Source organism: Gorilla gorilla, chromosome 5, assembly GCF_029281585.2.
Source record: "Gorilla gorilla gorilla isolate KB3781 chromosome 5, NHGRI_mGorGor1-v2.1_pri, whole genome shotgun sequence".
Lineage (NCBI taxonomy): Eukaryota > Metazoa > Chordata > Mammalia > Primates > Hominidae > Gorilla > Gorilla gorilla.
The window spans coordinates 191515931-191585983 of NC_073229.2; the positions used below are offsets into that span (position 1 = coordinate 191515931).

The 70053-nt window shown below is 47.5% G+C and overlaps 3 protein-coding genes and 2 long non-coding RNA genes across 8 annotated transcripts in view; 3 read left to right on the top strand and 2 right to left on the bottom strand.

Annotated features, from left to right (window-relative positions):
• Positions 1–1075: 1075 nt before the first annotated feature.
• On the bottom strand, positions 1076–6655 carry LOC134758689 (uncharacterized). The gene is made up of 3 exons (XR_010134135.1): positions 6606–6655; positions 2757–2946; positions 1076–2145 (listed from the first exon to the last, which is right to left on the bottom strand). It is a non-coding gene; the product is annotated as an uncharacterized lncRNA (long non-coding RNA).
• A 587-nt stretch (positions 6656–7242) lies between these two features.
• LOC115934925 (T-complex protein 10A homolog 2-like) lies at positions 7243–31022 on the top strand. 2 transcript variants are annotated; one of them, XM_031011814.3, is made up of 9 exons: positions 7243–7396; positions 8718–8862; positions 10278–10493; positions 13527–13664; positions 14916–15074; positions 15515–15626; positions 17141–17245; positions 29335–29452; positions 30462–31022. In XM_031011814.3, the coding sequence occupies exons 2-9, from the start codon at positions 8719–8721 to the stop codon at positions 30721–30723; spliced, it is 1254 nt and encodes a 417-aa protein (XP_030867674.2). In that variant the 5' UTR covers positions 7243–7396; position 8718; the 3' UTR covers positions 30724–31022. The 2 variants fall into 2 exon arrangements, with proteins under 2 accessions (XP_030867674.2, XP_055246550.1); XM_055390575.2 differs by lacking the exons at positions 17141–17245; positions 29335–29452; positions 30462–31022 and having other exon boundaries at positions 7279–7396; positions 14916–15141; positions 15515–15618.
• On the top strand, positions 16000–16941 carry LOC129534220 (uncharacterized). Its single transcript, XM_055390574.1, has one exon. It carries the CDS (start codon positions 16000–16002, stop codon positions 16939–16941), a length of 942 nt encoding a protein of 313 aa, XP_055246549.1.
• A 10971-nt stretch (positions 31023–41993) lies between the features above and the next one.
• Positions 41994–43199, bottom strand: LOC129534483 (protein unc-93 homolog A-like). The gene is made up of 2 exons (XM_055391624.1): positions 43079–43199; positions 41994–42868 (listed from the first exon to the last, which is right to left on the bottom strand). The coding sequence occupies exons 1-2, from the start codon at positions 43197–43199 to the stop codon at positions 42531–42533; spliced, it is 459 nt and encodes a 152-aa protein (XP_055247599.1). The 3' UTR covers positions 41994–42530.
• Positions 43200–61066: 17867 nt separating this feature from the next.
• LOC129534321 (uncharacterized) overlaps positions 61067–70053 on the top strand; it is a 9526-nt gene continuing 539 nt past the window's right edge. Inside the window, exons 1-4 of one of the 3 annotated variants that reach the window (XR_010134417.1) lie at positions 61067–61478; positions 64922–65019; positions 65542–65623; positions 66611–67177. This is a non-coding gene — a long non-coding RNA (uncharacterized lncRNA). Of the gene's footprint in view, positions 61479–64888; positions 65020–65541; positions 65624–66610; positions 67178–70053 lie in introns of those variants that run through there. The other 2 variants (XR_008680872.2, XR_008680873.2) reach the window with 2 other exon arrangements.

Here is a 70053-nt window from a genome sequence, read left to right on the forward strand (position 1 = left end):
GCCTTTAGCTTTCACGCTGCCTTAATTATTCCTGAGCTCAGGCTGGGCTAGCTTTGGGAGATAAATAGTTTGTAATTGAAATGATAATAGCCCTTCCCCAAAGCTCAACGACCTTTGTAAAGCTAATGAGAGACCACCAGGCTAGGGGAGGGGAGGAGCCTGAATTCTGCCAAGGTGTAGATATGAGTGATTGTGGAGGTCACAAGGTGTGCAACTTCGCCAGTTACTCCTCAGGTAACATCACTGTGGAGAACCTAAGATTGTCCTTTTGAGATATTGTTTTAAGTTTTTCTGCATGTGTGACACAGATGCCTCCACCTGGCTCCATTTGGATCGGAGCCTCAACCCGGCAACAGCTCCTGTGACCCCACCCAGAAGTGACTGACTACACAAGAGGACCCTTTCCCACATGCCTATGACTGCACCCCCCAGGCAGCAGCAAGCCCCCGTGGCCTAGCTACCCCACCCCTTCCCAGCAAACTACCTTTGAAAAACCCGTCACCTCTGAGCTTTCCGTGAGACTGATTTGAGGAATAACTCTGTCTCTCGCATGGCGTCGGGGGCCTTGTGTCAATTAAACTCTTTTTACTGCAATGCCATGGTCTTCGCGCAGTGAGCAGGAGGAACCCACAAGCCAGTTACATGGATAGTTGGGAATAAAATGATTTTAGCAGCCTCATAATATTTCTACCATGTGAAGACAGTCAAAGAAATGAGTTACTAATGAAATCAGCATTTCATGTATAAGAAGTCATTTTGAACATAATTATATTGTTACAGAAAAAATTTTAGTCCTACAAAATAAAATTTTAATGAAAGTTGAATAATTGTATTGGGACTCCAACACTGTTGAAACATGAAATGTGCAAATGTGCTTGTTAGTTTTTTACTAACTTTTTTTTTTTCAGTTTTTTTTTTCAGTTTTATTTCAACAGGGTTAACATAAACATAGTGTTTTAAACTTAAAATGATGGAAAACCCCTACGTAGATCTTCCAACGTGGACATTCCAACAGGAAGCTATAAAGAGAAGTAAAAGTGACAGCACATTATCAGTGAAAAATAAGACTAGGTTTAAAAAGGTGAGTTCTTGTTATGTTTATTGCCACTGGAGAATTTGATTTAAGACATCAGAAAATTGCATTATATTTTTGGTGTAACATGGATACTTTAAACAATATTTTGTTCATTCATTTGCTTGTTCATTCAACTAAACGTATTGAATAGCTCCTCCATGCAAGCACCTCTCCGGCCCTGGGGGTGCAGCGGGGTGTGAAGCAGAGACCCTCTGTCCATGGAGCCACATTCCGCCGGGACCCACAGTCCGTGAGCGTGGAGGCAGGAGCACTGGGAACAGCTAGCTGGCTGGGGCCTTCTCAATAGGGAATGTCTTAGGCAGTATTTTAAGGACACCTATGGGTATAGAGAACATACTGGGAAAAGGAAAGACACAGTATTTTTCTTAGAACTTGAAGAAATTTCCGTAATTGTTTTTTGGAAGAAGAAGTAAAAGTATGGAACACCATCATTTAAAATGAGATACTAAAGTGTACTCTTCAGTTATAAAAATTAAAACACTCTCATCATGATGCAGAAATAGGAAGATCCATGGAAGAGAAGAAAAAAGCAAATAAAGTTGAGGATGTGGAATATGATAAAGGTGCCTCCAAGTACTTCGTACTTCTGTTTTAAAGAATGTTTTCTGCACATTGTTTTCTGTTCCACAATACAGAATTACAGACGCTCTTCCAGGTGGCAGACCCGAGTCAGCCAGGAACTGTCAACCTGGAGATGAAGTGCCTCGCTGGGTGGCTTGCGCGTCATGTGTGATGAGGGAAGTGCCCCTGCTGTCACTCAGTCATGAATTCCTGTGCGTGGTGGGTTCCAGCAGTCAGCCAGAGGCTATCATCAAACTTGTTTTGCTTTGTATTAAATTAAACTCACTAGAAACAGTGCAAGGTCAGGAAAGGCAGTTATCAAGGCCTTCGACCTCTAAGACTTTACATTTGCTGTGAGTAGACTTTAGCATGCCAGGAGAAGTTTCTCATCAAAACCCAGCTTCCATCAGCAAAGACAGGAGGAAGCCAAGTCAGGACCAGAGCCCCCTCTCTCCCGTAGACGGAGGATACATTCAGGAACTCAGTACCTGGAGGAGAGGTGAGCAGGGGGTTAGCAATGATATGGTTTGGGTTTGTGTTCCCGCCCAAATCTCATGTCGAACTGTAATCCCCAATGTTGGAGGAGGGGCCTGGTAGGAGATGATTGGATCATGGGGGCAGATTTCCCCTTTGGTGCTGTTCTCATGATAATTGTCATAGTACAGTCTCTTCCTCTCTCTCACTATGCACTGACTTCTCAGGCACCTGGGACCACGTCTCATACTCGTCTTTAAGCCTTGCAATGGCTGCACAGTGCTAGGCACTGGAGGTTGTTGATTAGTTTACAGTTAATGAATTAGAAAATAATAAGGAACAGAATAGAAACATGTTGCATTAAGCTTTTACTTTCACTGATGACTCAAAAGTCCCATGATTTTGTAGTATTTCAAGACTAATATTATGAGCATTAGTTTTCATTTTTATTGCAACTATTTAGTTCTGTCTAACAGAGCTCTGACTGGATAAGTATCAGGTCACAGAATATTTACCACAGGTTCATATGATGCAGTAAACCTGTGTCTTTCATGGGGGCTTTTAGCTAAAGCAGCAATTAGAGGTATCTGTCAGATGAACCCCTTAGCTAATTGTTAAGCTGTACCTGACGTCTCCCATGAAGACAAGCAGTCAGATCCTGATGTCTCCCAAGATGACAAGCAGTCAGATCCTGAAATCCATGACTGGTGACTTGTGAAATTCTAGTGGATATTCTGCAATGACGTGCCATGAGCCTCTGTCGTTTCACCTCACCATCATGCCGCAAATTAGTATTCACAGCTGAGAGTTTAGACCTAGAAGGGGCAATAAAATTAAGTTCAAATACTGTATTAAGGGACTTGCCCCAGATTACATAATTCTTTTGTGTAAAGGCCAAATTATACAAATCCTCAGATTCTGAGGTCGGAGTTTCTTTTCCTATAACATGTTTCTTCAAACATAGCTGTATCCACATTTCATATCAAGCAGATCCAGGAAAAATGATGAATAATCAGATAGCATGATATGAACACAAGGTCATGAGCAATAAAGGGTTCCAATAGAGCTATTAGGAAGAGCATGATGCTCACGAGCAGTAGGAACATTGTTCTATGTATTTATTGGCCTTGTAACTGTGGTTAGAAGTGGTAGGAATCCACAGAGATATACCTACAGAAAGATTTGAAAGAAATAAAACTCCCAGCCTCAGTGTGGTATCATCCCACCCTCAGTATCACTATCTCAATCTTGACCTTCATACACATATCAAGAAACTTTCCACTTCTTGAAATACAAGAACTTTCAGATATTAAAAATGTTTTCAAGATTCTCTCTCCTCTGTGGCCTCTTCAGCATTGGTATTGGAAGTCATGGGTTGATGTTATCTGGCTGAGGGGCTTATCTAGAAATGTCTGCTGACCCCAGGTCCCTTTAGGTCTAAGTTAGCTTCTTCCCCTGTCCGTACTCAGTCTCAGCTGGTCACTGACTATGTGATATCCTTTCTAATCACTTGGTCCTACTGCAAAAACAAAATAACACAACATAGAGTAAATACATTATCGGGATGGCTAGCAATCATTGGACATTTTTCTCTGTTCATTATCTTGAAGAGCATAATGTACTCCCCCAATTCATTTTAAACAAAAAAACTTTAGAATGTAATTAATGGAAGCACTCACTGTTGTGGATTGAGTAGTTTTTATATGTTGCCTTACCACCTTGCTTAAAGGGGCAATGTCTTTCCTTATTCTCAATTTTTACAAAATATTGTACAGAGAAAATGCTTGAAAAGTGTGTAATCCCAGCACTTAAGAGGCTGAGGCAGGTGGATCACTTGAGTCCAGAAGTTTGAGACCAGCTAGTGCAACATAGCGAGACCTGTCTCTACAAAAAATTCAAAAATTAGCTGGGTGTGGTGGTGTGAACCTGTAGTTCTAGCTATTAGGGAGGCTGAGATGGGAGGATTGCTTGAGCCTAAGAGGTCAAGGTTGCAGTGAGCCGAGATAGCACCACTGCACTCCAGCCTGGGCAACAGAGCAAAACCCTGTCTCGCAAGAAAAAAAAAAACGAGTGTGTCACTTATGACATTCAGACTCAGTTCATAAAATCCAAAAGAAACGTGGAGTTTGGGGAGTGCTAAAATGCACCACTGAGGGAACAACTAGAAAATGAGTAGAAAATCCTTCTCTTTTTGTTCTATCATTGTACGCTACAGCTACTGGTGATAGTATTAAGGCATATTTTACAATTCATATTTGGATTCGATCACAGGGCTCATCCTCTCTTATCTCCACCTCTCACAAGTTTTACCGTAAGAGTTTTGTGGTAGTTTGAGGAACTCAACACAGCTGCAAGTGTCCCGCTGGAATCTCCTATGATCTGTGTCACTTGAGGCACAGGGTGAGCGCGCGTCATTCCTTGGGTGACACGCACCCCGTCCTCACTTAGTATTCCGACATTTAGTCATCCACGAATTCGCTCAGCTGCCTCCAGTGGGGTGGGTTCCAGTCTCAATGGCATCTCACTAGTTCCCCCTCACATTGCTCATTTGCAGCGATGACATTTACAAAAGGTGATTTCTTTTGTCAGGGGTCTGTACCACTATCGAAGTAGTCCTTTGAACCAGAAATTTAAACAGCTAAGCTACTTTAAAAAGTATCTGCTGCTACTCCAAGCAGCCAACTCTGGAACTGGCTTCTGATTTTAAAAGATGAGTGAAAGATGTGTTGTGCTTTCCTCTGCAGAATGTTCAAACCAGAAGGCCCCTGGAAGACTGTGCCTGAAACGCGGCTAAGGCACCACCAGGCTGAACAGCAAACGGGGGCCTTACCAGAGAGCAGGGAAGGGCCCCATAGTCCAAACGCCCAGGAGGCTCCGACCTGACCCGCGGCCATGAGTGTTTGCTGCAGGACGAGAATCTGGGGAAGACGCAGCGAAGAAAATGGCCTGGCCAGGCCGGGAAGAGCAGCCCACAGAGACCCGCAGCACAGAGAGGGATGCGGGGAGCCTGCCCTGGGAGCCACCCCGGCTGAGGCTCAGGAGGGGAGCTGCGAAGCCTGAAACCCATCGATGATGGCTGGTGATGAAAACATGTGGGTGGACCTGCTTTGATGGCGAGATGGACAGGTCTGAGCTCACACATCCTCGGGGTAACAAATAAAACTCTGTGGAAAGGGACATGAGACACTGGGCCCTCATTCCCCAACTTGTAGAGATGACTGAGAAAAGCTTCCAGAAACTCGAGGACATCACAACTTCCAGCTGGGTCAAACTCAGGGTGCTGTGAGGCCTGGGCAGAGAGACCCCCAGGGTTTCCCAGGGATGGCGGAGTCTCTGGAGGAAGGAGACACCATGAAGATGGGGATGGAAGCTGCCTGCCCCATGGAGAGGGGAGGGGGCCGGCCACTCTCACCCCTCGAACAAAAACCGGGCGGAACCTGAGAGGAGCACAGAAACGAACACAACCCTCACACACCTCAGGACGCACACACAACCCTCACACACCTCAGGACACACACACAACACCTCACACACCTCAGGACACACACACAACCCTCACACACCTCAGGACACACACACAACACCACACACCTCAGGACACACACACAACTCTCACACACCTCAGGACACACACATAACACCTCACACACCTCAGGACACACAACTCTCACACACCTCAGGACACACACAACTTTCACACACCTCAGGACACACACAACCTCTCACACACCTCAGGACACACACAAACCTCACACACCTCAGGACACACACACAACCCTCACACACCTCAAGACACACACATAACCCTCACACACCTCAGGACACACACATAACACCTCACACACCTCAGGACACACAACCCTCACACACCTCAGGACACACATAACTTTCACACACCTCAGGACACACAACCCTCACATACCTCAGGACATACACAACCTCTCACACACCTCAGGACACACACACAACCCTCACACACCTCAGGAAACACACAACTCTCACATACCTCAAGAAACACACAACCCTCACACACCTCAGGACACACACACAACCCTCACACACCTCAGGACACACACATAACCCCTCACACACCTCAGGAAACACACACAACCCTCACACACCTCAGGACACACACACAACCCTCACACACCTCAGGACACACACACAACACCTCACACACCTCAGGACACACACACAACCCTCACACACCTCAGGAAACACACACAACCCTCACACACCTCAGGACACACACACAACTGTCACACACCTCAGGACACACACACAACCGTCACACACCTCAGGACACACACACAACACCTCACACACCTCAGGACACACACACAACTCTCACACACCTCAGGACACACACATAACCCCTCACACACCTCAGGACACACACACAACCCTCACACACCTCAGGACACATATACAGCCTCTCACACATCTCAGGACACACACACAGCCCCTCACACACCTCAGGACCCACATTCCCACGGTTAGAATGACGTGCAGGGACAAAAGTGCCTCGTATCCTCTTTGTGGTAGTTTCTTCATTCATTCCAGACATCGGTGTTTACTGCCTATTGCATGCGAATTGCTTGTGGAACTATCCGTGACACACAGCACAAGCAGCCTCAGGGGAGCCCCAGGTGTGCTCTCCACAGGCAGCACCGTGGATGAGAAGGACGGCCAGGGCTTAACAGGAACATGGACTCTCGCTTGCTCCTCAATCTCTTCTCTATCACAAAAATCACACGACAATTCAGATGGAGATGCATTTTGTGAAATGATGAAAATTTGAATCCTGTCTCCTATTTAAACTCACATATATTATTTTCCCTTCATAAAAATGTTTTTTCTAGTAAATAATTTGACATCCAAAGAGATTTTATATTTCTTCAAGAATGTATGCTCAGAGAAATGAGCTCTTACTACACGTTGGGTATTGAAGACTTGATATTAAACACATAGTTTTTGTCAATGGGGAGGAGCAGTTTGGCTGTCTCCAGTGTCCTTTGTGGATGGATGGACTCCACTGACAATGAGCTCCTATGTTAGAATTGCAGGTTTGGGATGTTTAATTATTATCTGAGCTGGTCCAGTGGTGACGCTGAGTGGGACGCTCATGCCCCTTTAAGACAGAAAGTCCGTTGGAACCGTCGGCTGCTCTCTGGTCTCTGGAGATGAGGCGGGAGGACTTGGGGACAGCTGTGGGGACACGGCCCAGATGCTCTGGTCCCAGCAGAAGTGACTGGCGCGGACCAGGTGAGGTGATGAGGTCTGGTAGTGGGACTGAGGGAAGGGGTCTTCCCCAGACTGAGGGTGTCACAAGTTTGGGGCCGAGGACACTGGGGTATCCCCTCGGAGGAACAGGAAAGAAGGAGCTTTCTCAGGGCCGTGAAGACCGCGGAACCCCGCCCACTTCCACAGAAACTGTCCCAATCCCCGCGGGGAAGGAACAGCCAGGGATTCGGTTACTGGTAAGTCTTGCTCTTGACCTTGGATTTGCCTTCATCAGGAGACTCTCTTTTAAACAGCATTTCTCCAATCACTGTGGTTAAACTGTTCATTCTCAGGTTTGTATACAGTGAGAAGTTTATGAATAAACAGTTGGGGGTTCGTTGGGGGCCATTCGCTTCCTAAAACCGAGAGGGTGAGGCAGGGTTGGGAGCGGCTTTCACAGAGGACCCTGCAGGCTTGCAGGAAGCTTTGCGTTTTCTCTTTTGTTTTAGTTTTCTGATTGCTGTGAGCTTCCTAGAACTGGCATAAATGCTGTACCTATAAAAAGGTGTTTCCTTTCCACGTCTTCACCATGAATTCACAAATGTCATCCCGATGGTTCAAGACTCAGACTCAACACAGTGTGGTGTCTGCCTGTGCCCCTCCAAGTGGGTGTTGATCCAGTGGTGCTGATTAAAGGGCTAAGAGTTCCCTCAGGGCCGCACGCGACCATCCACACACATTCCACTCACGCCCCGAGACCATCCTGCTCACTTCTGCTCACACCCATTCACATTCCCCTCACACCTGCTCACACCCCACTCACATCCCACTCACACTGGCTCACACCCCGCTCACACCCTTCTCTGGATGACCAGAGTGCATTCGGTGTCAGGCTGATCTTCTAGGATCTAAAGCATTTTCCACGGAGGATGATGGACAGCCAGGTGTGGACCGCTCAGTCCCTCCGTCTGTGGATGGTGACAGTGTGTTAGGTGTCAGGCTGATCTTCTTCTAGAAACTGAAGTGTTTTCCATGGAGGATGGTGAGAGCCTGGTGTGGACCGCTCAGTCCCTCCGTCTGTGGATGGTGACAGTGTGTTAGGTGTCAGGCTGATCTTCTTCTAGAAACTGAAGTGTTTTCCATGGAGGATGGTGGAGAGCCAGGTGTGGACCTCTCAGTCCCTCCCTCTGTGGTGTCCTTTCACCTGGTCAGCTTCGGGCTTGGGAATGTGTACAGGACCCCGGGGGAGAAGAGAGGCTGTGGTTCCTGCTGGCCCTTAGGTTGAGGCTGGGGCCTTCAGCCCACACTGACGGGGTAGGGGGCTGCATTCAGGCATTGCCATAGCTCTTCCCTTCCCAACCAGGATGCTGGAGGGTCAGCTCGAGGCCAGGGAGCCCAAGGAGGGCACCCACCCAGAGGACCCGTGCCCGGGAGCTGGGGCTGCCATGGAGAAGACACCTGCAGCAGCCGAGGTCTCCAGGGAGGATGGCAATGCCGGGGAAATGCCGGTGAGCTGACCTCTGTGGGGACAGAGTTAGTCCCACCAGGCGGGACCCTGATTCCTGTACCTGTGGTCTGTCATTGGACTTCCCTCGCCAGACCCCTGTAGGAATGTGCCACCCTGGGACGCTGATGCTAAACTTCCTCTCAGAGGGGCACGTGGTTCTTTTCCCCTCTGCAACCTTCTCTCTTTGTTGCTGGGAGGCAGGACACGGAGTTAAAGAAAATATTAACATTCCAGCTTTTCTCTTCTAATCCAGGAGAAGGCACCAGACTTTAAAAACTTCATTAAAGAAAATCAGGTTGACATGCCTCACATCATCCCAGCAACTACCTTCCTCACTGGACCCTGTTGGACAGTGCTTGCTCTCATGAAAGTGCCATGGATCTCTGTAGCCAGGGCCACACAGTGCAGGGCTGTACCTTTATCACGATCCCGCTTATTCTCAGAGCAAGGCTGGAGGCTCTACGGTCCAATGAAGGATGCCACGGGAAGGCTAACATGTCAGGTTGAAAATGCAGTGGCTTCCATAATTTTTAAACTGTTGACCATACATACATGCCAGCACAGTGTTTGAGACCAGCCTGGCCAACATGGCAAAACCCCGTCTCTACTAAAAATACAAAAATTAGCCAGGTGTGGTGGCTAATTACAGGTGCACCTGTAATCCCAGCTACTCGGGATGCTGAGGCACCAGAATTGCTTGAACCTGGGAAGTGGAGGTTGCAGTGAGCCGAGATTGTGCCACTGCACTCCAATCTGAGCAACAGAGCAGGACCCTGCCTCCAAAAAACAAAAACAAAAACAAAAACAAAAAAAAGAAAAAGAAAAAAAGGAAGCGAAAAAGAATGCCAGCCTCTTATTGCTGTAGTGTTTTAACAAAGAATCATAATTCACTAACCATCTTTATCTGGTTATATTATATGGACTAACTCATAATAAACACTACTTAATAAGAATAAAGCTGTGGCCAGGCATGGTAGCTTATGCCTGTAATCACAGCACTTTGGGAGGCCGAGGCAGGTGAATCACTTGAGCCCAGGAGTTTGGGACAAGTCTGGGCAACATGGTGAAACCCCATCTCTACTAAAAATGCAAAAATTAGCCAAGCGTGGTGGTGCACGCCTGTAGTCCCAGCTACATCAGAAGGTGAGGCAGAAGGATCACTTAAGCTCATCAAGTTGAAGCTTCAGTGAGCTGAGATCATGCCACTGTACTCCAGCCTGGGTGACAGAGTGAGACCCTGCCTCAAAAAAAGAAAAAGAAAGAAAGAAAGGCTGCGGTAGTCCTGTTTTTCTCATCGGGTGTCCTTTTGTCCGGAAAGAGTGTTGGTCTCACATCAGAGGGGGCTTGAGTATTTTGCAGATGAATGTGCCGGTTGGGCGTCTGAGAGGTTTTCTGGTGTTCTCTTCCCAATGACAGTCATTACAGCAGCAGATCACGAGACTCCACCAAGAGCTCGGGAGACAGCAGTCACTGTGGGCTGATGTTCACAGAAAACTCCAGAGTCATATGGATGCCTTGAGGAAGCAGAACCGGGAGCTCCGAGAAGAGCTGAGAGGTCTGCAGCAGCAGCAGTGGGAAGCCGGGAAGAAACCTGCAGCGTCCCCACACGCGGGGCGAGAATCACACACTCCGGTACCAAAGGCGCATTTGTGTTTTTGTACCATTTGCATTGTGTAAAAATAGCGTCCCCGTAAAGATGTGGGCTTTGTTGCTGGGTGACGTGGTATCTCTCACGTTCCAGGTGGTGGGAGGGCTTGCTATCTTTCCATCAACTCCATTTCCCACAAGTAAAGATTAAAGAACTGGATACATCAGGCCTCTCACCTGGTGCTCCAGCAGACAGAAGCACAGCCGCCTCCAGGCTGCATGTCTCACGTCTAGAATTCTAAGACATCCCATGATGTCTCAGGACAATGGCAGCAAACCCTTACTGTGGACTTTACATGGGCTAGGTAGGGAGCTTTACCGTCTTACTCTCTATGATGACCCTATGAAAATGGATCCTATTACTAACTCCATCATGGCCATGGGTTGGAGAATGCGGAGCTGGGATTTGAACCCAGGGTGACTCCAGAGTCAGCTCAGTGGCCTGGTGTCCTGTTCATCTTCTAGGACAGCTGTGTAGAAAGCGATAGAGACCTGTTGAAATGGGAAAAGTTCCCTTGTCGCCCTCGCAGGGTATGTGATGGGGGTGCAGCTCGCTTCCTCAGTGTCCCACAGCTCAAACCTCTAGGGGAGCGTAGAGACGGGCAGGCTGTGCAGCTCCAACCCCACGGCAGTGTCTAGGGGTGAATGTTTACAGCTGAAGCCCCAGTGAGCGTGTGTTACAGGGCGTTCTTTCACTTTAGCTCTCTGTAGGCAGCCTGTGGTTATCAGCTCAGTTAGACCCTCTGCACATCACTAGGACAGAGGGCTTTCTGTATCCTGGGTTCCTGCCTCGGTGTACCTGAAAAATCAGATCACACGTGGGCTTGGAGGATGGGTGCAAGGTTTTTTCATGGGTGATGGTAGCTCTCAGCAGACGGGGGAGCCAGAACCGAGATGGAGTGGGAAGGTGGTTTTCACCTGGAGGTGGGCAGCCCAGCGGCCGGGCTCTCCTCTGACCACCCTGATCAATCTCCCTGTCATTCCACCAGTCAGTGGCTTGCTGGTGTCTGCCAGTGTGTTCCTCTCGATGCCAGCCGCTTGTGTCTCTGCCCACTAGGGTCTCGGGGTCTTCACAGGCACAAGATGGGAGTGTGGTGGGCCAGGGTGGTCTTGGAAATGCTACATTTGGGCACGAAAGCAGAAATGCCTAGGTCCCTGGGCACAGGTCCGGGAGTGGAGCCCTAGCCAGGGACCTGCCCTTCTCTACCCAGGACTTTCCTGCGCCCGTCCCATATCACCGCCCTGCTCTATCCCAAAGGAAGAACCAGCATTCTCATGCTGAAGTAGTCGGTGCCTCGCAGCACCCACCTGCCTTTACAGAACACTGAGCTTTCGAGTTTGATCACATGGCTCAAAGACTGAGCCTAAGAGTGTTAGTGTGGCCAGTGTTATCACTGCCTTGTCTGGGTTCTGTTTCCCGCACATGGATCTAAACAACTTGAATCATTAAAATTATATGAACAGCTCAGGACACACGGAACCACGTGAACACCCTCCAAATGTAAGTGGGGATATTTCTCAGTGGGTTAAGAAAAGTACCAACATTTCCTGTCTTTACTTATTGTGTGAACTTTTAAATCGGTAGTTCCAGGACTTAGAATGTTTCCGATATGACACAGTGATTACAACACACACGTGTGCACACACATGCACACACACATGCGCACACACACAGAGGCACCCACAGAATACATTCCAGAGGAGGCTGCTCTGTGGTCGGTTCTCCCAGCATGGCAAGAACAGCCACAAATTCCTCTACAAGAAATTATGGGCAATCTTGGAAGTTATTCCCACTCTTCGGGAACTCTGCGAGAGCTTTGTTTCCGTGGAGATGGCTTCTGCTGCCTCAGAAAGAAAGCGGGTTTAGCCTCTCAGCACAGCAAAGCGCCCAGTCCTTCTGCCGAACGACAAGCGGAAGCCGGGCAGGCTGTTCCTCCATCAGAGGTAGAGAGGGAGAAATTGCCACAAATACTGGCCGGGATTGTCCACCTTCTGTGAGGAGAACCCATGAGACCCACAGGGATTTTTCCCTGCATATACCGTATGCCAGTTCCTAAAAAATAGTATCTACTGCCCCATTTGGGTCATTGTATGTTGGTCGAAATGTTACCATAACAGTAACCCCAAGAGCCAATGAAGTCTCGTCCAGTCTTCACACTCCCTACAGCTTCCATCGTTCTCTTATTTCGAGGTTAGAGCTTGGGGAAATTCCAAATTTTTTTTTGATTCTGTGCATTGTACTGGTCACCATGGGGCTATTTATAGGAAGAGGATCTATGCTCACAAGAGCATACCTGATTTGAAGAAAGGACGGGATATGTGAATTCCACACTTGAAATTCACGTAGGTGTATCTGTGTGTAGTCACAGTTTTAGGGACTGAGTATCTAAAAGGCTGAGGCATGAGCACCCTCGGAACGCGGGCACGGCTGTGTGGGTGAGCCACTCTGGATCTGGTATTAAGGGTTCGTTCATAGCAACCCTCTCCCCTTCTCACTCCCTCCTCCTCCTCAGAGGGGAGAGCGGGGAATAATTAAACATTCCAGACCTGACACACCTCCTCCCACCTGAAGGATCACGCTGTTCCAGGTCAGTCTGCTGATAACAGGGGAAGTTGGGAATTTGCATTTCGAATCTTAGACAAGTTGTAGAGACAACACTAGAAGGAGCATCACATTTTCCTCCACTGTTCCACATTCCCCGTTGAAGACACATGAGCCTGAAGGAAGATATGTTGGGTATTGATCACTCTGTAGCCTTTGGGATCCTGTGATCATTTTGAAACAAGGAACCACAATAAGAAACACAAAGCAAACATGGGCTCCACAAAGCTTCCTTCACAAAAGTTGGGTGAGGGTTTCTGTTCTTATCAACATGTTAGGGGAAAAACCCAGGCCAAGTCCCTCCACCTCGTACCCTATTTTTTTCTAGGACATTCCAATTATTTTGGATTGTATTAAAATTTGAATTTATCTTACCTTTGAAAATGTGAACATTTTCCCCGCGTTTTGTCTTTTAGGCATTGGAACCTGCTTTTGGAAGAATTTCACCTCTGTCAGCTGATGAAGAGACAACGCCCAAATACGTTGGCCGCAAGAGTCAGAGTGCCACTCTCCTGGGACAAAGATCGTCATCTAACCACTTTGCTCCTCCAAAGGTGACCCTTCATGCTTATCGTCTATAAAGAGCAGCAGAGCTTCTGTACCCAAACACACACATCCCATCAGCTCCTCACCACACAGTTTCACCTCCCTGGGGGAGCGTGGTGCTCCCTGGAGTCCTGCGTTTTTCCAAGGACATGGGTGCATGCCTTTCAAACAAGATCCTAAACCACAGCACTTCCTGCTGTAGGGCAGATTCCAAGTCCTCCCAGCTGCTTCCCTCTGAGCGCACTCACGGCAGCAAGAGTCTGGCTGGGGCCGAGTGGACTCGGGGGCTTTTTTTCCGTGGGTGCCACCCACGGAGGTGATATGCGTGGCGCTCTTGCCACGCGCCATGGCCCCTGCGTCTGGGGGCTCGCAGCCTCCTACGCTCTCTGCTTCTGCACTGCGGTCTTGCACCTGCTGCTTGTCAGCGTGGACTCGTCTGAACGGGGGCTGTGCCGCTTGCTTGGGGGCCACGGTGCAGGATGCTATTTTGTCTCCAACACATTTTTCCTTGTTAAAATTAGTTCCTCTTTAGAACATTCTGCTGGCCAGTGTGTCTCTTCCCATCCCAGCTTTGTGTCACCCTCACACTCGGGAGGCAAATCTCGTGAGTCCTCAGCCAGCAACTGATACTGGGTCGATGTGGATGGAGAAGACTGCCCCCCAACTCCTGAAGATGATTTATCCCCTCGCTTCCTTCCCAAAGCAACTGCTGAGCAGATAACACTTTATTCCCTGAAGGAAGATCAGAAATCTACTCTGAGCATTTGTCACAAGTAGGAAAATAGTCCTTTCAGATCCTATAAGTACAAAACATCGAAAGTCCCAGGACGGGCTGCATAGGTCCAGCCTCCTGTGAGACGCGGACTTCTCTCACGCTTCTTCATTGACCTGAGTTAATCACACGTGAGCCGGGCCATGTACGAGTAAATAGATAACTGAATGGGTGGCTTATCCACGCCTCCAAACCCTGAATTTTTAAACAGCAGAAAAGGTAGAACATTATTTTCATTATGCATTTTTGAATTGAGTTTCAAGTACTTTATTTCACTGTTGACTTTATTCTACAGTGTCGGCCATACCGTCCCTGAATTCCTCAAGAGTGTGGCTGTAAAATGGGGAATGAGAGCGTGGATGCCTCGTGTGTCCTTCTGTAGGAAGCGGGGGTAGAATCCTCTAGATTCTGTGGTAGCTGGTGTGATGTGTTGCTCAACATTTTAAAATAATATGATGGTTACTAATGCAACCACATTTATTTTCAGCCAATGAGTTTAAAGACAGAAAGAATTAACTCGGGGAAAACACGACCACAGGAAGATAGAGAGAAGAGTCCTCCCGGGAGACGTCAAGACAGAAGTCCAGCACCCACTGGAAGGCCGACTCCCGGTGCAGAAAGACGGGGGGTGTCTGAAGACGGCAAGGTGACCTCGGAAACCTGGGTCACTCTACACTGGCCGCATGGAAAATTCAGATTCAGATGAAGTTCCAGTTAGGTCTAATAAGAGTACTCAATTTGTTATTCGAAATAGACCTAGTAATTTATTAACCTAATTACGTTTCTATAGATAAAACTTTGAATTTCTGCAGACATGTCTTTAATGCTATAAAAGCAAACCACTTGAATTGGGTTTTAAAAATCAATTACTTTCCCGAGCTCCGTAATTGGTATATTTCTGCAGAGTCTTTAAAAGAATTGATCTACCTTGTAGTGCTGAGCTCAGGGCTGTTGGGTGAGCCCTGGGGTCTTGCTGGAAACTGTGAATGGCTGAAGATGGCTTCGTGCTCCCAGCCTTTGGTCTCGAGGCATTGCCGGCTGCAGGGACCTTGTGACAAGGGGGGCCTCTGGCTGTCGTTGCCCCAGGTTATGCATCCATCTTCCCGAAGTCCTCAAAACTCCAATGGCAGAAAATCACCAGCGCAGGCTTCCCAGGCCGCCACGCTGCAGGAGCAGACGGCAGCAGCGGGAGGAGCTGGTGAGCAGGGTCGGGGGCTCCTAACTGTTTCCATGCTTCCTGTAAAGTGCGGGGCTTTCTTGTGGATACGCGTGAGCAGAACATCTTACTACGGCAAGGACATGTCCTTCATGGAGCTGCCTAATTTCTGACCACTTTCGTCCGATTCCCTGGTTGGGTCCTCACCTGGGAGTCTTGCCGACACCCCTGGCCCTCCACCCCACACACAGCCCACGTGCCGGTCTTCAGGGGCCGTGGCTAGAGATTCTGAATCCTACCGTCCGCTTCCCCCTGAGCACACTCCCAGCTGAAGGCGTCTGGCTGGGCCTGGGCGGACTCGGGGGCTTTGTTCCCTTTTCTCCGTTTGCCGGCCCATGGCGTTGCTGCCTCGCTGATGGAGCGCCCTCTCATCGGGCACCTGCCCGGCCTCTTTCCTGAGCCCCGGCTCTGTCCATGCAGCTGTGGGTGCTTTCTGCACTGGGGGTCCCACCGGGAGGAGCCAACAGTACCCCTGGTAGAGCTGGGAAATAACTCCTTCCTCACGTTACTGCCAGAAAATGACCATAGCAGCTTCACAAACCCCGCAGGAACCTGTCTTCCTAAAGAAATGGAGCCCATGAGGTGGCTGAGCCTCAGGTGTGGTCCTTATGCACAGCACAGCCCAAGCCTGTGGGCACAACTCGCCCTGGGCTGCCTGGCACCTGGACTCTTTCCCATCCTCGGCCCAGGCCTGTGTGGCCCTGTAGGGCCAAAACCGACACTGTCTTCCTCCTGGGTCCGCTCCCCAGGCCTCCTGCACCCCAGACTGCTTCATGGCCTCTGCAGGGAGCTTCACAGAGGTGAGACTGGTGCCATCTGTCTGCTTCAGACCACCCCAGGCTCTGCGTGTCCTCACAGTCCCCTCTGCTCTCCTCTGCGGGGTGGGGAAGCCCTTCGCATCAGGTCTGCACTAGCCTGGCCACCTTGTTTCTGCTGCCCCCTCCTCTTCAGGCCCCCAGACCAGACTTTAGTTTACTTGCTGCTGCCGGGCAGAACTGGAGGCCTTGTCTTCCACAACCTCCACAACCTCCAGGCATCATCTCAGCTGACAGTGACGCCATCCTGGGGAAGCCCCCCCGATCCCGGGCTCTCCTGGAAGCCTGTGATGCTCCTTCACCACAGCCCCTGTCCCTTCGTAGGTCCCATAAGCCAGTGGTGCAGGGATCCGGCCTTTCTCTCCTGTGTCTGCCTCCTGCAGAACCATGAGCAGCTTCAGGGCCCAGGCAGTGCCTTTCCATCCGTGAATCTCCTGATCCATCAGAATACTCGAGAGAGAGTGACGCCCAAGAAATACTGACTGAGTGTATTCATGAAAGAATTAATGTTCCTTACAGGATCACTTGTTGAACTGACCTGACATGTGTATAGTGATCTCATGAACAAGAGAGAACCTGTGCATCCATTCACTTCAATTGGATTTAGCAATCGCAGTAGGATAATGATATTTCCACAATGTATATGCTCTGTCCCTTTAAATTTAACTTTTTGCTTTTTAGACAGAAGCTCATCAGTCTTAGGGAGTTCTGAAGGCGAGTTTCTCAGCCGCGTTCAAGCTGACGAGTTAGCCAGTTCTTCCCCAAACAGTGCAGAGCTGCAGGTAGGTGGGTTGAGTGGCTTCTGTGAGGGCGGCCCACCCGGTTCCCCTCAGGGAGACCTGAGAAGGTGACCTTTTCGTCCTGGGGAAGTGAGATTCGGAGCGGGTGTCACGAGATGGTTACATCTTCCCATCTTCTCAACAAGAACAGAAAATTAAGATGATTCCAAATGTCTCTTTATTTCCTGAAGTTCAGCCTTTGAAACAGAGACTTTTTTTTTATAGATTTAAGTTGGTTGCATTTAGCACAAACAAGATTAATATTTTTCATGACTTATGAGTTCCCCAAGTCAGAGTTTCATTTTTTATCATTTTGATTTACAGTTCTCAGTTGACATTAACAGACTCGAAGGCAAGAATAGCAAACATACTTCTAAGCCCTAGCTAGGGGCCCACTTGTAACATGCTATATTTTACAAAAAATGTCCATAAAATGAAATTATTTTCTCTACAGCAGGAAATTCGGGCTGTGAACTTACGTATGATGTAAAAGTAGGCACCTGGCGGGGAAGTCTCAGAACACGGGTCCCGCTTATTTTCTGTTCTCCCGCGAAAAGCCCACATTCTGTTCTGCCCTCTCTGACATCTTCAGTGGGGGGACGAGTGGGAATATTTTTCTTGGGATTTTATTTTGTTTGGGGATCCAGCTAATGAGTTCACCTGGAAGCCTCCGGGCTAATGATCTACATTGAGAAGCAGTGCAGCAGCCATGGCAGGTGGTGTCTCTGTGTGGTGTTTGTATCAGGTGTTAAATGTGGCAGTTGTCATTGTGGCCACCCTGACTCCAGACCAAACATACAAGTGGGAGATAAGCACTTTAATAAAACACAAAACATGGTCCAAAGTCCTGGTGCTGACTGTCCGGGGCACAGCCGCACCCACCGACTTAGAGGCAGAGGCTGCAAAATGCCAGGGCAAGGTGCATTTCTCCCACCTCATACTGCAGTGTTCATGGAGACCACGGGAGATTAGGATCATGCTCTTTCTGCAGAATCTTCCTGTAAACCCACCATCTTCCCTGGAAATAGCACAGGCCATGGACACTAAGATGAAAAAGGAGGAAGTACAGGAAGAAAAACGACATCCAAATGGCAAGGCAGATGACTGCCAGCGGTCCGGTTTCCCCAGTGAATTTCCAGGAGCTCTGCACGCCGCTCCCTCCAGACAGGTCATGGGGCCCTGACCTGGAGGCCAGGCATTTCTAGCATTGTTGACTGCCAGTTTATTCCCAGTAAATAAAGCAGTAGGCTTTTCAGGAGGAAGATTTGTTTTAAATACTTAAAAAAAACCCCAAAACTATAGCCTCAAGTATCTTCCAGCCACCACATTTTAGCCCTTGAGGAGAGCTCAGTTCCGGAAGGACGCATCAAGGTGGCGGTGGTCGGCATTGACTCAGGAAGGGGTCGGAAGAGGCACCGGCTGCGGCTGCAGCTACAGTGTTTTGTGAGCTCCGAGGAGACCCAGTCCTGCCTGGGGCAGCACATCATCGCTTCTTCTTCAGCTCAACAGTTCGTTCATCTCGCGCCTCTTGCTGGCCTGTTAGAAACTGGGAGTCGGCCTCAGGCTTGCTTTGCTGAGGGAACTGTGCCTCAGTAAAGGCGAATTTATGTCTTGCAAGTGGATAAAGCATTTGGATAAATGAACAACAGGGAATGCTACTTGCAGTAACAGTTTGAATTCACTGAAATGCTTTTGTCTTTAGCGCAGTGGTTGTAGTGGTTTGTCAGGGGAGAAGGAAACCCACACCATTTGAGCACCTGACCTTGCCATCCCCATAGGTAGGTCCATGAGACATAAGTGATGCTCCTCCTTGGCTAAGTGCATGGAGGAACCAATCGCTCAAGCTCATGAAACCACAAAGATGAGGACACAAGAACTAGGTAACGGGCTGTGCCCTCTGCTAGCGCGATCCTTCCTTTCTCCCCACAACCAGCGGTCACCCACCTCTGCCTGCCCCCACGTCTCTGGCTCCCCCACCCTCCCTCCCAGGTCTTCAGCACTTTCCTCTTCTCGTGACTCATCTTGCGTCTACTTCTTGTGTATCTTGCATTGGATATGCCAAAGTTCTTTCCTTTCTTGTGTTTTCTTTCTCTTAATAATATAAACTCCAAAATAGATTGTATGATTCTTTTCATGTGGAACATTTAAAATATTATTTGTGCTTTATTACTTCTGAGATTAATTGACTCTTTAAATGTTGCCGCAGTTGTTAGTGTTGGTTAAAAGTTCATCTTCAGATACAGAACTGAACACAGCCCTGCTTCATTCACCGAGTTGGCTTGGGAGTCGGTGGAGTCATCTTGGTTCAAACCCCATCAAACAGGAGACTGTTGTCCCGGCCAGCAGGTGGCGCACACCGTCAAGGTTTGTTTGGTGGATGGTTGAAGACAGTTCTAAGAAGCCCAGCATTCGCTTTTATTCCCTTTGTATTTTCTCAGCTGAATTAACACCTATATTTCTGAGCTATGGTTAAGAGGGACGGTGTGACATAAATAACAAAAACACATTTTGCCATTTGGAATTTTCACATGCACTTCTCTTAACTCCCCAGATCTTGAGATTATTTCTCTCAGATATTTTCTTTTGCTGATCTTTACATGAGTAATATTTTCAGTGTGAAGACAAAGATATTCTTTCTACATTCCTTGTGCAGCATTATGCACATGAGGTTATATAATATTTGCTGATAGTTAATTAAAATCAACACATCTTTGGGATGGGCCGTAGGAGTGTAGAGGTCAGGAGAATGGGACGAAAAGGAAAGAAAAAGGTTCCAGGAGTAATTTTTACGTAGTAATTACCACAATTCCCATGACCCAGGACTCTAAACTCACCAAGTCAGTGGCCGTGGAAGATCTAGACAGATGGCCACTGTGGGACACGAGCTTATGAAAGACGGATGTTGGTGGGACAGATCATAGCACTTATTCATTACTGATAACCACATTCGGGGATGGGAATTTGGACCTGATCTACTCAGTCAGTATAGTTTTGGGGGAAATATCACAGCCAGTGTCGAGAATGCCATGTAGGTGATAATCATGTAACAATTCTGAATTGAAGAAAAAATAATGAAACCACAATAATCAGGCTTTACATCATTTTTCATCTTGGAGCTTTTGTGTTTCCATAAAGGTAGAACAGGCACTGAGCGAAGGTTGTGCCATCACCACCTTCCCTGATGCCAGCCAGAAGGAGCCGAGCACAGATAAGAAGGCGACCATCATCCGGTTTTCTTTTATTTATTTATTGATTTATTATTATACTTTAAGTTCTAGGGTACATGTGCACAACGTGCAGGTTTGTTGCATATGTATACATGTGCCATGTTGGTGTGCTGCTCCCATTAACTCGTCATTTACATTAGGTATATCTCCTAATGCTATCCCTCCCCCCTCCCCCCACCCCACGACAGGCCCGGGTGTCTGATGTTCCCCTTCCTGTGTCCAAGTGTTCTCATTGTTCGATTCCCACCTCTGAGTGAGAACACATCATTCGGTTTTCTAACGGCGACATGAAGAAGATCAAACCCGATCGGAGAGTGGTGTGTACAATGGATCTTTTTTGAAAAAAAATCTGTCTTTTTTTTAAAAGAAATCAAAACTAACTCTGTTATTAGGAAGGATTTTGCACATCTGTACCCCCTTTCCTCTGGGTGTTCAGGATGGGTGGGCGGGGGACGGGCAGAGCACAGGCTGTGGAGGTGGGCGAGGCTCTCTATGAGCCAGGCTGTTCTGCTTCCTCGGTGCGCTCAGGCAAGTGAGACCCTGTTGTCAAGACCCTCCCATCTGTGCGGTGACACAAGAGTGCACCAGCACCCCTCCTGGCTCTGAGTTCAGTCATTGTTTTCAGCTTTTCTAAGCCTCTACAAAATGTGGCTGATAATTAGGACCTAAGTCAAAAGATGGTTATGAAAGTTAAGTAACATAGTCCATTAAATAATGTCTCTTCTGCAGAACTCTCTAGAAACACAATGGTAAACACTTAGTACATGTGCATTGATTGTAGAACTAGCATTAGTATTGCAACAAAGTTAGGCAGAGTCAGGAGCTAATCCCTGGTACAAGCTGGAGGTGAGATCCAGGAAGACGGTTTTTACAGCCGGGAGGAGGCACTGTGCCCGGCAGCCACCTCGCAGGTGGAGCAGAAAGCACGGGCTTGGGGTTCACGGGCTCGGCCGACTGGCAGCTCTGCCAGACCAGCTGTGCCAACACCAGCCAATTAATTGATCTCATCAAGCCTCAATTTCTGCATCAAAAAAATCAGGAAATATTCCCAGATCTGGTTCTCAACTGGGGGCAATTATTCTCCCTGCCTTGAGGACATTCGCAATGCCTGGAGACATATTTGGTTGTCACAACTGGGGGTGGTGGGAGTGCTGCTGGCATCTAGATAGTGGGGCCCGGGGATGCTGCTAAACAAACATCCCAATGCCCAGGACAGCCCCCCAAACCCCACAGAATTATCCTGCCCAAATTGTCAATAGTTCTGTGGCTGGGAAAGCCCCATTAGGTTATTATAAGGACCAAAGTTATGCCATGCATATATTGCTTGGCACCCATCAAGTACTCAGCAGCTGACAGCTGCTGTTACCATGACGATCATCACTGGTAAAAGCCGACGATGTGTTTGTGGAAGAAAGCCACAGATCACAGTAGCTGGGGGCCCACTTGATGCTGAGGAGCTGTGAGGATGCTGTCACCCCCTGGTTCAAACTACATGTCTCTGTGTGTCTAGGGATCACGTATGGAAAACACAGATGCTGAGCAACCTGGAGGTCGTCTAGGGAAGGTCTCCAGGGCGGCAATATTTTTGTCCGGATAATTCAGGGTATAACTTGATTCTAACTTAAGAAAATTTGGGTAACTTCCAAAACCGATTGTAAATAAGGTGAGATAAGGGAGGGCAGGGCAGGGTTTGTAGTGCATTGAGAATAGTCTCTTAGAACCCACACATTACCAAATTGTATTCTAAACATTTCCTTCTTTAGAATGATCAGTTTCCCTGTTGTTGGCCAAGCTTTGGGTACAGATGTAGAGGCACAGGGTCCAGGAGTTCTGAAAGACTGCAGAGCGCGCCTCTGTTTTTTGTGTTACTTGCTTTAATGAGAGGCGCCTACTTGTGGCTCTGTGATTTTATCCCAGCTAAGCCTCTTGACCCTTCCTGAGGGTGGATGTTAGAAGCCCCGAGTGTGGACACAGGCATGGTGTGCCCGCCACGTGCTCTTCCACCGACCTGAACTAACTTGCACGCTCCCTTTTTTGCAGGGAAATGCAAACAAAGAGCTTGGATGACCCCCTTTAGACGGTGGCCTGTGTTACGCCACTGCCCAGTGGAGGAATCTGTGACACTGATTTCATAGCCTGCCCCAGCCTTTCATTGTGAGGTCTAGGTTTCCGTCACTTTGGAGTAGGAAATAGCTGTTTCTTAGCCAGATGTGGGGGTGTAGGGAGGCAGAGTGTGGCAATATAAGAATTGATGCAGTGAGGATGAATCAGTGGGAGAGAACAGGGCCTGGCACAGGCCTTGGAAGGACGTCCTCCTGTTCTGACCTTCTGCGTGGTCAGAGGGAATGGCCACTGCAGGCCAGCGAGTGTGCACCTCCCCAGGTCTCCTGACAGCACCTCTGTTCCCCTCAGACCTCTCTGGTCTCCAAAGGGAGCCCTGACCCCGGCGAGGAGTCTGAGCTTGGACTTGATGATTATTGGGATGATGCAGAATTGAGCATTTGTGGCTTTCTTCTGACATTTGGACAAATTTCCCCCATGTGAGAAAAATGCCTTTAAAATAATGGCACAGAAATAGTCCCTTCAACTTCAGTGTCATGGTTTTTCTAAATAAGTCACCTCTCCTATGCTCTCCTGCCTTCTCTCAGCCTTTCTTTGACGGGCAGTGATGCTCTTGCCATGATAGATGGCAGACATGCAGTGACACGCTGGGGTCCCAGAGCTCAGGAGAGAGTGGATGCCTGTCCGTGGTCCCACTTCAAAACAAACATGTACATCCCACAGTTTTCTAGTTTATTGGAAACCAGAGGGGGTAACAATGATGGGAAACTTCACAGTAACGTGACAATTCAAGAGGCACAACCCGGGGAGTGTTTCTGTTGTTTGGAGCTGCTGGGAGACCCTTGGTCTCTGAGCTGTGGGGTTTGGGTTTTGGGGCTCCTCACTCATATTCACTATGCTGGACCTGGACCTCCTGCAGGCCCCCAAGGCTGCCAGGCCCAGCAAACTTTCACGCCTTTGTGTTGGCTTCTGCCAGGATTTTTACTCTAACTTGATTTTCACCCTCAGTATTAGTTATGATTATTACCATGGTGTTTATGTAACCAGTGTTTACTTTGAACTTTTTAAATGTATGCAGAATTTGGGGCTCTTCTTTCTTATATTTTGGGCCTTTCTTCTTGGCACAATTTCCTTCTACTTGACGAGCATGAAGAGACAGGGGCAATCAGCCCTTTTGGCTCATCTGAAAATGTCCTTTGTTTTGCCTTGTTCATGAGCGGTCGTTTGTCCTGATGCACCTTCTGACCCCTCATCCCATAGCTATTACATGGCCACCCTGTGGCAGGCATTGTTTTAGGGCTAGGGATCCAGCAGTGAGCAAATTTGTGAAAAGTTCTTATTTCATGACATTTTATTGGAGGGAAGCATAAAATAATCAGGTAAAAATAAATATCAATATAAAAATCAGTCTCTATGAAAAGCTACAGAGAAAAACAAGAGGGTAGGAAGCAGAGACGGAGAGTGCTGGGCTGCTGCCCTAGGGGGCCATCTGTAGGCCGTTGAGGAGGGCCTCACTGAGGGGGGATATTTTAGGGAGCCATGAGTGATGTGAGAGAGGGAGCTGTGTGCGTGTCAGGAAGAACATTCTAGAGTGAGAAAGAGCCATGAAAAGTGTGTGGTGTGTCTGAGGAAGAGCAAGGAGGCCGATGTGGCAGGGGTACAGGAGATGAGGTCGAAGTGCCAGGACCAGGCCGTGTAGACCATTGTGGAGAAGCCATTGGAGAGTCTTGAGCAATGGAATGACAGTGATTTTTCTGAGCGTGTTGAGGACTTTATTCCACTCCCACACGGTGCCTGCTGGAGGATCTGATGGTGGACTAATTTCTTCCTTCGAACGTGATTTTTTTTTTTTACTTGCTGCATTTAAGAACTCTTCTGTCTCCAGTTACATTATGAGATGTCTAGTTATGGATTTAATTTTGTTCATTGTATTGGGGATTTGTTTTGCTTTTTTTTTTTTTTTTTGAGATGGAGTCTCGCTCTGTTGCCCAGGCTGGAGTGCAGTGGCGTGATCTCAGCTCACTGCAACTTCTGCCTCCCCAGTTCAAGTGATTCTCCTGCCTCAGCCTCCCAAGTAGCTGGGATTACAGGTGTGTGCCACCATGCCTGGCTAATTTTTTGTATTTTCAGTAGAGACGGAGTTTCACCATATTAGCCAGGATGGCTCAGGTGATCCGTCTACCTTGGCCTCCCAAAGTGCTGGGATTACAGGTGTGAGCCACCGCGGCCAGCCTGTTGTGCATCTTAAATATAATCACTGTGTCTTTCAGAAGCTTAGGTTGCCAGATTTAGCAAATAAAAATGCAGGATGCCCAGTTGAATTTGAATTTCAGGTGAATAATAAATGATGTTTTTTTGTTATGAGTATGTACCATGCAGTATGTGGGACATACTTACACTAAAAAGTCATTCGTAGTTTATGTGAAAATTCAGATTTAACTGGGTGTCCTATATTTTGTCTGGGAACACTATCAAGTTCAGGGAAATTCAGAACTATTATCTTTACCAATCTTACCTTTCCTCCATTCTTTCTCTTCCTGTACCTCCAATTATAGCTGCATGACACCACCTCATTCTAGCGTCTTTCCCTCTTCACATATTATATTTTCTTGTTATCATCTGGGTAAATTATTTTTCTAGTTTCTCAGTTTTCTCTTGAGCTGAATATTATGTGCTATTTAATATATCATTTAGCTTTAATTTTGAAGACTATATTGATTTTGTTCTTTTTCAAATCAACCAAGAATTTTTTTCTCTTTCATTTTTAATTTCCCACTTTAATTTTTTAAATATTCTACAAACATTTGCCTTGTCATCAGTTTCTGGTAGCACCACGCTTGCCGTCTCGGAGCTCTGCATGACACTGGCTGCTGCTAGCTTGTCTCTGCTTCCAATACTTCTGGCACTTCCTTATGGTGTTGCACTTCCTCACCTATTTCATATTTGTGCTGGCAGCCTGTGTTGGTGGCGATCCTATGGGGCCCAGTCTGGGAGATAGTATCCAGAAAGCTTTGTGTTTGCTTCTGCCAGGTGTCCCGGGGCACGACCAGCCTGGGATCACTTCACGTTAGCTTCTTAGTTTAAGGTGTCCCAGGTACAGGTAGCAGAACTGCAATTGCTAAGGGTAAATGAGGGTCACCCTGTAGTAACACATTCTTTGGAAAGAGCTCAGAGAGAGACAGCAACACTCCTTGGTGCTCTCCATCTGCCGGCAGGGAGGTATTTTCTAGTTCCCTCTTTCTTTGGGGCTCTAACCCTCAGAGAGTGTCCTCTTTAAGTTCCCAGACAAAGCCCTTCATCCTATCCCAGCAGAGCGACTAAGGGCCAAACCTCCTGGAGACTGCAGAGGTCACCAAGGCAGCCGCAGGTCAGGTTCGAGTCTGCGTTCCAGCACCCTCTGGGATTTGTAGCCCCTTCCATGAACTTGGGTGTTCATTTCCCATGGATTTTGTGATTTGCTTGAGCATTCCTCGGTATTTGTAGTGGATGTGTGGCTGGGATGTCTGATCTGCCCCATTGCCAGGGCAGAATCAAGGCCGCTGTGGGGCATCTGCTCCTCCATGACACAACGGACCTCCAGATGGGCCCTTGAAGCTGCTGAGACTCACATTGTCCTATGAATTCCTGGCTCCCACTCTTTTTCTTTTTGTCCTAATATTTCAGCCAGTGCAGCTGTGTGTCTTGTTAGAATGTTTGCCTTCACAAGCTGTCATTTAGGCTCTGACTGGGCACATAGCAGCAAAGTGGGCACTAGAGCATTTGTTTTCTTGAGTGACCTCCAGCAAACATTCGACAAAGAAAAATTACACTTGCCAGTTTGCAAAGGCCATGCTGAGCGATTAATATTAACGCCAGTCTTCTGAAAAAGACAAGTATTTATAGGTCTGTATTTTATTTTTGTTTAAAAGACCTAAAACTTTGACTCTCAGCTGGTCCATGTAGAAGGTTTCTGATCAGTTAATTTTCCAGCAGGAATTCTAAGTTCTGTTACTGTTCTCGGATATATTTATCATACGTTCAACAGTTCTGCCTACGGCTGATATTTCAAGAACAGAGTGAAACAGAAGTCCCATTGTTTCCCACTCCTTCCATTTTACAGGTGCAATTGTGTGTCACATGCATGTTTCTTATACATTCATACAAATCAGCCAAGAGTCATGCATTGATATGTACCAGGCAGGGAGCGAATTCAGTTGCTCTCAGCTGTTGACCCAAAGAAGAGCCCCCAGTTTCTGCAGGGTGTTCCATTAATATACAACCGGAAAACAATCTTTTACCATTTTGTGCTAAAAATTACTTTAAGGGGTAGAATTTTTCCTCAGTTGTCAGATTCTTCACTGTATTCATTTTTCTTAAATACAGTTTGTGGGCTGGGCATGGTGCTCACACTAGTTATCCTGGTGCTTTGGGAGGCCACAGTGGGAGGGTCTCTTGAGGCCAGGAGTTAGAGAGCACCTGGGAAACATACCAAGACCCTATTCCTACAAAAAAATAAAATATTAGCTGGGCATCGTGGCATGCTCTTATAGTCCTAGCTATAAGACTTGGGAGGCTGAGGCAGGAGGATCACTTGAGCTCTGAGTCTGAGGCTGCAGTGAGCCATGATCACACCATTGCACTCCAGCCTGGGTGACAGAGCGAGGCCTTGTCTCTAAATACACACACATACACACACACACACACAAAGAAGCAAATGGACGTTAAAAGAACAAATGGAGGCCGTGCGTGGTGGCTCATGCTTGTAATCCCAGCACTTTGGGAGGCTGAGGCGGGCAAATCACTTGAGGTCAGGAGTTCGAGACCAGCTTGGCCAACATGGTGAAACCCTGTCTCTACTAAAAATACAAAAATTAGCCAGGTGTGGTGGCGAATGCCTGTCATCCCAGCTATCCGGAAGCTGAGGCAGGAGAATCGCTTGAAACTGGGAGGTGGAGGCTGCAGTGAGCTGAGATGACACCACTGCACTCCGGCCTGGGTGACACAGGGAGACTCCGTCTCAATGAAAAAAAGAACAAATGGAAACTCATCAATTAAGTTTAATTCGGCAGCTTTTCTTTTTTTCACAAACACATCAAGCAGCTGTGAATGCACCCCACATGCAGGCACTGTAATCACCTTCCTGTTCCTGTAATGAAATAGAAGCAGTGCAGCAGTATTTCAGCAGGCTCCACAGCGAGTTCCTCAGCGTCCAAGGGTTCTGTCTCCAGTACAAGGTGAAAATCACTGTTATTCATCCCTGGAGGATACCATAGAGGGTGAATTATGGCTCTTTCCTACAATTTATTATCCAGCTGAAAACTGCAAATCAATATGAAAATGTCAAGTTGAATGTTTACCATAGCAAGAGTCAAAAGCATTCAGAAGCACAGGGCACCGACTGTGGGGTTCATAATGGAGATTTGACCTCAAGCATAGGGACTCAGGGAGTCAGACAGCGTATGGGTGGGAAAGGAAACTTTCAGCCAGGGAGATCACTTGAGCAAACTTGGGAGAATCTAAATTTTGTGCTTTAATGAGACCGAGATCATTCTGCCCAGAGCAAGATATTCAAGTGTAAATAAAAAAATGATAAGAGCAAGTACAAAAATGCATGTTGAATACCAGTTCTTCATGGAGTGTGCCTTATCCTGTTCAGGCTGCCATAGCAAAGTGCCATAGACTGGCTGGCTTGTCAACAACGGTGTTGGGGCTGGAAGTCCATAACGAAGGTGCCGGCAGCTTCACTGTCTGGTGAGGGCTGCTGCCTGGTTCACAGACGGCATCTTCTCACTGCAGCCTCACATGGTGGAAGGGGCGAGACAGCTCTCTGGGGTCCCTTTAGTAAAGGTGCTAATCCCATTCACGGGGCCCCACCCTCATGACCACGTCACAGCCCAAAGGCCTCATCTCCCAACACCATTGCTTTGGGGATTAGGTTTCAACATACGAATTTGGGGAGGACACAGCATTCAGCCCATAGTAGAGCAGTCACCACAAAATAGATTTAAGCAGCTGAGTGACACAAGTGTCCTGGTTTGGAAATACAAATTTAGTGAATTTGCAATGATAGGTGTGTATGTTGTTTACAACCTGGTTGAAACAGTGAAACACAGCAAATGTGCTCTCAGATGTTCACACAGTTTTTCTTCTTGAGTATTTTCATACAGTATTGAAGTCCTTAAACTTTTATTATAAGTAGGATTGCCAGATTTAACAAATAAAGATTCAAGTCCCTCACTGAATTTGAAATATCAGATAAACACAGTAATTTTTGGTATAAAAGTATGTTCCATGCAATATTTGAAATATACTTATGTTAAAAATTATTCATCATTTGGCTTGGTGCAGTGGCTCATGCCTGTAATCCCAGCCTCTGGGAGGCCGAGGCAGGTGGATCACCTGAGGTCAGGAGTTTGAGAGCAGCCTGGCCAACATGGTGAAACCCTGTCTCTACTAAAAATGCAAAAATTAGCCATGCCTGGTGACACATGCCTATAATCCCAGCTACTCAGGAGGCTGAGGCAGGAGAATTGCTTGAACTTGGGGGGCAGAGGTTGCAGTGAGCCGAGATCATGCCACTGCACTCCAGCCTGGGCAACAGAGTGAGACTCTGTCTCAAAAAGTAATATAAATAAATAAATTATTCATCATTTATCTAAAATTCAAACTTCACTGGCCATTTTGTATTATACCTGGCAATCCTAGTTATAAAGCCAGATGATTAGAAAATACTCTCTATAAATCTCATGAATATTTTATAGATTATTTGCATAGAACATGTTTCTAAACAGATTCAATGTAACATACACTGAAAAACTGCATTCTGCAGAAAAATTCTACCCCAATGGCTCCAAAGAAATCGTGTTTCCCAATGGGACAGTGAAACATCTCAAGGATGGACAGGAAGAGACCTTATTTCCTGATGGGACAATCGTAAGGGTGGAAAGGTCAGTAAAGTCAGACAATGCGAATTCGAAACATCCCCAGTTTTTGTTTATTTAATAATTTCTTTATATTAATTTAAGTTTTTGCAAACATTTAAGTGCTTGTATTAAAAAAAAAGAAAATAATGTCATTGACTCTAGAAGTTTTGTCTTATGGCCTTGATTTGAATCCCTTTACAGAGACCATGGGTTTCAAATGGACTTTTAGGTATTTACTTCACTGACGTTAGCTTCGTTTGAATTATAACCGTAAAAATTACTCCAGTCTTCAGTGCTCACCTCAGACCACGTAGTCTAGAAGCCAGAGTCTATTGCAGAACATGTGCAAGCAAATGTTTAAGGCACACCAAGGAAGAGCTCATCAGAGCTGCTATTTCAATGCTAGTTTGTGCAGAAAGTAAAGATCCACTCAGCTGCCCGAGGGAGAGTGTGGGAAGTTGTTTTACACCTTCCCTGTCTTTCCTGATATCAAAGTGAACACGGAGTGCTGTGGGCTGTGTCTCCTCGCTGCCCCGCCTCCGCCCTTTCTCTGAGGTCTGAGGTCTGAGCTCTCACCATTTCTCCCCTGGGCAATTACAATAGACTCCCCCAGCTTCCTCACAGCAGTCAGAACCTTCCCTGTCAACTCCGGGGCCACTTTTCTGAAATGATTCAATGTGTGTCTCTGTCACTCCCTGTGTCAACCCTGCCGTCCCTCTCACCATCAGAGCCAGCTGTCAGCACAGGCTTCAGCCTGCAGGTGAGCAGACGCGGCTGACCTCCCGCCCCGCCTCCTGGCCCTCCCCACCTGCCCTCTCTCACCCACACCGAGTTTCTGCCGATTCCCTGAGCCCCCCGTGCACCTTTCCTGCCCCTGCCCGTGGCCTTCTGCACCCTCATCTAACGAGATTTGGAAGGAGGGCTCCAGACCCGGGTGGGGGCATTATTCTGTGCTCCCCCAACCCCGACTGGCCTCCACCCTGGCGGCATTGGCCCTGGCGCAGGCCGCCTTACCATGTGTTTCTCCTCTCAGGAACGGCGGCAAAACCATTGTGCTCAGCAACGGGCAGAAAGAAATCCACACAGCCCAGTTCAAGAGGAGGGAGTACCCGGATGGCACCGTCAAGACTGTGTATTGCAGCGGCTGTCAGGAAACCAAGTATGCCTCCGGGAGGGTTAAGATCAAAGATGAAGCTGGAAATGTCATCCTGGATGAGAAGCAGATGAGCCCTCAACACGCAGCATCACATGGGAAATGCCAATTGCAGATTTTTGCTAAAACAGACAAAAACTAATAACATATTAGCTGCCCTAAATGATCTTGGAGAGCCACCAAAACTTTAGGACTACCCAAGTCATCTAGAAATTGCAAAGGAAAAGACATTCTCTCCCCTATTTAGGAAACTTGGTTAGAGCAGCACCCGTCAGAGAACAGAAGGCTCACAAAAGAACGATTTCTTGTCTTCTGCTAGCTTTTGAATATTTTGCTCTTGCTTCTCTAGTTCTTTTAACTGTGATGTTAGGGTGTCAATTTTAGATCCTTCCTGCTTTCTGATGTGGGCATTTAGTATTATAAATTTTTCTCATAACACTGCTTTAGCTGTGTCTCATAGATTCTGGTACATTGTCTCTTTGTTCTCATTTGTTTCAAAGAACTTTGTTATTTCTGCCTTAATTTCATTATTTACCCAGTAGTCATTTAGGACCACGTTGTTCAATTTCCATGTAGTTGTGAGGTTTTGAGTGAGTTTCTTAATCCTGAGTTCTAATTTGATTGCACTGTGGTTTGAGAGGTTGTTTGCTATGATTTCCGTTCTTTTGCATTTGCTAAAGAGTGTTTTACTTCCAATTATGCAGTCTATTTTAGAATAAATGCTATGTGGTGCTGAGAGGAATGTATATTCTGTTGATTTGGGGTGCAGAGTTCTGTAGATGTCTATTAAGTCTGCTTCATCCAGAGCTGAGTTCAAGTCCTGAATATCCTTGTTAATTTTCTGTCTCATTGATCTGCCTGATATTGACAATGAGGTGTTAAAAGTTTCCCACTATTTTTGTTTGCCAGTCTATGTCTCTTTGTATTTCTCTAAGAATTTGCTTTATAAATCTGGGTGCCCCTGTATTGGGTGCATATATATTTATGATAGTTAGCTCTTCTTGTTGCATTGATCCCTTTACCTTGTTGCATTGATCCCTTTACCATTATGTAATGCCCTCCTTTGTCTTTTTTGATCTTTGTTTAAAGTCTGTTTTATCAGAGACTAGGATTGCAACCCTGCTTTTTTTGCTTTCCATTGGCTTGGTAAATATTCCTCCATCCCTTTATTATCTCACACGTCTTTGCATGTGAGATGCATCTCCTGAATACAGCACACTGATGGGTCTTGACTCTTTATCCAATTTGCCAGTCTGTGTCTTTTAATTGGAGCATTTAGCCCATTTACATTTAAGGTTAATATTGTTATGTGTGAATTTGATCCTGTCATCATGATGCTAGCTGATTATTTTGCACATTACTTGTTGCAATTTGTTCATGGTGTCGTTGGTCTTTATATTTTGGTGTGTTTTTTGCAGTGGCTGCTAATGGTTTTTTCCTTCCATATTTGGTGCTTCCTTCAGGAGCTCTCGTAAGGCAGGCCTGGTGGTGACAAAATCCCTCAGCATTAGCTTGTCTGTAAAGGATTTTATTCATTATGAAACTTAGTTTGGCTGGATATGAAATTATCGGTTGAAAATTCTTTTCTTTAAGAATGTTGAATATTGGCCCCCCACTCTTTTCTGGCTTGTATGGTTTCTGCAGAGATATCCAGTCTGATGGGCTTCCCTTTGTAGGTAACCTGACTTTTCTCTCTGGCTGCCCTTAACATTTTTTCCTTTGTTTCAAATTTGGAGAATCTGACAATTATGCGTTTTGTTGTTGCTCTTCTCGAGGAGTATCTTAGTGGTGTTTTTTGTATTTTCTGAATGTGAATGTTTGCCTGTCTTGCTAGGTTTGGGAAGTTCTCCTGGATCATATCTTGAAGTGTGTTTTCCAACTTGGTTCCATTCTCCCCATCACTTTCAGGGACCCCAGTTAATTGTAGGTTTGATCATTTCACGTAGTCCCATATTTCTTGGAGGCTTTGTTTGTTCCTTTTCATTCTTTTCTCTAATCTTGTCTTCTGGCCTTATTTTATTAAGTTGATCTTCGATCTCTGATAGCCTTTCTTCTGCTTGATCAATTCAGCTATTGATACTTGTGTATGCTTCATGAAGTTCTCATGCTGTGTTTTTCAGCTCCATCAGGTCATTTATGTTCCTCTCTAAACTGGTTATTTTAATTAGCAGTTCGTGTAACCTTTTGTGAAGTTTCTTAGTTTCCTGGCATTGGGATAGAACATGAACCTTTAGCTCAGAGGAGTTTGTTATTATCCGCCTACTGAAGCCTACTTCTGTCAGTTAGTCAAACTCATTCTCCATCCAGTTTTGTGCCCTTGCTGAAGAGGAAGTGTGATCATTGGGAGAAGAAGAGAGGCATTCTGGTTTTTGGAATTTTCAGCATTTTTGTTCTGTTTTTTCGTCATCTTCGTGGATTTATCTACCTTTGATCTTTAAGGCTGATGACTTTTTGGATGGAGTTTTTGTGTTGATGTTGTTGTTGTTGCTTTCTGTTTGTTAGTTTTTCTTCTAACAGTCAGGCTCCTCTTCTGCAGCTCTGCTGCAATTTGCTGGAGGTCCACTCCAGTCCCTCTTTGCCTGGGTATCACCAGCAGAGGCTGCAGAACAGCAAAGATTGCTGCCTGCTCCTTCCTCTGGAAGCTTCATCCCAGAGGGGCACCGGCCTGATGCCAGCCAGAGCTCTCCTGTATGAGGTGTCTGTCAACCACTGTCAGGAGGTCTCTCCCAGTCAGGAGGCATGAGGGTCAGGAACCCACTTGAGGAGGCAGTCTGTCCCTTAGTGGAGCTCAAGCACTTTGCTTGGAGAACCTCCTTGTCAGGATCTGCTGCTTTCTTCAGAGCCAGCAGGCAGGAATGTTTAAGTCCGCTGAAGCCACGCCCACAGCCACCCCTTCTTCCAGTTGCTCTGTCCCAGGGAGATGGGAGTTTTATCTATAAACCCCTGACTGAGACTGCTGCCTTTCTCTCAGAGATGCCCTACCCAGTGAAGAGCAACCTAGAGAGGCAGTCTGGCCACAGCCACCTTGCTGCACTATGTTGAGTTCCACTCAGTCGTTACCACTGTGAGGGGAAAAACCACCTCCTGAAGCCTCAGTAATGGCGGATGCCCTTCCCCAAACCAAGCTCCAGTGTCTTAGGTTAACTTCAGACTGCTGTGCTGCCAGCGAGAATTTGAAGCCAGTGGTGCTTAGCTTGCTGGGCTCTGTGGGAGTGGGACCCACTGAGTGAGACCACTTGGCTCCCTGGCTTCAGCCCCCTTTGTAGGGGAGCGAACAGTTCTGTTTTGCTGAGGTTCCAATTGCCACTGGGAACGAAAAAAAAAAAAACCTCCAACAGCTAGCTCAGTGTCTGCCTGAACAGCTGCCCATTTTTGTGCTTGGAACCCAGGGCTCTGGTGGTGTAGACACATGAGGGAGTCTCCTGGCCTGCAGATTACAAAAGCCATGGGAGAAGCGTAGTATCTGGACGAGTAACACAGTCCCACATGGCTTCCCTTGGCTGGGATAGGGAGGCCCCCCACTCCTTGCACCTTCTGGGTGAGGTGACACCCCACCGTGTTTCTGCTCACCCTCTGTGGGCTACACCCACTGCCTAACCAGCCCCAATGAGATGAACAGGGTACCTAAGTCGGAAATGCAAGAATCACCCACCTTCTGCGTTGGTCTCACTGGGAGCTACAGACCAGAGCTGTTCCTATCTGGCCATCTTGCCAGATCTATCCTGCCTAGTTTTTAAACTAAACTTTGTCATAGGCGTGCATGCCTGAGAAATGTCATAGTGCATACAGGGCTTGGTACTCTCTGTGGTTTCAGGCATCTACTGGGGGTCTTGGACTGTGTCCCTGAAGGATAAGGGGGGGCGTAATTGTGCATTTTCTGTATCTGTGTTATAATTCAATGACAAGTTTCAAAACTGAAGTGCACACATTGCAGGTGAAGAAGAGCATTTGGAGTTATTACTGTTAACTAGCGTCTTAGTAGAAAAGCATCTGGGCCAGCAGTTATGAAAGCAGATTCTAGTCCTATGTCTTCCACTAGCCAGCTGTGTGGCTTGAACAAGCCACTAACCTGCATGATTATTCTAGTGTTCCTCGTAAATATCATGTGAGTAATTTGAACTACAGTTATTGTAATGCCCAGTCCTTCCCAATCCCCAAATCTCTCCCTGGGTCAGGACCCTTGACCTCCACATTGCACTCCAGCTACTGCTTCCTTTCTGGGAAACCCTCCAGGAGGGGCTGGGCACCCTCACCAGCCACACTTTTTATCTGGTCTCTTTAGGCCACTTGATTCAGGTCTTCATCCCCAAAACTCCATTGAGCTGCTCTGGCCGTGGACACCAGTGACATGATCCCTGCTAGACCCATGACTCACCCTCAGTTCGTGTCTAAGCAGACATTCCAGCAGCAACCGATGCTGTCACCAAGTCAGTCTTTCTGGGATCACCTCTCGCTGGGCCCTGGGCTAGCACGAACTCTTGGGTCTTCGTTTATCTCACTGGTTGTGTTTCTGGCTCCTCCCCGTCTTCTGGACCTCTAAAGCCGGGAAGGCCCAAGGATTCCGATGACCACGCTTTGCTCTCCTCCATCCTCACTCCACACAGCCGGTCTCTTGACTTCCAATTTCCTGTCTCTCCAGATGGAATCTCCAGTAGGTGCCAGTCCTATGGATCTAACTGCCCCTCAACAAAACCACCTGAATGTCTGCTCACATGCAGAAATTAACTTACCCAGAACCAAACCTTGATTTTTTTACCCCACAAACCTGCTACTCACTGAGGCTTCCTCAGTCTGAGTAAACGACCACTTCATTCTTCCAGGTCTTTGTTAGGCCAAAGGCCTGGAGCTTTCCATGGCTGTCTTTCTCTACACTGGCATCTCCCTAGACTCTACCTTTAAAGAACATCCAAAATCTGACCACTTCTCAGCACCTCTCCTGCCACCATGACCACCCAATCATGCCACCCTGGTACAAGCTGCTGTTGTTTCTTGCTGGGGCGATTTGAGAGCTTCTTAACTTAGCCTTTTTGTCTTACTCCTGGGCTGATGGTGTCTTCTCCATCTTGTAGCCAGAATGATCTTTTTATAAAGAAGTCACTTCATGCCACTCCTCTGATCAAGGCTTTCTAGTGGCTTCTGTACTGGGATCAACAGTGTCCCCCAAAATTCATGTCTTCCCAGAACCTCAGAGTGTGACCTTTGGAAATGGGGCTGTTGCAGATGTGGTTAATCCAATATGACTAGTGTCCTTCTGTGGACACCAGTGGCATGAAGTTCCTCTTCGTAGAGGAACTAGACACAGAGACACAGAGGAGAAGGCTGAGCAAAGATACAGACACATGGGGAAGAGGCCGCATGGAGACGGCAGCAGAGATTGGAGTGGTCCATCTACGGGCCAAGGAACACTGGGGATGGCCCGCAGCTCCGGAAGCTGAAGAGCCAGGAAGTACCCTCCCTTAGGGTTTTCAGAAGGGCCTGGCCCTACTGCCATCTTGATAGAATTCTGGCCTCTAAGCTGTGAGAAATGAATGAATTCCTGCTGTTTTTGCCACCCAAATTTGTGGTGCTTTATTACGACAGACCAGGAAATGAATATGGGTTCCAATGTGGCTCAGAATAAAACTTAAGGGCCTTACCTCGGTGCTGGGCCCTGCGCGATCTGGGCCCCCTCCGTGGGCCTCGTCTCAGACCCCAGCCCCCCCTTTACCTCCCTGGCTTTCCCGCTGGGTGCTGCAGTCTCTCCCACCACCTCGTCAGAGGAAGCGGTGTTTCCGCCCTGCACACAGCTGTGCCATGTCTGTCCTCATGCCCTCGCCCTATTCCATTGCTCTTCCTGCCTCTGGCCACCCACAAACCGATTTTACATTTTTTTCTGTAGAATAGAAACTTATTGAGAACAAAACATTGCCGTTCAATGACTGCTTGATTCACTATATCTAGGTCAATGTGTGGCACTTAGCAAATGCTTCACATTTAGTAAATATTTGTTGGATGAATGAACAAATATCCTAATTTGCTTATTAGATAATTTTCTTGCATGATGAGAATGAGACCTGCTTGGAATTTGTCAGGGTTAAGGATGGAAGTGGAACAGATAGATGAGGTCTCAGGAAAGGTTGCTGCAAAAACAGAAATCACAATTGCCTTCTGCAGGACTGGGCAGGTGAGGGAGGAGTGAGGGGATGGCCCTGGAAGGGGGCTGGCCTGGCGGGAAGGCCTGGGAAGGAGGGACAGGGGTGGTGGGTAGGGCTCTCTCCTGTACTTGGAGGCCGAGTGAGATCCATGGCTCAGTATTGAATGTGAGGTTCCCGAATCTGCTTCTCTTCAAGGCCGCTGTGCTCTCCTCGGAGCTGAGTGTGTGGACTGTGCAGCTCATCGGATGTGCACACACACACACGGGTGCCCATGGGCACACTTCCAAGTTGAACAGGTAAACCCTCTGGGTTTCAGGGCCATATTTTCAAAGGCCCACCCTGTCATTGGTGCTCTTTTAGGCCATGGCTGGAGATGAAGCAAAGCCTGCACTGCCAGCAATGGGCAGGAAAGAACTATTCCCTAAGGAAGGAGCCTTCCTATTGCCCACACGCATCAGGACAGGCAGACGGAGGCGTCATGGGAGATAGATAACTTGCTTTGCATTCCCGGTGTGAGACTTTACCTTCCAAAGCAGTCTGGTCAAACGCCTCTGTAGATTTTTGTTTTGTCTTATTTTTGGAAACAGAATGACTAAGGAAAGGGAGGGAGTCAGGGACTCAGGGAGGGCGCGTCGTGTTGGGAGTCAGACAGATGCTCTCCAGACAGGGATAGTGAGTCAGGCACAGGAGGGAGCAGAGAGTGGGACATTTGCAACATGGGTAGGATGGAGGCTTTATAGTCACCAGGGGAAACCCACGGCGGTATCTGTCTTTCACCATAGGAGACTGTTCTCTGCCCATGCATGTTCCTTGAGGCCACGGTGACAGCCCCTGTCCACCAGGGCACCACGTCTCCGGCCGCTGGTGTGCTGGTCTGGCTGAGCAGGGGCCTGGGCAGGTGGTCTCGGGGGAAGGAGCGTGGCTGGCCCCATGGCACCCGCAGCTCTCTCAAGAACGATTCCCACCACACACGTGCTTCCTTCTGGATTTCCTGCCTTCCAGGGTGCTGACCCCATGGGAGGAAAGGGGGAAGGAGGAAGGAAGACAAGTTTCCTGATTCCTTCCCCAGACTCAGGTCTTCTTTCAGCTGGCGTGATCTGTCCTCGGGATGCTAGGAGAAGGTGGGCCGGGAACTTCTGAGAGAAACAACATTCCAGAGGGACTGGAGTGGGGCCCCGGGGACTCCGGCAGTTTTGACTTGGGCCTGGAAATGAACTTGGGGAAAAGAAGTAATGTCTGTTTGTTATTTGTCTGTGAAGCTGGAACAGACTCAAGTACCTTGACAAAGGCCAGACACCTCAGTGCTTTGGAGCTCCTGCGGGTTAGCTATCTCGGCATCACGGCTTTCACTGGGGTAAGGTAGCGATGAGTCACTGACTAAACAGACCCAGGCTAGGCGGGTGCTACAGAGGCCTCAAGCCCAGGCGTGGACGGCCCTCATCTCAGGAGGGTGCACGCTCCTGGTCTCATTAGCAGACCTTGCTCACACACCTTCAGAGAATCACGTTCCAATGAGATCATTGCAGTTAGCAAAGATCACAATCACCAAACAGCCGTAACAACCCATCAGAGAAGAGTGTCCACTACACTCGCTCCATGTTTTTTGGCTGGGGACCCACATGAAAATCCCCTTATATTTTGGGACCTAGAAAACGAATCTCTTTTGTGATGCTGGCAGGCCTCTTTTTATCAAAACTGACTATTTTATAATTTGCATTTATTTTTCTGCCGTGGCTGCCAGCAAGCTCAGGGCTAATCTTAGAATGTGATAGTAACTGCAGACGGGCAACAGATCTGGGTCAGCGGCACCCTCCCTGTCTCTTCATTATATGCTCTTAACGTTTTAATTTCTATATTTAAGGGCTTTCTTATAGATAGATCTTTAGTTTTTAGAAAATTTTTTGTAATATATTTTGCCATACATTATATTTTTTAACAATCTTGCCTTCATTAAATCTCTGATCAAGTAAAAACAGGGCGTATTTCTCTCTGAGTCCTGGGAGTTGGGCCATGGAAACTTAAGACTGATGAATGAAATGTTATGAAAGCTTAGAAGAGTGCACTGCAGTTCAGGGACTGATAGAAAAGCACTGCATTTTAAGCTTGGTTTAGGGGATGGCTGTTCTTATTGTTCCGTTGTATAGCTCTTGATAGCATTTTATGATACACATTCTTTTAATTTTTCTTTGTGAAGTAGGAATATTCCCAGTTTACACACTGAATACTAAAAAGAGTGAGGTTAACTAATTTGCTTTGACATAATGGAAAGTGAGGCTCCTATTAAGAGTTTCATAGATTGGACCCTTAACCTGGAAATTGGTTAGAAAGATTTTGTGATCAAAGTGACCTGGACGCACTAGCAGTCATGTGAAAACTAGAGAGAGAAACTATTTTTTCTGTAGTGTGTAGATGATCTGATCGAAATAAATGCTATCTGGAGACCCGAAAAACCAAAAATTTGCTTTGAAGTCCCGTTACCGTTCAACTTTCCCACTAAGCACACGCTGGGCTCGCAATACCCATACGACCCAGGGACCCAGCCACACACCCTCCCCCCGGGACCAGGAAGAGATTAGAATCTGCTTTGCTCTTTCTCCAGGCTCTCACCAGGACACTTGGGTGCAGGCACAAATGCTTCAGTTCCAAAATGCAAAGGATGAAGAAATCAGAAAAGTCCCCAGTGCCACCAGCCACCTTCAGGGAGAGCCTGGCTGTCCAGACAAGCCGCTGGTCGGGTGCATAGCAGTGGGGTAGTGCTGTGTGTTGAGGGCATCTGCATAGCTCCAGTTGGCCGCTCCCAAAAACCAGACCCTCCGTCGAACTCGATGGAACCCCTCCAGTGACTTGGAGGAGGCTCGGGCTCCTGTCACACAGACCCTCCGTTGAGCTTGATTGAACCCCTCCAGTGACTCAGAGGAGGCTCAGGCTCCTGTCACAGAGCCTGGCACTTTCCTGTAAGCATCAACAGCAGCAGAACACGATCATGGCTCAGTCTCTGAGCAGAATTCTGATGATCCTGCAACCCCAACTGGACTCTTCTAAACTAGCAAGCTCTCTGTCCCAGGAGCACTTGGAGAGGCTGCCCTGCTCCACCTCACTTCTGAACGGCTGGCTGGAGCCACGCAGATGCACACTGGTTTGGACACATGCACACGCACTGCCCAGCTCCTCTCAGCTCTGGGTCCTCCCCTGCAGCCTTAGGCCCAGGGCTCACTCCTTAGTGCCCCCCACACCTCATGAGCAGGCCTAGTTCATTGTCTCCAGGACATTCTGCAAAGGTCTCACTACCCCCGAAGGTCTAAGGAGTTCCTACTGACTTAGGGTCTACAGGGTTCAAAATGCTCTGAGCAGACTGAGAAACCAAAGACCAGTTCCAAATAAGACTTATCCTGAGGAGCACCAGGAGTGCCCATCATCAATTCACAAAATCCTAAACCTCCAAGTGGAGGGGACGTGACATGTCACCTTACCCTCGATGAACGCCCTGAACGCCCTCTACACAAATACCCTAGCCAGACTGGACTCCTTTTGACATGACCCTGTTGTGGGAGCTGCAAAGACCATCATGGATCCCACAAACAGGCATGGCGCTGGGCAAGACGGCCATGGGTCCCACGGACAGGGATGGCACCGGGCAGCCCGTGGTGCAAGGCGGGAAAGGAGAGGGCAAAGCAGGGCAGGGATTAGAGAGTGCAGAGGCCCAGCTTTAGGAAGATGGTTGAAGCCTGCAAAGAGTTAACGGCATTCCACTGGGTCTGGGAGGGTGAACGTGGTTTGGATAGAGACACAGGAGCAGCATGAGCGAAGGGCCCACAAGGGAAGGACCTCGGTATTTAACAGAAGCATTGGACAGAGAAGTCTGGTGAAACGGACGGAAGGCTAGAGAGGCAGCTGGCATTAACTCACGGAGGCCTGGACTGTCCCGGCCAGGGGGTAAGACTGTGCTCTTTAGGTGGGCGCTGGAGGGTGAAGTGTCCTGTGCTTTAGCAATATCCCCCTCTTGATAGCCCAGATGGAGGACAGGACGAGCCCTGCATGGAGGACAGTCAACCAGGAAGCAACTGAGAGGGAATGGAACGGAGGCGGAGGATCCAAAGACAGGAGAAGGGATGGCAGGGCCTGCTCCCTGATCAGTCAGGCTGGGGAGAGGGCAGCACGTCCCACATGAAGGGCACGTGAGCCTGGGTGACAAGAAGAAGGCTGCTGGTGGTCAGAGACACTGGGCTATCGGGGGAATTCTAACAGGTGGGAGAAAATGCACAGCTCGGCGTGGGGCAGCTTGAGAGGTAACATTCGAGAGGCCAGGAGGCATTAGCTCATGGCAGCTGCACTTTTCTCTGCCTTTGATCATCGCCTGTCTGGGCACCTGGCTGTCACTGACTGGAAGGAGAAAAGGCCAGGGCCGGGTGGCATTTGCTCCCCCTCCCATGGTCAGAGGTGGCCAGTGGCCTAATGAATGAGGGTGAGTGAAGGAAGCATTTGGAATTTCATGGAGAGGCCCATTTCCTTCCACACATATGAAGCACCTGCTAGTGCTGTGTACTAGACGCTAGAAAGCTGAAGTTCCAGGAGGAGGAGATGCTCATACAAACAATAAATGAACAACATGCAGGTGGGAGAGCCACAGACAAGACCGAGAAGGTCTAGAGGAAGCCTCAGTGTGAACCAAAGAGGAAGGGGAGGAAGAGGAAGGGGAAGGGGAAGGAAGCAGCTTAAGGTTAAAGGAACAAAAGAGAAACAAAGCTCCAGGCACACATACTGGGGAGGGCCGGGGAGGCCAAGGAGAGGCAAGAGAGAGGCCAGGGAGGGCTGCAGAGTTGGGGGAGGGTAGGAGAGGGGCAGGGAGGTGGCTGAGGGTGCCAGGGGGAGGGCCCGGGAGGGAGGTGTGGGTGGAGGACTGAAGGGGGCCAGTGAGGAGGGGTACTGGAAAGGGTGCTGGGGAGGGAGGGCTCTGGGAAGGGCTGGGGAGGGTCAGAGGACCCGAGCATATTGGACAAGGAAGACGCCTTGGAGATCGGCGGCCAGCAGCGCTGCTAGGAAGAACAAGGGAGAGAGGAGACCGGGTGCCAAGGGACAAGACGATGACTGTGAGATGGGCAAATATCACCCAACCCGTGCCCGGCACCATTTTCCATGTTAACAGACATGTGTAGCATCTTCATCTGAAATGCTCTCGAAGGTCTGCGAAGGCCACAGCACACTAAAGCACTGATGTGATGAAGCGTGTGTGTGTGTCCATGTGAGTACTTAGCACAACAGTACTTGGGCAGGAGGTGAGTCCATTAAATAACCGTCTCTATTTAGAAACGCAGACCCCACATGCTTCAGGAATCCTGAGCCCCAGTCTGGCTTTGTCACCCCCTGACTCTGTGAGGTTGAGTCAGCTGACTTGTCAGGACCCCTTTGTAAAATGTATGAGGTTTTAATCCAAGTAGAGTTAGAAGTTTAAAAGTTCGCCCATTTGTAAAATTATGGGGCTCAACTACATTTTTTAAGCAGGCTTCCAATTCTTAAAAACAACTACAGCAATAAAACTAGGGTGAGTCTATGATTTCAGGCAAATTCTAATTGGCTGATTGTACGTTAGACCTTTTTCTTTTGTATCTGAAATTAAATTAACTGATACCTTCATGTATACACTTGATCTCTGTTAAGATGGTGGACTAAAAATTTGTTAGAATAGAAAAAAAATACATAAAGAGTGAAATAATATGATCTCTTCAGAATGGCCAAATTGTGCTGAGATGGTGATGAGGAGCCGCTCTATGTCCTGAGGCATCTTCTAAGAAAACTCTCTGGCTGGTGCTTTCTGAGTTCATCCTCCTCGGACCTCACTGCTCTCACGTTTTTGTATTTCTTCATCCTCTGCCTGCTTCGCCTGTCCTGGAGCGTGGGGTCTGATCGGGTTCTTGGACTCCACGCACTCCACAAGCCCATACGCCACCATGGTCAGGCTCAGGACCCCCAGCAGAATGTAGAGCTTGATGCGCACGCACAAAAATGTGCTGTACCCGAAGGCAATGACGAAGCCCAGGGCCTCCCACAGGCGGTAATTGGCGAAGGCAGCTTCCTTGCTCTTCTCAAACAGAACGCCGTAGAGAGCTGCAGAGGAGAGAGCGGCGTGAGAGCTCTGCCACGGGCCCCACAGTGACCCTGTTCGTGAAAAGAGCACAGCTTTCCCACTGCCCCATTTTCTCAACTAAATCAGAAACAAACAAACGAACAAACAGGGATTTCACATTGTGGATGTGGCAAGTCAGTGGCGAGTCAGTGGCATGCCCAGCAGGGGGCAGTCATCGTCCCCGTGTGAAGCAGAACCCAGGAGACCCCGGCCCTGGGAGGAGTCGCAGCCCCTCCCCTCACTCTGCAGACAAGGGGCACACAGCCCGGAGATGAAGCTCGCCCGAGGTGAGTTGTGGCTGCCTACCAGCCTCCAAAAGCAATAGCAGACGCAGGTAACAATCACACGGGTAAAGACACTCATCCTTTCCCTTAGGGAATGTCGTCAGATATGTGTACCGAACCTTAGCAGAGAAGAGATCTTCACCTCCAAATTTTCAGATCACTGCAGCAGAGTCAGCAAAATCACTGCTGGGTGGGGGTTTCATTCCCATGTGGAGACTTGAAGAGCAAAGTCTGTTCCCTAAGCACAGCTTCCACGTCAAGGGACTCCTACCTGTGCCTCCAAGAAAGGTCTAAAGTCTATGAAGTGAGCCCTGGGGGGATGTTAAAGACCCCTCAGGTGGTTGCCTTAAGGTTTGGGGAGAAATGACCTAGGTCTATGCCACGGGCTGAATCCTGTCTCCCCAAATTCACAGAGTTAAGTCCTAGCCCCCAGTTCCTCAGGATGTGGCAGTGTTTGGAGATGGGGGCTTTACAGAGGTGGTTATGTTGAATGAAGCCTTCGGGGGGGGCCCTGTCTGGTCTGCCAGGCTTGTGAGTTCCAGCCTCTGGCCCTGAGGGACAGGTCTGTGGTGTAAGCCGTCCCATCTGTGGTACTTGTTTTGGCAGCCCAGGCTGACTCACACGGTCTGATCAATACTTGTAAGTGAAGGCAAGTTAATGTTTCTGTCCTATTTGCTGTGTAGTCATATTTTGAGATACCTGGATGAGAACAGCTAGAGATGGCCGGGCAGTGACCACACCTGGACCAACAAGGGACCCTCTAGAGCATCCAGTACATCCTCAGCCCTCCTCCACCCAGGACCCCCTTCACCTCCTGGGCATGGCAGGCTCCTCCCCACGTGCCTGCCTTCCTCCCACCATGCCCAGGAAGGCCCCTGCATGGTGGGTGATCCCCTGGTCCCCTCCAGGGCTTTACACTGTCCCCTCAAGCCCCTCTCATGTAGCGTTCCCCTAGCCCAGAAGCAGGCCAGGTGAGTGCCATTCTTTCCTTTCCTCCTCCCTTCCCCGTCTCTGACATTTCAAAACATAGGAGAGAGGATGTGGGGGAGGAATGGCCCCACCAGTACTGAAGAGCCAGGTCCTTCCAGCCCCTTCTGCCCACACAAGCCAGGCTACAGCACACAGAGGAGCAGCGTCCGAGGCAGCACCAGGGCCTGGAAGGCTAGGGGCGAGGCCCTGTGCACCCCCCATGCGGGAAGATGAGCGTCCACTCTGGGCAACCTGAGCTTGTTGCAATCTCCACCCCACAGCTTCGTGCCTTCAGCCTTTAGACACCCAGTGGGAAGGGCTTCACCCTCGGCAGTAACTCAGAACCCAGCACCGGCACACATGGGGGGTCCCTGCAGGCCACTCAAGGCCTAGTGGCCCCCATAGGCAGGCACAGCCCCCCAGCGAGGGACCGCAGGAGAAGCAGCCTCTTGCTTGTGATTTAAATGCAGTGGCCCCTTTTGGGACTCCCCCCAGGCGGCCGGCCACACAGACTCAGGAAAACCCTCCACAGGCTGAGGCCAAGTGGGCAGAGGGAGCAGAGACAGGAACAGGGTCAGGAGCCGACCAAGTTCTGGTGGGCCAGGGTGTGTGGTGACTGTACTCAGGGGCTGAAACCAGGGCCAGAAGCATGTGGTTCCCAAGAGGATTCCAGACTGCGAGCCCTGGGGTCCTTGAGGCAGGGAGGATTTCGTTTAATTTTGTAAACTCTATGGCACCTGGCTCAGCGCAAACCGTCTTCCCAAAGACAAGCTCTGCCCACCCCTCCTTAGTCCTAGAGATGATGCCGTATGCAGGGAGGCACAGCACTGCCTGTGCTTGGCAAGGGCACCTGTCCAGCTGTGGCTACAGGGAGAGCAATGACAAGGGCTGTGAAACACTGCCTGGGAAGCCACGTCCCCAGCTAGCAGGGCCCTGGCCCTGGGAGGGCCTGGGGGGATGAATTCCGGTCTCTCCCAGACAAACAGATGATGTCAGTGAGAGAGGGATTCCCTCCAAGAAGGAAAGTGTCAGATAAACACCCTGGAACACAGGCACTTGCCTTCCTGGGGGCGGGCCTTCTCCTTTCAAAAGCACGGTTACAAACATCCTGTGAACAAGGCCCCAGGGATGTTCTATTCCCATCCAGAGAGGTGCTTTTTTTTTTTTTAAAAAAAAAAAAAAAAAAAAAAAAAGGCTTTTCTCTGGATATAAAGAAAGTTATGAGAAGCAGCTGGTCCCAGGCTTTGTTAATTGGTTTTATACAAAACAACTCACATTATGAATATTCCTCTACTGCTAAGGACCAACACAGATATGTGCTTTCAGCCAGGGAGCCCCCGCTTAGAGCCCTAAGATTCACATTGCAAACAGCTTATGAACATTCAAGAAACAAGAAGCTCTTTGGAACCCTCAGGAGAAGGCACCCTTCTTGTCCCACAGTGCACAGTGTCCACCTTAATAAAAGCAACAACCCAAGGAGAATCAAGTAACCAAATTTAGATTTAGTTGTGGCTTCTAAGACTATTCTAAACACCTCTTGTCTTTTTTTTGAGGGTGACTCTTGGCACTGGATCCCAAACCAAGGTTGAGGGAAGAAAATGCAAGTTGAGACACCGTGGCTACAAGTGGTAGACCACGCCACGTTCTGTGGCTAAAAGTGCCCGGCTGCACTCCAGGCAGGTCGGAGAACCAGAGCCAATGGATCCAGGTTATAAATATTCTAGTAATACAGGCAACTCTAATTTTAAGCTAACTTTTTGGGAATATGGGTTGGTATCTTTCCAAGATTTCAAGATGAAATTTAGATTGTGCTGCCATGATTAGAAATTGCTGTCCTCCAAGAAAGGGACTCATCTCCCTTCATCAAGTTCTGGTTGGTTCAAGGCCAGCTCAGCTTCCTCCTAAGCAGACACGTGCTGCTCAGCCCTCTGAGGTTTTTCATGAACTTAAACTTCCTGGGCCCTCAATGCTTCGTATGTGTCACATGAAGAACTTCCTATTGTCGGAGTCTGGTTCCAAAATCTGGCCCTAAAGGGGAGATCCACAGCAAAGAGAGAAAGAGCTAGACGGTCTGCTAGCTCACATACTTGTGTTCAAAATTGTCTGGCACCTCAGCAGCCACGAGCACAGCCCGCACTCAAATCTTGGCTTCTAATATAATTCTCCAACAAAACAAATGTGGGTTCCTCTGAGAAATGCTGATTCTTGCCCTAGAGAAGGGAAAAATACAAAAGATAAGTGTGGAATACATTCTAGTGCTAGAAAGTAAGAATGCACTGAAAAGAAAATCCATATACACGTGTCTATATCTATTTATGGCCCATCAGAAGGACAGAAGAGCCAATGGGAAAGAGCTCAAAGCAGCCACAGAAGAAATAATGTGGCAATGGATGGTGACCCAAAGTGTAGAGTAAATATATGAGCCCATGCTGATGCAGATCAATGATTGAGTAATAAATACATCAGGGAGAAGGGACAGGTATTTTTTATGGAAGAATTACAGTGTACACATAGACATTCCTCAGGGTGGAGATTAGCTGCTGTCTTCTTGACTGCTGGCTCCCTGGGCACTCGCTCCCACAGAACCGCCTGTGGAAAGGGAAGGCAGTGGGTTTGCAGTGGAGAGATGTGGCCGGCACCACGGAGCCCACGGGATCAAGGTTAACATCGCTGGTGAGGAGGCCTGTCCCTCTCCTGTATCCCCCATATGACGGGACAAGAAAGCGCCTCACCAGGGAGCTGTCCTCCGCAAACCCACAGCCCCAGCCTAATCATGAGAAAACAGCAAACAAACCAAAATTAAGGAACAGTCTAGAAACTACAGTGCTCTTCAAAAGGGTCCAGGTCATGAAAAACAAGGAAAATGAAAAGCTGTCACAGAGCAGCCAGAAGATACAATGACTGAGTCCAACAGGGAATCCAGGACAGGATCCTGGCACAGAAAAAAGAACCCTCGTGGGAAGCCTGGAGGAACCCAAATAAAGGCTGTCCTCCCACTAACTGTCACATGGCAGCGTTACTTCCTAGCTGTACGAATGTGCCGTGGCTCTGTGAGATGCTCAGCATTTGGGGAAGCTGGCACAGGGCCTACGGGGTAAAATGCGTTGGATCTATAGGTTGGTACCTTTCAAGGGGACTCTCTGTACTACATTTGCAACTTTTCTGTAAATCTAAAACTATTTCAAAATAAAAGCTGTATTTAGAAAGACAAAGCATTGCTCTCAGCCTGGCCTGTCTGCCTCCTCTTCCCAGGTGGCCCAGGGTTAAAGAGACCAGGATGCTGCTCCCGTCCTCAAACACTGGGATGTGGATGAGAAGCCCAGCGATGTTGTTTGGTCAAAGCAGACAGTTAAGTGAATGGGGCATTGAAGAGAAGTCAGGGCAAAAGAGTATTTTTAGACTAGACATTCTGTATCTTCACGGCAGCGCATTGGCGGGGAAGGGTTGCCGTGGCAACTGCACCCATCCTTCATTAGCTGTCCGAGGGAATAAGCAGAGAGGAGTGCCTGGCACAGATCTCCCCTTGCAGAGGCGGGGGGATGGCTGGAGCCCAGTGGGACAGTGACCCGGGCTTCCTCAATTCTGCCCCAGGAAGGAGGGGCTTGAATGGTGAAGTCCTCTGACCTGCTTCTATGTGGGAGACTGTAATGATCAGTCTTTAAATTGAGCAGTGATGACTGAAAGGTGAGGACAACTTCGTTTTTAAAATAAAACTGGGTTTTATTCAGTGTCGTTAATTAGGAAAGTACGTGTCCCACATATTTTCTTTTTCTTTTTCTTTTTTTTGAGGTGGAGTTTCACTCTTGTTGCCCAGGCTGGAGTGCAATGGCGCGATCTCAGCTCACTGCAACCTCTGCTTCTGGGGTTCAAGTGATTCTCCTGCCTCAGCCTCCTGAGTAGCTGGGATTACAGGCATGCGCCACCAGGCATGGCTAATTTTGTATTTTTAGTAGAGACGGAGTTTCTCCATGTTGGTCAGGCTGGTCTTAAACTCCCGACCTCAGGTGATATGCCTGCCTCGGCCTCCCAAAGTGCTGGGATTACAGGCATGAGCCGCCGTGCCTGGCCTACACTTTTTCTTTTTCTTTTTTTTTTTTCTTTCTTTCTTTCTTTTTTTTTTTTTTTGGTGAGATAAAGTCTTGCTCCCTCGCCCAGGCTGGAGTGTAGTGGCACGATCTTGGCTCATTGCAACCTCTGCCTCCCGGGTTCAAGCAATTCTTGTTCCTCGGCTTCTGGAGTAGCTCAGATTACAGGTGCCTGCCACCACACTTGGCTAATTTTTTGTATTTTTAGTAGAGATGGGGTTTCGCCATGTTGGCCAGGCTGGTCTTGAACTCCTGACCTCGGGAGATCCACCCGCCTCGGCCTCTCAAAGTGCTGGGATTACATCCCACATATTTTCTTAAAAGAAAGCACACATTTGGGGAGAATAAAATTAGAAATCTAACTTGCTATTTAGAAAAACAAAAATGAAGAGAGCTGTTCTTGAGATGTAGCCAAAGCTACATGAAATTTCCAGCTTTTTCAAAAAATAGAGAACAGAGACCTTGTGTGTGTGCTGTGCTGCATGGAGAGCCAGCCTGCCCAGGAGTGCAGGAACACGGTACTAAAATGCCACTCATACATGACGATTGTGAGTACAAAGTCCACAGGAGCTTCTCAAGTATGTGAAAATATTTTCCCCAACATTTTTTTTTTGAGACAGTCTTGCTCTGTCACCCAGGCTGCAGTGCAATGACGTGATCTCAGCACACTGCAACCTCTGCCTCCCGGGTTCAAGTGATCCTCCAGCCTCAGCCTCTTGAGTAGTGGGACTACAGGCATGTGCCACCACACCTGGCTAATTTTTATATTTTTAGGAGAGATGGGGTTTCACCATGTTGGCCTGGCTGGCCTCGAACTCCTGAGCTCAAGTGATCCGCCCACCTTGGCCCCCCAAAGTGCTGGGATTACAGGGGTGAGCCATCATGCCAAGCTAATTTGGTTTATTTTTGAAAAAAATTACTTTTTCCTGTACAGAAAGACAGAAACAGTTTCAATTTAAATTAGCATCCCTTATTAAAGGGAGTCTTTATTCCAGTCATTCATCGGACTTGGACGTTCATACTCTTTGTTTGACCTTAGGTAACTTTGTTTGCACAATTCAACAAGGCTTTCCCTGAGAGTATCATGTGTCCATATAAGGAAAAGGAGAGTTAAGTCCACTATTCACATAGCTCAGGAAGAACAAAAACCAAATATGAATGATCACATTCATTGGGAGCATTTAGAGAATTATCGTATGGAATATTGCGGGGATATTTGTCCCAGTGTTCTCCTTTTCATTTAATGTGTAAATACATTTTAAAATTCATGTAAGTTCAGATAAGTCACTGTGCATTTCTGGTAATGGGATGTGCATTTGGGGAGCTCAGTGAAACACCGGCTCTGCCACACATCCAGGGGACAGTTTAAACAAATGCTGTTTGATGCTTATTGGTAACGTAGCTAAGAGTCCTGCAGTGACGTGACATGCCACTAGCTTATAATTCTGCACTGCCAAGAACACCAAAGTGAGTTGCTGTTTGTCTCCCCTCCATTAAATCAGTATTTGTTCTGTTAAGCAATGCCCCGGCCTGGCCTCGGGTCCAGTCTACCCCTTCCAGCCTCCAGGCCTTGATCCCAACAAGCCAGAGTGTGGCGCTGGGCCAAGTACACACGCATTTTGGTGAAGAGCTTCACTAGGTCCACCTGCATTACTGGGGCAGCAGAAAGGACTGTGAAACACGGCTCCTTAAATCCAACAGTGTGGGTTTGTTCCAAGGTGATTTTCAGCTGTCCTGTGGATAAGCAACCCACCAGGAAGACAAGAAAGGACGTGGCTGGAGTGTTCTGTCCGCGATCTGAGGTCACATGTGCTCTTTATCCTCAGTGCAGGGACAGCAGCCAGGTCTGTCATCTCAGAAACATTGGCCTGTAGTTCGTTTGTGGGTTTGCTTTTTCCATTTTCTAAGCCCCGAGTGTTTGCCAGATAAAGGCAGAATGGTGAAGTCTCTCCTGAAGGGAAGAGGGTCTCATGTGAGCCATGCTCACCTCCGAGCTGACCCTTCATCTCACCTCATCAGCATCTCTTAGACACGCAGTCTTGCCTCTTTGGGCCTCTGACACCCCTCGGGGCCTTAGATGGGGTTTTTGGGAAATTCAGGGTTCCTACCCTAAGTCCTCATCTGTGTCATTTTCAACACCACCCAGTACGCACACCCTCCGGCAAGCGGCCACACACACTGCCCCAGCTTCCTTCTCTCCCTAATGACCTTCCTCCAAAACCCTTTCATGCATCTCCTTGTGGAAAACATGGCCAGCCAGCACAAAGCACCTCAGAGCTCAGCAGAGCCTGGCACGAGCACCTGATATATAGCAAAAATGTTAACTTCAAGATACATATATGGTTCAACTTCACCAATAAATGTTATCATCAATAAATGTTAATTGACTAAGATGATATTTTGACTTTCAGAGACAATAAAAATTGGAATAATACACAAAGAAATTAGCATAACGTGGGCTTCTTCATACTAACCATGTTATCGATCAATCAACTTGGACCTTATTTTTATTTTTTGGCAACACTTTAGTTTACTTCATTTCTGGCCTGTCATTAATTCCCACGGATGACCTGTATTTTGATATTAGAAGACCTTCCTGATGTTTTATTGCACTGTCTGCTGCTCTTTCTCCCTTGGTTGCTTCAACTCACCAGCCCCATCCTCTATGACTCTCTCTCTGGCTCTGGGGGCTGTTTCCAGAGGCTGCTCTTCCCCTCCCCTTCACCAGCCTGTGTCTCCTAAGGAGCTTCCCTTTGTGCACAAATAAACCTGGTCTGTTTCCATCCTTCCCAGCCACACCCTCCCTGTCCCTCCAGCACTTCTACTGGGATTGAAGTTCTGAAACCATGGCTTCAGTTACATCTGCTTTTTCTCTCTTTTCCTCCCAGTTCCTCCCCTTTATCTATGTTAAAAGGGATTTTTTATAAATGAACAGTATATTTCACTCTCTGCCTTTTCTCTGTAGCAAAATAAAATGCTTCTCTTACAGGAGATAGCTGCCAGCACCCCCCAGTGTTCCTGTGACCAGGGCAGGTCTTAGGATGAGACCACAGGGCAGGTCGCCCACTGGTCTCATCATAAACAAAGGGACGCTCTTATCTTACCCGACCCCTGAGGCTGCCTTCCCGCAGCCTACACATTCCTGCAGACATGGAGTTGCCTGAGGGAAGAGAGTGCAATCTCTAGAAACCCAGAGCTGGCTTGGCTCTCAGAGCTGGTTTTGGCGTCATGAGCTCTGTGTGTGCACTGGAGCCATGGCCTGGCCCAGGGCTGACCTCCCAAAGGCCAAAGACGGGCACGTGTAAAGGATTTAAAAGGTGTCAATAGCCACTTCAGTCCTTAAAACTGACATCTGAGCTCTATCAGCTTGAGAAAAGAGGTGGTTCTGTAGATCTGCTCGAATCTGCAGGTCACTCATTGGACGTTAAAATGACAGATGCCCTGGGTGGTACAAAGCTCAGAGCACGCGTGTTCCGGAAGACCGAGACTTCACCAGCCACTAGATGGCACTGTTTTGCTACGGCTGAGTTCACCACAGGCGCCATGCGTTCTTCGTGCTGTAGAATCACGTTTTAAATCAGCAAACTTCCGGCTAAAAAGTCAAAGATTGATATAAGGGAAGTCTACTCAATGGTTTGCTTTTTTAAGGAATGTACTCATGTAAGCAAATTAATATCAATTTTCTTGACATTTACATCTGAAATCTTTGTTAATAAAAGCAACACCAAATAAATTCAAATGTATCTTATACCATTTTATCCGTATAAAGATGAAGAAGGTATCTATAGGGAGTAGAACGAGTTCTTGGCTACTTTAGGGAATTTCACACTTTGGAAATAAATGTACTCATGCTCTGTGTGTGTGTGTGTGTGTGTGTGTAAGGGAAGAACAATTTGTGTTAACACAACCATGGCTTGAGAAAGTGTTTTCTCTTAGCAAATGTTCCAAAGCATCTTAAATCTTGGCAGGAGCTGACCACTCCGCCTTCCCCTGGCTAGACAGGCCACCTCCTGAGCTGAGCGGGCATTCGGGGCTCTGGCTTCTTCCTCGGCCAAGGAGAACCCAGAGAGCCAATCAGAGAAAAAGCTTTGGGGCCAGTTGGCTGTGTCAGGCCCTCAGCCAAGACCCTTAGCTAATTTCCATTGCTTATCAGAGAGGGCAGACCCATTGAGGGGTCTGGAAAGCAATGCTGGCTGGAAATACTCCCATCCTCACACCATTTGTGAATCCTCCCAGCCTCCATGGCATGGTTGAAGCTGCTGGTGATGTCCTGGAATTCTGGGTCTTTCTCTCAGCCCACGTCTCCACCTGGGACATATGAGTGGCCTGACTACCCATCCAAGATCGTCGAGGGTCTGCAGGGCCCCTGAACAACAGCATCTGATTAGGCTAAGGCACCCTCATTTTGCACCAGAGTGAAGGAGAGCAGCAGCTCTGTGATTGATCACTGTCTTCCACTCTTTCTCTCAGGGCGACAACGCTACGTGAGCCCGAGTGCAGAGAATCTGGCCTGTTCCACTCTCATAGTCAGGGGGATCGTGTAGGTCCTGGTTCAGAACACACTCGTGTGCACTGTGCACACACACACATATGCACACACACATGCACACACACATCCTTTTTATTTTCCAAGTTCGTAGGTCCTTTCCCTTTCCCATGAGCCCTCTGCAGCCTGGGATACAGCACCCACTTCTACAGTCGTCCACACTATTTATTGAGCGTCTACCCTGGAGCAGGTATGCTTCCTAAGGTACTGGGGTACCGCACTGATAAAAGGGCCGGGGGTCTCCATTCTCACAGAAGCCTAGTTCTAGTGGAGGAAACAGACAGTGAACAACTAAGCAAAACAGAGAATTCAAATTCCCATGCAGAGAAGAAGTGCGATCCCAAAATTAGAGCAGCAGATGGAATGATAGGGAGTATGCGGCAGGTACACACGCTATCCACACCCCATCTACACACGGGTGACAGAGCAGCACCCGGGTTTGCAGAGAGCAGCTCGGCTGGACCCAGGCATCACCAGGTCTGCAGCTCAGCAGCTGTTTCTGCCAGCCCCGCAAACTGGAGGAAGTGGCTCTTTGGGTGGAAAAGATCCAGCTGCGTGCAGTGATTAGCCGAGGAAGCCGTGCTGTGATTGGACAGGTGACAGCCAAGTAGGACTGTGACTTGACAGCCAAGGAAGCCGGCCTTTGATTGGACAGCTGAGGGCCAAGTACCTCTTTGTCTCCTGTGCCTTGATGAGGGGCAGAAAGTGCTGATGCTGCTGGAATTTCCTGGACATTTTTTCTATCAATTATTTTTGTCTATGCAGACAAAGACACAGTGATAGTAAATTATGTCCAAAAATCTCCAAAGATTTCGTGCCTTTGCTCTCACAACCACAAACATCCATACAATTTGAACTCTGTCCTCAAGCGAGATAACGCCATCCCGGTTGACGTGACCTATTTGCCGTCCCTTCGCCCCAGCCGCTATTGCAGCGCGTGGCTTCTAAAATCTCAGCGAGTGTCAGCAGGTGAGACTGAGGCATTTTCCCCGTTTGTTTCCAGCTACGGTGCGATGACCGCCTCTTTTCAGTGGTCCTTGAGAAGCCACTGTGCCGCTTCTTCCCGCTCAGCGGGCGGTAAGGCCTGTATGTGCAGTGTGGGTCTCTCAGCAGCTGCTCCTGCTGGAAACTTCTCCACTGTCTTTGGAAAGGGTTTGCTGGAAAGCTGTAGACAGACAGACTGGAAAGGTACTTGATATGATGAAGGGAGAACATCTTTGCTTAAGTTTTGACTAAACATAACATGTATGAAAAATCGTATACATATGCATATGCATAAATGAATATAAATAGATACATGTATATATGGACATGCATATATATAAAATATAGGCTCATTGTGTGTGTGTGTAAATATATATCTAGGGAGAGAGAGAGACATCAAACTCTTCTCTAGATAATTAAATTTCTGAGAGGAAAGGGGCGTGTATCCTTTTTTTACTGGATGCACCTATAAACTATTCTGTATTTTGTTTTGTTTTGTCTTGTTTTTGAGACGGAGTCTCCCACTGTCTCCCAGGCTGGAGTGCAGTGGTGAGATCTCAGCTCACTGCAACCTCTGCCTCCAAGCTTCAAGAGATTCTCCTGCCTCAGCCTCCCGAGTAGCTTGGACTACAGGTGCCCGCCACCATGCTCAGCTAATCTTCCTGTATTTTTAGTAGAGTCAGGGTTTCACTATGTTGGCCAGGCTGGTCTTGAACTCCTGACCTCGTGATCTGCCCGCCTAGGCCTCCCAAAGTGCTAGGATTACAGGCCTGAGCCACCACGCCTGGCCTATTTCTGTATTTTTAAGAAGAACATCTAATTTAAGAAGAACAAAATTTTTAAGGAAAACTATACTTCTATAAAGGAATTTTCTAGAAAGAACTCTATCAGGTAAGCTAAGCCCCCACCTGCCCTCTGGGCTGCCCGTTCTTGTGGTTGAGCTGCTTCCCCAGGCGGCCCTCCAGAACTCCCACTGCAGTGGTTGTAAAGAAACTGTGAACCGGAGCGCTCAGGCACCAGACACTGCCACCTGAGACAACGGCAGTGGCAGGGAAGCCATTTCCACCGCCCTGGCTAACTCTCATCCCCTCTGGCCCCGCAAGCCTAATCAGGCTGCAATCCAGTGTGAGTCCCGGCTTGCCACCAGTCATTTAGGCCCCGGCTCACGTCCCCCTCGTGGCTGGCAACTCCTTTTCTCCTGACCGGTTTATGATGAGCTGTAAAGAAGCACACAGTGGGGTTGGGCCCTGGGATGAACCCTGGCAGACAGCTGGCTACATGGCAATCCTGCCTTCAAAAAGTATTTCCTGAATTCTGCACATTAGACAAGGGGAGACCTGTGACAAATGCCAGCCAGGGCCCTTTCCCTTGGCCTAAACGCCATGGCTCAGGGCCAGCCTGCATAGCAGGGAGTGTGCCTGGGCATGGTGTCCCAGATGGTCAGCCACCCTCCCTTGGGCAGGTAACTACACACCTACGTGTCCCACTCAGTGCTGCCCCTTTGCATTGGTGCCACCTGGCAGGGCCGGAAGGCCCAGACGGTGTGGGAAGAAACAGGTTGGCTCATGCTGGCACAGCCGAGGAGAAAATCAAGCTGATGATGTGTTTTGAGAACTGGAGAGGATTATGGAGAGAACTACAAGGTAAGAGTTCTGTGCTTACAGTGTGATACCACCAGGGGTCTGGGGTTGGTGGGCTGTGTGCGCTGTGTCCGGCATTCCCAAGGTAAGGACCCACGGACCTCTGTAGCAAGATCTTCCAATGTTCTCAAGCAGCCATGATTTGTCAACACACCCACCTGTGGCAACCGCCCTCAGAGTCTCAGACTGTGGGTCTGCACTCCGGACACGGGACCAGGGCCCTTCTCAGGAAAATGGGCTGTGTGCGGGCACTACAGGCAAAACTCTGTTTTTCCAAGGAATCCCCAATATTCTGTGTTTTTCTTACCCAGTGTGTTCAGTTAATGAATGATATTGAGCTGTGTATTTCCAGTGGCCCAAAAGCCATGATCAGTATCTACTCAAGTGGGCAACATGAGCTCTGTGTGGATAAACCTAATGAAAAGGGCTTAGCGGAGAGGATGGGCATGCCTGGCCTTCGCTTTCTAGTCCTCCTCTCCTCTGTCTCCCATCCCTCCCCAGCCCGGATGTTCAGAAGTTGTTTCTAAACCACTTTTCCCCACTGCCTTCACACTGTGTCTCTTATTTTTTAGGAACTGAGTATCTTGACTTATCTGCTCATCAGCTATTAGTTAACACTGACTGCATGTCATGCACTCGGCCAGACAGTCTCTAGAAGCTCACGCAACTGTTATCCTTGTGATCTATGAAGAAAAATATCACATAAAGTTAAAAAAAATAAATACGTAGAAGAAAGATTCCATGCTGCAGTAGAGGGTCTCTAAGTGCTCCCGTGCCCATGGGGTTCTGGTAAAATTTGCCCCATCCCTAGTGTTTTGAAGATGGAACAAGGCTTGTTCTGTGGGGCTGCCCCAGGCCCAGAAGTGAGCAGAAGCCAGAGAGCATTTTGCCCTGGGTTTTGCACTTCGTTTGCATTCAGCAAATATTTGCTGGATTTTAGTAGAATGTACAGAATCTGCCAAAATAAGAGAAGTATGAACCTTCCGAGAGGAGATTTAACATGCCATGAGCCCGACTCTAGGAAAGTGTTTACAAATGCCCTCATGTCAGGAAGACTCAATTTATCTTTCATATGTCTACAGATTTCTTTCCTTTTACCATCTGTGAGCCCTGAAAATCTGAGACAGGTCTCAGTTAACTTAGAAAGCTTATTTTGCCCAGGTTGAGGACGCACCCGTGACACAGCCTCAGGAGGTACTGATGACATGTGCCCAAGGTGGCCGGGGCACAGCTTAGTTTTCTACATTTTAGGGAGACGTGAGACATCAATCAATATATGCAAGAAGTACATTGGTTCAGTCTGGAAAGGGGGGACAACTTGAAGCTTCTCAGGAGAGAGATAAGTTTGTACCCCTTTTTGTTACCGACACAGTAAGTTCAAGTTAAGGGCTTGTTGATGGGCATTTCCAGTATCAACCTTGATCCAATCAGCTACCTGATTCAATATTGCTGTATTTCCTTAACAATGAAGCATGCATTTTTTCCCCTAATTTCATTCATAAGGAAAAAGTGCCTCAATTCTCTGACAGTTCCAAAGCACAATTCTTACTAAAAGAGGCAGATCGTGATCTGTTTGAGTTGTATATCCCCCCAGGCTAATTCACCTGGCGTAGGAGGTGCTCAGAGGCCACCAACATTGCCACAAGGTCCATCTTTGTGGATGGGGTAGGAACAGTGTGCAGAACAATGGGGCATTGTCTTGGACCCACCGCAAGGACACCCTCTGCAAATGGACTTGGTGAAAATTCCACCCTGGGCCCTGTGGCTATTCTCCTTTCTGTGTGAGGCCAGCAGGGATCAGCTTCCTTCTGTGACAGGAAAATAAAATCTCGGGAACCCATTCACTATGCCAAAAGGAAAAGTTAAGGCTGGAAGCTGAGTCATGCAAGAAACTGCCTTTCCTTTTGTTCCTAAGCAGATAGCCTCACATAGAAGGCCAGGTGTCTCCACAGGCAGCTGCTCTGTGGTCACCTTATCTTAGGTAAGTGCTGACTTACTGAGCATGACATGAATACATAACTGAGTGTTCCCCCTTCCCCTCCTTTTCACACACAACACGTGGATTCAGTAAGTCTAATCATACAAGAATGTGACCCTATGCTCCCTCTTTCCCTTCCTGCTCACTTTTCCTCTTTAAATATTGAAGGCCCAAAACGCTGTTAGAAAAAGCACAGATCTGGCCAATGCGGTGGCTCATGCCTGTAATCCCAGCACTTTGGAAGGCCGAGGCGGGCGGATCACCTGAGGTCGGGAGTTCGAGACCAGTCTCACCAACATGGAGAAACTCCGTCTCTACTAAAATACAAAATTAGCTGGGCGTGGTGGCGCATGCCTGTAATCCCAGCTACTCGGGAGGCTGAGGCAAGAGAATTACTTGAATCCGGGAGGAGGAGGACGCGGCGAGCTGAGATTGCGCCAGTGCACTCCAGCCTGGGCAAAAAGAGCAAAACTCCATCTCGAAAGAGAAAAAGAGAAAAAGAAAAAGCACAGATCACAGATGTTCCTGTGGTTTTGTGTTCCCTTTTCCCAGGCACATCCTCAAACTTGACAGAATAAACCTTTACACTGGTTGGGACCAGCCTCAGACACTTTCTGGTTTAGACTTCCTAAGAAACGGTACTGTTGGATCTCTGTGGAGTCATAGTTTGTTACACCAGTTCTTTCTTTCTTTGTTATTCACATACAGTGAGAGAGATGACTGAGTCCAGTTTGTTTTATATTTTTGAACTCTGAAATCATAATGTCAACTTCCTTGCAGTATAACTTTGACAAAGAGCAAATGTACATTATAAAAAAAGTTTTTCTTGCAATTGTGAGTTCTCAATCATGGGCCCATACTCAATATTCCCATCAAATACAACCTGCTCACACAGCCTGTTATCCTAGCCCTTAACTTTCATCTGAAGCCTCATTTTTGTCTCTTATCTGAAGCCAACTGCATTCCCATTGTCCTGGGGTCCTGTTGGCAGCCACTTCTCCTCCCATAACAATAAGATGCTGTGCAATTGTGTCCTTTGCTTTGCTCCCCTCATCACTGGTGGACTTGAGATTGTTAGCTGAAATTAAGACTGTTGAGGCAGAAATAATTTTATCAAAGTTTATTGAAAGCCAAATGTGAGGTTGGACCTGGGAAGACATACCCACGGAGTTGAGAGCATTCTGGAGTCTGTCACAAGGCCAAAGGTTTCTGTAGGAGAGTTTAAATGAGTAGTCTTTCTTTTGGAGGATGCAGCTCAGAGGTCACAATCATTACTACAGATTACCACCTGCAGGCTAACAAGGTCCACATGAAAACAAATCAGTAAAACTTCATGCTTCAGCTCATCTTAAAATCACAGTGCCCTCTCCAGCGTCAGCAGGTGATACATTGGTCTATACTATACAACAATCATTTGAGGAACTTATGATAAGACAGGGTGCTGTCCCCTGCGAGCTCTGGCCAGGTTTCAGCCAGCAAAGGGACCCACAAAGGGAGCCACTCCAGGTGACCTAGACTGAGCGGCCTCGGGGCTCTTTGACTCTCTAAGGACTGAGATATTCATAATTCTTTTTATATTATCCATGGAAACAGCAGGACAAAAAATGCACAGGGCCTCCTAGTGCCTGGGTGAATGTGCTCAGCCCTCTTTGAAGAGAAACCTCAAGGATACGGAAATGAAGGCTTTGAAAGACAGGGTTCTATTTAGATGAAGGGTGCCTATTCCTTAACAGCAAGTAATTCATATGCTATTGTAATGAATTTAGCATTTTCCCTTGAAAGCACACAGCATTTTCCCTCTCGTTAACAAATGTGCTCCTCCTTCCCCTCCCCCAGCCTCCACAAAGGATTTGAAGGCACCACCTGAGATCAGGGGCAGCCTGCAGGGGGTAGGAGCCGCTCTCAAGGCGGGTGGCCAGCTTTGCTGATCCTGAGACCTCATCCTCGGCTTTTGAGTATCTAATGTACAGTTACATCTGTACCTTGAAACATGAGATTGGGTTTTGAAGTCTCAAACTAATACACATCAATAAAAGGTCAGTGACGGGAACTGAAGAGGAAGTAAGGGCACTGGAATCCTCTCAAAGCAAATACCTTCCTGCGCACATGGACTTCCTTAAGAACATCGCTTATTACACAATCTCACAGTGAATTGTGGATTGCCTGGTACTGTTTTCTAGGTATTTCATGCAGTCTTGTTTTCCCAGCTGGACTCCACTGAAATTCAGACTAAATTCAACTAACCATCGTATGTCAGGCAGTCCTAATCTCTTTCACACATGACTACTTTTTTTATTCTCCAAGGATAAGGATCTGGCATCTTTGTTGATTTTTATGTTGCACTGCTCTGCTTGATTTCAAATATACACATATTTTTCGGTGGAAAATTCCATGAGTATTGCACCCTTCGTTTACGGTCCTACTCAACTGAATCAAAGAAAGAATATATTTTCTTATTCCTAGTAGCCCATTCTCACTCACATGGAACAAAATATAAGCAATGGGTTAAAAATCTAAACAGAGAGACTGATTTAAGTAATAATAAAACTCTGGTCTCCCGCACAGCTGGCTCTGCGTAAATTACTTTTTCTCTATTGCAATTCCCCTGTCTTGATAAATCAGCTCTGTCTAGGCAGTGGGCAAGGTGAACCGCTTGGGCAGTTACAAATGTGTGGGCTCATCCGGGATTGCCCTTGTGGCTGCCTGCCCATGGTTCAGTAGCCCCCTCTCCAGCGATGGCTCCAGAGGCCAGACCAAGCGGCCACGTAGTTCTCTCGGACTAGGGGCTAATTGTGGTATTCTCTCTGCTGGTGGGGCGCTGCCGACGCAATATGCATGGATTTAATTGCAATAGAATTACAGTCCTGGGGAGACATCTCTTAACTGTAACCCTATCACAGGGTGTCTGTCTGTAGCCCCATGGTGGGATATATGTCTGTAACCCCATTGCAGGATGTCTGGGTTGGTGAGTATCCTAGGCATTGCCAGTGCCTCCTTCCTTCTGCTGACTGGTTCTGTACCCTCTGGTGGGGTGTCTGTAGCCCCACTGAGGGATGTTGGCTTGTAGCTCCACCATGGGGTGTCTGTGTCTGTAACCCAATTCGGGGTGTCTGTCTCAGTTTGGCTCCTGGGGGTCTCAGTTGGCTCTTTCTATTTATTTTTTGAGACAGAGTCTCCCTCTGTCACCCAGGCTGGAGTGCAGTGGCACAATCTTGGCTCACTGCAACCTCTGCCTCCTGAGTTGGGTTCAAGTGATTCTGCTGCCTCAGCCTCCTGAGTAGCTGGCACTACAGGTGTGCACCAGCATGCCCGGCTAATTTTTGCATTTTTTGTAGAGATGGGGTTTTACCACACTGGCCAGGCTGGTCTCGAACTTCTGTCCTCAAGTGATCCTCTTGCCTTGGCCTCTTAAAGTGCTGGGATTACAGGCGCGAGCCACTGAGCCCAGCCTCAGTTGGCTCTTTCTAACTAGTAGAAAGAGTCTTGGTTTGGGAGACTTCTCCTCAATCAGGAAGATTTCGAGGAGATTTCTCAGATGGAGAATAGAAGGACAGTTTGGAAGGGACAATCTTGGAGTTCTTGGTTAGGGATCTGATTTGGAAGACGCTGTGTTCATCTTGTCTTTATGTGTGTTTGTATATGTGGAGGGGATCTCAGAGGGAATTGCTGATGGACGTTCAGCAGGCCTAACTCAGAGAACCCTCCTTATTTGTCTGGTCACATTCGGTGAGCCCTGAAAAATGCTCAGCAGGCTTGTCTCGGGGTGACTATGTGCTCTTCGCCTTGCCCAGAGACCCCATTGTGAATTACCCTTTGGAGGTCATCCCACCCCACCTGGGGTGGATCAAAGACAACAGAGACCAACGGGAGAAAGTTCGGGCTTTGCCAGGCTGATAGTGGGTGCTGAATGAGGTGATTCATGTCTGTTTCGTTATGTGTATTTCGCTGGGATGGAAAATGTTAATTGGGTTCCCCAGGCAGCCTGTTGGGCAGCATCTTGCAAATTAAGAATCTTTTCTGTGGTTCCATAACACAGAAAGGGGCGATTTTCTCTTGTAAAGTGGTTTGAACCCCACAGCCATGGCACTAGCGAGCAGGGTCATCAGAGCTGCTCCATTCTTCTGGAAGCTGCAGAGAAAGGGAGCCCGGAAACCTGGTATGCCGGCAAAAAGGGTAAGAAATTCTTACCAGCCAAGTTTCTGGTCTCTCTCTCTTCCTCTGTCTGTGTAAATGGTAATCGTCACTATTTGTCTCTCTGCAAGGGTTTGGTTAATAGACAAGGGATTTGTGAGACTACTCTTAGGTTATAGCAAATCTGGTGTACTTTGTGCTGAGAATTTGTCTTTCTGTGTTCTGTAATGGACAGAGGGATAGCACAGGCTAGAACGTGGGTTTGGGACCCCATAACCTGCATTACAAGCCAGCCCAGCAGACTGGTCAGTTACAAATTTTGCTGTGGGTTCCTGAAACCAATACCAGATGAAATATCTCTGTCTTGTTTTGTGTCCTTAAGAGCTTAACCTTGTGACCATGTGCAGACACTTTCTCTTGGATTCCACCATCTAGAGGACAGGAATTTTAGAGTTCATGTCATAGCCCTAAAAATTTTCTTGACCAGTTAAAAGCCTTGGCAAGCTTGAAATTGGCTTCTCTAGGACCCTTCTGGGAAAAGCAATAAAAACTGCTCAATGCCACAACACAGTAGCTAAGGCTTTGCCTTTTGATGATGGTGGCCTAGGTTCAATTCTTGGTTTCTGGAATTATTCCTTTCTGATTTGTTAGTTGTGTAACTTTGCCATTTATTGAGTTGTTTTTCCCCCCCGCCCAGGGAGTTTCTGATTTCTTCTCTTGAATTTTCCTTTCTCTGAACTACCTTGGGAAGATTCTAAATCTTGTAAAAAAGAAACTGCTTACCATGTCTTTGAAGCACCTGGGAGGTCACCTTTGGTAAAGTTCAAAAGCCGGAAATATTGGCCGCCTGGCTAAAGTCAGGTAATAAGAAATGTAAAAGGACTATTTTTAAGAGCGCTCTGGTTAAAAGTCAGCTTGACTAAAAGTGGATAAACAAGCTATAGGTATATTTAAAAGGCATTTATGTTGTTCCCTTCTTGGATCTTGTTTTTCTGGAAAAAAGGTTTTTTTCTTCTCAGTCGACTTAATTATTTTTCTCAGTTTTTTTGTCTTGCTAATCTTAATGCATACATGAGAGGTCCTCTTCTGGTAGCCTGGTACTCCTTGAAAAAAACGGGAGGCACCATAGACCCTGTTTTGGAAAAAAGCTCTGTTTTCCTCACGAAACCCTAGGAACTAAAAGCGGATAGATCCCTCTCAAAATCAAAAGCTCTGCTCTGTTTTGCATTGTGTTACCTGACAGTTTTGAGTTCTTGGGGTTTTAAGAAATTACTTCACATTACGAGAGAGCTTTGGTGTGTAATAACAAGGTAGGAAATACTTTAGGGGATGGCTAGCAGTAGTTATGGAGGGATACTTGACTGCACACTTGGATCAGAGAAGCAAATGCTCGTGGACACCTGGAAGACTTGGAAACGTCCCCACCCTCAGCTGAGAGATGAAGCTCCCGTGGGGGATGGGCTGATTGGCTTTGGGTGGCCTTGCCATGAAATGCGCGTAGAAGCATTGCACTGTCTCTTCTCCTGTAGGATTTTCCTCCTTTTGAGGATTCAGGATCCAGTATAAAATGGCACCCTTAACTTTGGGGATCTGTCTTTGCCTTCACCTGTTCCTGCTTATTTGGCCCAAGAATTGCACGCTTTCCTGACTCTGTTCCTTCAAGGGCTCCACCCTGAAGTCAGTAATCCAATTAAGAAAACTGGCAAATGAAAAACGTTACAAGTGCTAAATCTTCTGTATTTCTGTCTGCGTATTTATATGTGTTGTGTGTGTGATGTTTGTATGTAGAAGAGCTCTGATAATTGGCTTAGAAAAATAAGCAGGCAAATGAAATATTTTGACAGAAAAAATCTTTAATGCCTTTTTGTTCAAATGGCTTTAGTAATCTTTTGGAAATAAAGACAGTTTTAAAGATTACTGGTAAAATAACATGTCTTGAAAATGTAGGTATTTGGTCTAAATTAAGGTCAGATATCAGATTTGCTAAATGCTTTAAGGTCAAACTGTTTCCTTTGGAAAAATTGTTCAGTTTACCTACTTTGGAGGATTAGATGACAGAGGAGGCCTGGGGAGCTGTGGAGAGCCACGCCCCTGGCCATGCTGAAAAGAGTCAGAGCTCATCTTCACTTCTGTCTGATGTCCTGGGCTCCATCCAGTACATAATTAAAATCACTTACTCATCAGGGTTTTCACTAAAAATAAAAGCTGCTAAGAATTAACAGTGTAACATTGAGACCACTGGAGAAACAGCTTTATATACACGGTGTGTAGGGAATGTGTTTTTGATAAAAGATTATAAGAAGGTATGGGAATATGGCTTCTGTTAAAGGGAATGTAATTTTGTCTAGTTCAGAGGGTTTTAAAGATTGTGTTAACCTAAAGCAGTAATGGGACAAAACCGAAGGCTTACTCAGGGTGAAAGGGGTTTGTAAAGGGTTGATTTGTAAAAAAAAAAAAAATTCTGTGGGTATAAACAAGTTGGCTAAGATTTGAAAGAAATTATTTAGCTTTTCTCCATAAGTTAAAACACTAAAACCATACTGATAGAGGGCCAGCGTCTGGGCCCACGTGTCCGAATAATAGGGTTTGCTTAGAAAATTGATCTGCTGTTTGATGGAAAATCGCAAAGGGTTCTAAAAAGTTCATGAAAATCTTACCTTATGGTCAAACTAATTAAAACTGGACAGATATATAAAATGTTATTTAAAAACTAGCTTTAGCATTAAAGACGCACTAATGCAAACATGAAATTTGGTTTTCTCTTTTGAAGATGATTTTTATGTAAGATTAAAGGATAATGAAAGGGTTTTCTTTCCTCTTTTAGGTAAGTGGCAGGGAAAAAGGGGAGGAGAAAGACAGACTCAGTTGGCCTCATGCTATCTTCACTGGGTCTTGTTGGAAAGCTAAGTCTCCTCTATCAGAGTAAAGATTTTTCCTTTTTAAAATTTTTGGAGCTATCATTTTGGCCAAAGGGATGACTTGTGGTGACCTGGGATGCTATTTTGTGATATTCAGTGTTTTAAACCTTTGATATTTGACAAACGTTCCAAAACCAAATTATAAATTATGTCTCTTTTTAACCTTTTAGATATTAGGTTCTTTAAAGTCCAAAAATGACATTTGGCTTATTTGGTATAAAAATCATACAGAAAGCATTGTCAAATATGACATGGTGTTTGGCTTTCTTTGGGCTATATTTGTGCAAATATGTTATTGACACATATTTCAAAATTATGTAAAACACCTATAATTCTAATATGACTTAGTATATGTTATCAGTAATAATTATAATTATTATGTTAAATGACTGTGTGCCACAGAGGTAACAAATTTCCTTGCCAATTGTGTCTTTAACTGTGGCTGCCCTAAAATGTTTTGTCATCCACAGGCAATTGTTGTCTCATTTTGGTCCTCTTTTTTTCTTTTTTTTTGGAGATGGAGTTTCACTCTTGTACTCTTGTCGCCCAGGCTGGAGTGCAATGACACGATCTCGGCTGACTGCAACCTCTGCCTCCCGGGTTCAAGCGATTCTCCTGCCTCAGCCTCCTGAGCAGCTGGGATTACAGGTGTGTGCCACCATACTCGGCTAATTTTTGTATTATTAGTAGAGACGGGGTTTCACCATGGTGGCTAGGCTGGTCTCGAACTCCTCACCTCAGGTGATCCACTCACCTCGGTCCCCCAAAGTGCTGGGATTACAGGTGTGAGCCACTGTGCCCGGCCAGTCCTCTTTAAAAGATGGTTTTATAATCAGCTATAAAATTTAACAGGTGCTCTTCAATGCAGATTTCTGATTAATAACCTGGAGATTGTGACATTAGAATAGAGAAAAAAACTTTCAAATAGAAGAGTGAATAGTGTTTGGTTGTCTTTGGACTGTATCTGTATAGATATGTTATTAGTATGTGTTTCAAAATTATGGGAAACTCCTATAATTCTGATATAATTTAGTGTTATTAATAATTATAATTTTTATACAAAATTGTTGTATGCCACAGAAGTAAACAAAATTCCTAGTCAATTGTAGCTTTAATAGTGGCTATCTTAAGACTTCTATCATACACAGACATTTCGTCTTGCTTTGGCAGTTTATAATCAGGTATAAGTCTCTTGGGGAATCTGACCTCATACCTCATCTATGCAGTTCCTGTACAAGGTTCCTGACCTGTGGTAAGTAATGAATGTCACTTAGATAACCCCAAGTTACCTTTGGGCCTCAAGAGGAGAGGAATTTACCCAACTCATAGTTATTTGAGGGTACAAACCGATGGCTGGGCTCGGCTTTTAAAAAGTCATATGTGGGATTCCTCATGGAACAGAATTCCATCAAAGCCCATTAAAAAGAGCCTAAGTGAAAAATAATTATTCTTGCTGCAAATGATCAGGCCAAGTACAGGAAGACTAAAGTTGATTTTGTAAACAAATCCGTTCTATCATGATTTGTTTTTAATAAAAATGGGGACTGAAGAGAGAAAAATTATATTTCAAAAGAAAGCTATAGTACACCTGTTGTTAGCTGTTATTGAGTTTTTTTCTGCAGTTTGGATTAAATCCTAAATTCTTTGTGGGTTAGAAGTCCCCAAACTCATGCTTTCTAATCATTGCTTTTAAAACTGGGAATTGTACTGCTCATCCTAGGACTGGTTATTTACCTTATGGTACACTGTTCAGTTAAATACTGTACTGAAAGTATAGACGAGGGTACTAATGCTTTTGCCATGCAAGGTTTGGAAGCCCAGCCAGACCTGCATGCGTCGCCCAGACAGCAGCAAATTGGTTCACTCCTCTCACCTTGGGGTTCACTCCTCTCACCTTGGGGTTCACTCCCATTCCCACTACGCCCTCTGTCAGCAGGAAGACGCCAGAGCGATCCGCAGTCTTTTCCCATCTTCATAGGCTAACCTCAAGATTAAGGTGTTATAAAACACAAAGGGAGGGATTGAAACTACCTTTGCAAAATTATGACTGAGACAGTGAAAGAAATCTAACTTGATCGACTCCATCTTGCTTCTAACCTGCAAGCTGCCCTTGTCCATTCTTGGACCGAGGCTGAATTAACTTTGGGAGGAACTTAGTTTATAGTTTAAATCAAAGACGGTAACAGCCCTTTCCCAAAGCAGACCTCCTTCTTGCCTGAAGACTAAATTGCCTTTGTAGGGCTAACAATAACCACGAGATAAGAAATCATGGTTGAGGAGTCATGGAGCTGGAGAGTACAAGATTCTGACCCTCCCTAAGCTGCCCCTAAGATCAGTGCTTGAGATATTTGCAGACCCTGCAGTTGATGGATCAGCTGACACCACCCAGATGGATAAACTGGCTCATCTGACTTGTGGCCCCCATCCAGGATCTGACTCGGTGAAAGAAGACAGCTTTGACTCCCTGTGATTTCATCCCTGACCGATCAGCGCTCCCAGCTCACTGGCTTCCCCCGCACCCACCAAGTTTTCCTTAAAAATTCTGCTCACCAAATGCTCAGGAACATTGACTTGGGTAATAATACAATTCTGGTCGCTTGCAAAATTAAAAAAAAAATCTAAACAGTACAGCATGTTCTTTATATATTATCTGAAAGATAATTTTCAGAAAAAGGTAAAACAATGACTTGCACCAAGATATTAAAATACACAACTCTTAAAGATTTTATTTTACACATATGATAGAAGGGAACTAGGCAGATGTTAGAAATAGTTTAAAGGAAAAGTGAAAACAATACAAATTTATATGGAGTAAAGGAATTTTGAAATGAATTGCAAATGGAAAGAAAACTTATTTATTTATTTATTTTCAAATTTTTTACAGGAGAAAGAAGCCAGTAAAAATCACTACTAGACAGGGCAGAAGATAGATAGATAGATAGATAGATAGATAGATAGATAGATAGATAAATAGATCGATCGATCGATCTCTGTCTATATATCTCCATCAGTTACCTGCAATTTGCAAAGAATTGTAAAATAGTTCAAAGACAATGAACAACCCAGAAGTATGTGTTACAGTTTTCCATTGAAACACATTTTTTAAACATATCTAATAGGTATGTCTTAACTAACGAATTCACACCACTCTTCAGTGAAAGGACTATTTATTGATCATCTGCCTGTGTGTTGCAGGTTGCTGTCTACCTTTTTCAAATTTGAAGCAAAGATTTTCATTAAAAGATTTTCACTAGAATTAATTAAAAATCAAAGCCCAAATCAAAACAATACACAGCAAGCTGCGCTAATCACATGGATGACAACTTTTCCTGGAGATTACAACTCTCAGGGTGACATCCTTGTAGATTATTCTGTAACTCTGTTAAAATGAAAAACTGCCACCCTGTGGGAACAGAGCCGGGTGAGTCCTGGCTTCCACACAGTGCCACCCTGAGAAGGCGAGGTCTCCCCAGCGTCTGTCTGCAGTGCAGCCAGGGCAGAGGAATGAAGTGTCACAGCAGGAAGCAGATGGCTGCATTTGCAGATAATCAATCTAGAGACTTGCAGCCCTGAGTTTCAGGGGAACTTGTCTAAGTAGCATCCTGTCGCTGGAAGGCATCTAATGAACTAAGTTACTGGTGTTCTTGCTTGTCAGATAACCCTGGAACACTGTCTGGATTTTATAATCATTTTCTTGAGATTGACAAAGTCTAAATTCTTGCTGATCATTGACGAGTCTAAATTCTAAAGAATGCTACCCATGGATGGAACTTTTTGCTTAAACTTAAGAAAGGGAGGAGAAATAACAGCAGCGGTGCCCCGTGAAGGTTTCCCAAACATGGAGGAGTCCTGGTATAAACCATGCCTTGGGCCCACAGCAGAAGGAGCAGCACAGCACAGCTGGGATCCCGGGACTCTGAAGTCTCCTGGGACGTGACAGGAGCAGGCTCAGCCACTGTGCACAGCGTGTGTCCTTGAGCAGGCCACCTAAACTGCCTGGGTCTCCCATCCCTGCCATTCATGGTGTTGGGGCTTGCCCTGACTTTGTACCAAGATCAGAGAGGGGCTTATCGTAGGGAGAACCCAGGCAGCGGGAGGAGGCACTTCCAAGCCCCCAAGGGTAGGCGTGGCCTTCCCGGCCCCCAGGAGTGCAGGGATGCCAGAGGCTGCAGCGGCAGATTTGGGCGACTGCGGGTGTGCAGGGTGGGGGCTCCTTCCTGCGCCATGGAGCTGGAGGCCCCTGTCTGCAGCCCCAGTTCGGGCGGCTTCCGGGAGCTCAGCAGTGCCTAGGAGCATGCAGGGCTCCTGCCTGCCCCCACCCACCCAAGAGCAAAGGGAGGCTCAGATCTGCAGCCGCAACATGGGCGGCTGCAGCCCTGTCCAGGAGGGTGGGGCTCCTACCTGCCTGGATTAGGAGGTCAGGTCAGCAGCCCCAGTTTGGGCGGCACCCCGGAGTGCCACAGCACCCAGGAGCGCACGGCTCCTGCCTACCCTCAGCCCTCCAAGAGCACACAGAGGCTCGTGTCTACCGCCCCAACTTGGGCGGCTGCAGCCGCGCGGGAGAGATTGGCGGTGCTGCTGCCTGCTCCTGGCTCCCACCCACTCCGTGGAGCACACAGCCCCGACTGTGACCCCTTGCAGCCTGAGGCAGGGGCTCCTGATCCTTGCTGGGCTCAGGCCAGCGTCCAGGGCAGGGGCAACATTACCACGAGCTCCCCCTGTTGCCCCCGTACTCAGGGGTGGCCCAGGGCAGAGTGGATCGTGGGCCTCAGGCCCCGCCGTCAGGAATGGCAGGCTTGGTGGTCACCCCGACGCCAGGCGGACTCCAAGGATACGGTCTGGGCAGCCCCCACGCAGAGCCTCCTCCCGCGACCCAGGAACCCGGCACCCTCTGTGGGGTGGGCACAGTGGGTGCCCAGCTGGCCAGGTCCCCTGAGCAGGTGTCACTATCCCTTCCTGCCCCGGATCCCCGAAGTGCGGCCCAGCCCTCATCAGGCCCCTTTCTGCCGGAGGAGCTACTCCCCCACTGCACCGCTGCCCCGCCGGTGGGTGAACAGGACCCCGCCTAGCTCCATCCCGGCGGCCCCCAGGGCAGCGGGTGGAGGGAGGGGGCTGTCCACCTCCTCCCTGTACACGCCCCGCAGCAGTCTGCGTGAGGGCAGGGTCCAGGTCGCACCAGATGGCCCACTGCTGCCATCACAGGCACTAACAGGAATCAGCCTTCTGCATCCAGGCCTTGTGTTAATGTGTGAATGACAGAGCAAAAGACCCCAGTGTGTGAGGCAGGAATTTGGACATTAGAAGGAGGAGAAACAGGACGAAGCTTCCGGAAGGAATAACCATCCCAGCTGTATCACCACACACACCTAGAACCCTTTAGTCAGGAGGAGGGAGGACGGACCGAACGTGGAATACGTAGGATTTTTCCGTTAGCCTGAATGTACCACCAGATGGAAGGAGGGTCAAGAACATAAGTCTGTGCCTTGAGGACTAAACTCTGACCTTTTTCTTCTCCTGCCCAAATTCCTACCTAAGGGGCCTGGGGAGGTCACCCTACAAACCACAAAGCCTCATTGGAGGGGTCTTACTAACCCTGTGTAACTCGGCTCTTTCCAACCTTACTCTGGCGTAACTTCACATGACAGATAGGGAAGAAAATCCAAATATTTTAACCCTAAATAT

Coding starts and splice junctions, on each gene's coding strand:
- LOC129534220 (XM_055390574.1), top strand. CDS start 16,000: ATGGAGCGCCCTCTCATCGGGCACCTGCCCGGCCTCTTTCCTGAGCCC.
- LOC129534483 (XM_055391624.1), bottom strand. CDS start 43,199: ATGAGTGTCTTTACCCGTGTGATTGTTACCTGCGTCTGCTATTGCTTT. Junction 42,869..43,078: donor GTGTGCCCCTTGTCTGCAGA/GTGAGGGGAGGG, acceptor TTTCACGAACAG/GGTCACTGTGGGGCCCGTGG.
- LOC115934925 (XM_031011814.3), top strand. CDS start 8,719: ATGCTGGAGGGTCAGCTCGAGGCCAGGGAGCCCAAGGAGGGCACCCAC. Junction 13,665..14,915: donor ACCACTTTGCTCCTCCAAAG/GTGACCCTTCAT, acceptor ATTTATTTTCAG/CCAATGAGTTTAAAGACAGA. Junction 15,627..17,140: donor GGCAGCAGCGGGAGGAGCTG/GTGAGCAGGGTC, acceptor TTTGCTTTTTAG/ACAGAAGCTCATCAGTCTTA.